Source organism: Cololabis saira, chromosome 23, assembly GCF_033807715.1.
Source record: "Cololabis saira isolate AMF1-May2022 chromosome 23, fColSai1.1, whole genome shotgun sequence".
In the NCBI taxonomy this organism is placed as follows: domain Eukaryota; kingdom Metazoa; phylum Chordata; class Actinopteri; order Beloniformes; family Belonidae; genus Cololabis; species Cololabis saira.
This window is the reverse complement of record NC_084609.1, coordinates 28,493,356-28,565,444: the sequence shown is the minus strand read 5'-3', so window position 1 is coordinate 28,565,444 and position 72,089 is coordinate 28,493,356. Positions and strand designations below refer to the sequence as shown.

General features: G+C 41.1%; 2 protein-coding genes across 5 annotated transcripts; both read left to right on the top strand.

The window, feature by feature from the left end:
* Window positions 1–17,348: 17,348 nt before the first annotated feature.
* On the top strand, window positions 17,349–42,820 carry nap1l1 (nucleosome assembly protein 1-like 1). 4 transcript variants are annotated; one of them, XM_061714157.1, is made up of 16 exons: window positions 17,349–17,484; window positions 23,323–23,359; window positions 26,037–26,125; window positions 28,511–28,613; window positions 30,592–30,733; window positions 32,583–32,675; window positions 33,083–33,211; window positions 33,382–33,453; window positions 33,530–33,669; window positions 34,673–34,818; window positions 34,914–34,933; window positions 35,391–35,513; window positions 36,714–36,743; window positions 36,840–36,890; window positions 39,198–39,233; window positions 42,201–42,820. In XM_061714157.1, exons 2-15 carry the CDS (start codon window positions 23,343–23,345, stop codon window positions 39,201–39,203), a joined length of 1,161 nt encoding a protein of 386 aa, XP_061570141.1. In that variant the 5' UTR covers window positions 17,349–17,484; window positions 23,323–23,342; the 3' UTR covers window positions 39,204–39,233; window positions 42,201–42,820. The 4 variants fall into 4 exon arrangements, with proteins under 4 accessions (XP_061570141.1, XP_061570140.1, XP_061570138.1 ...); XM_061714156.1 differs by lacking the exon at window positions 39,198–39,233 and having other exon boundaries at window positions 32,583–32,663; XM_061714154.1 differs by lacking the exon at window positions 39,198–39,233.
* Window positions 42,821–46,892: 4,072 nt separating this feature from the next.
* phlda1 (pleckstrin homology-like domain, family A, member 1) lies at window positions 46,893–47,702 on the top strand. Its single transcript, XM_061714722.1, has one exon. The coding sequence runs from the start codon at window positions 47,040–47,042 to the stop codon at window positions 47,505–47,507; it is 468 nt and encodes a 155-aa protein (XP_061570706.1). The 5' UTR covers window positions 46,893–47,039; the 3' UTR covers window positions 47,508–47,702.
* Window positions 47,703–72,089: the final 24,387 nt, after the last annotated feature.

Below are 72,089 nucleotides of genomic sequence, written 5' to 3'. Positions count from 1 at the left end.
TAGTGGGGACCCTGGCAAAGGCATCACTAGTGGGGACCCTGGAAGAGACATCACTAGTGGGGACCCTGGAAGAGACATCACTAGTGGGGACCCTGGTAGAGACATCACTAGTGGGGACCCTGGAAGAGACATCACTAGTGGGGACCCTGGCAGAGACATCACTAGTGGGGACCCTGGTAGAGACATCACTAGTGGGGACCCTGGAAGAGACATCACTAGTGGGGACCCTGGTAGAGACATCACTAGTGGGGACCCTGGAAGAGACATCACTAGTGGGGACCCTGGCAGAGACATCACTAGTGGGGACCCTGGTAGAGACATCACTAGTGGGGACCCTGGCAGAGACATCACTAGTGGGGACCCTGGCAGAGACATCACTAGTGGGGACCCTGGCAGAGACATCACTAGTGGGGACCCTGGCAGAGACATCACTAGTGGGGACCCTAGCAGAGGTTTTAGTTGTGCTGGCCTGGCGGCAAAGGGTGACTCCTTTTCGGCCTCCACCTGGGTTTGCAGCATGTTTTTATTTATTTATTTGTTGCACATCTACTCCTAAAAGCTCAAAACAGTAATTCAATCTTGTACTGGGCCAAACAAAGATACAGACAGGGAAGGAAAGCCGAACACTTTCAAAATAAAACAGGTAAGTAAGGCAAATCAACTTAAAGAGTGCCGTGCAAACGGGTGAATGTAGCTTCAAGTGTAATTTCTGTCAGCGGTCCACAATACTAGCAAAGCATGATTTAAACACACCCTGTTTACCATCGCCTGAATACAAACCTGGAATATATATAGCCAAAGGAGAACAAGTAAAGCAGACAAAACTTTAAATGATAATTAAAGACAGGAAAAGAACAAAGACCGTTGCATTAATGTCTTTATGTCAAACCATTAATACATTTTATGTTTATGTTTTATGGAAAGCACTTTGTGTTACATTTTTTTTGTATGAAAGGTGCTTTATAAATAAAGTTTGATTTGATTTGATTTGATTTGATTACATCATACCTTGTAATGATGAAATGATGATAACTCTTTTAAAGACGTGTGAGAATCTACGAATACAATTTCTCTGCTTCAGCAGACGGTTGAGATCAACTTTGATTTAGGGAATCTTCATTTTTTTTCACAGCTTTTCACTGCTGGTGTTGACCACAGAGATGTGAAAGATTTTTCATTAGGATAACTATGACAGCATTGCATATCATTAAGAGATAACGTTGATCTGTATTTCCCACAAAAACCTCACTCTGAGTCCGCTTCTCGAATAGAAACTATACAGCTTGAATATTCATTGCCACATCCTCTGAACGCTTCGCCTGGCCACTTGAGAGCCACAACCGAAGTCTCATTTGCATTTGATGGTCTCATTCAACAGCCCATTAGGGAGGCACGCTGTACGAATGGGAGGTTTTTCTGTAGTAATTTGCAGTCTTATGGCTATGGGATAAATCTCTTCCTCACTCTGCCAGGTACCCTTGAACAGTAAGTGCCATTTCTCTTTGTGATGGAGGCTGCACTGTTAACTTTGAAAACATTGTTCAGTGTGTGAGGCTAATATCACGCTTCAGTGGTGACATAATTGCAGCAATGAATTTCATAATGAAGTATTTTCCTATTACAATGTAAAACTATTCTTGTGCAGATTCAATGCTTAAAAAATAGATACGTTCATTTTTCTTCTGCCACTTCCATTTGTTCAGCTCATATGTTGAAGCCTGGCAGGATGGGTTTCATTGTGATTGTGATCTGGTGAACCTTGTAACCTGCAATAACCGGCCACATGTTTCCACATCTGGGATAAATATCTACAGGACCTTGGTTATAAAATAATAATGAAAAAAGAAAACAAGTATAAGCTGGATATCATTCATATCATTCGCCTCTGACTATCATATTTGGGATATGTGGGTCATGTGATTCACCTTTTTACTGGACAAAAATAAAATGAAAAGTCTGATTTAGGGATGTTTTGAGAGAATTAGATGAACTGGCTTTGAATAGCCTGAATAAAAGACCTCTACTAAAAATTTGAGGGTGCAGTGTTACACTTTTGTCAGGGTTTGACACTTCCCCCCAGTGTTTGTAACTTTCAGTTCTGTCTTGCCCCGCCTGTGTCCCATCTGCCCTGATTGTGTCCACACCTGTGTCTCGTCTTGTCTCGTTATCCCCTCAGTATATCTTGTCTTGTCATTCCTTGGTTCCCTGTCGGTCCGTACTGGTTCTTCCCTCCATGTCTCCTCGTCGGTTTTCCCTGTTCCTGGTTTTTGTTTATCCTGCTCTGCAGCGCCTTGTGTTTTGCCTTTTTTGGATTAAATCCTTTTGTTTTTGAGAACTCCTGCCTCTGGCCTCCCTCTCTCTCCCTGCACTTGGGTCCTTTAAAAACCATACCACAACAGAACGGACCGACCAACATGGACCCAGCGGGAGAGTATATTACTCTTTTTGAGTTCTTCCGCCGAGAGGCAGAGAAAAATGGGGACCCCTTTCTGGGAACCTGCCAGGCTCGAGGCGGGCCCGGGGGTTCTCAGCCCCAGGGGAAGCGACGGCGCCAGCCCCAGCCTGTTCCGGTGGGGGCCCTGGACGCACCTCTTCCTGTTCCCGAGGTGGTCCTGGACGCATTCCTGCCTGTTCCCCCCTTCTGGGGAACACGCCTGGCTCGAGGCGGGCCCGGGGGTTCTCAGCCCCAGGGGAAGCGACGGCGTCAGCGCCAGCCCCAGCCTGTTCCTGCTCCAGCGGTGGTCCTGGACGCATCGCCCCCTGTTCCTGCTCCAGCGGTGGTCCTGGACGCATCGCCCCCTGTTCCTGCTCCAGCGGTGGTCCTGGATGCATCGCCCCCTGTTCCTGCTCCAGCGGTGGTCCTGGATGCATCGCCCCCTGTTCCTGCTCCAGCGGTGGTCCTGGACGCATCGCTCCCTGTTCCTGCTCCAGCGGTGGTCCTGGACGCATCGCTCCCTGTTCCTGCTCTAGCGGTGGTCCTGGACGCATCGCTCCCTGTTCCTGCTCTAGCGGTGGTCCTGGACGCATCGACCCCTGTTCCTGCTCCAGCTCCGAGGACCCGTGCCCCCCCTCAGCCAGCTCCGAGGACCCGTGCCCCCCCTCAGCCAGCTCCGAGGACCCGTGCCCCCCCTCAGCCAGCTCCTAGGACCCGTGCCCCCCCTCAGCCAGCTCCGAGGACCCGTGTTCCCCCCCAGCCCGCCCTGGATGTGGACTGTGGGGACATCTGGGATCTGTCCCTTGAGGGGGGGCCAGCGCCCCGGACCCGGGTACCCCCGCAGCCGGCACCTCGGACCCGGGTACCCCCGCAGCCGGCACCTCGGACCCGGGTACCCCCGCAGCCGGCACCTCGGACCCGGGTACCCCCGCAGCCAGCGCCACGGACCCGGGTCCCCACTCGGGCAGCTCCGGGGATCCTCTGCCCCCCGACGCCGGCTCCCCGCATCCTATCTGCTCCTGTTCCGGTTCCCTGCATCCTGTCTGCTCCTGTTCCGGTTCCCCGCATCCTGTCTGCTCCTGTTCCGGTTCCCCGCATCCTGTCTGCTCCTGTTCCGGTTCCCCGTATCCTGTCTGCTCCTGTTCCGGTTCCCCGCATCCTGTCTGCTCCTGTTCCGGTTCCCCGTATCCTGTCTGCTCCTGTTCCGGTTCCCCGTATCCTGTCTGCTCCTGTTCCGGTTCCCCGCATCCTGTCAGTCCCGACTCCGGCTCCCCGCCTCCTGTCAGCCCCGACTCCGGATCCTGAGGCGGTCCCGCAGCCCTCTGTTCCTGAGGCGGTCCCGCAGCCCTCTGTGCCTGAGGCGGTCCCGCAGCCCTCTGTTCCTGAGGCGGTCCCGCAGCCCTCTGTTCCTGAGGCGGTCCCGCAGCCCTCGGTTCCTGAGGCGGTCCCGCAGCCCTCGGTTCCTGAGGCGGTCCCGCAGCCCTCGGTTCCTGAGGCGGTCCCGCGGTCCCAGAGCCCCGTCAGGTTCCCGAGTCCCGTCAGGTTCCCGAGTCCCGTCAGGTTCCCGAGCCCCGTCAGGTTCCCGAGCCCTGTCAAGTCCCCGAGCCACGCCAAGAATCCCCGTCACGCCCCCCGCCAAGACCCAGGCCTAGGCCTCGGGGACGCCCCCCCGAGCGGTCTCGCTGGTCTGCCCGGTCCCGAGGTCGGCCCCCGGAAATTTGGCCGTGTGTGGCCTGGGCCCTCCTCCAGGCCCCCTCCGCCCACCCTGGGTTAGGACTCTGGGGACATCTGGGATCTGTCCCTTGAGGGGGGGGTACTGTCAGGGTTTGACACTTCCCCCCAGTGTTTGTAACTTTCAGTTCTGTCTTGCCCCGCCTGTGTCCCATCTGCCCTGATTGTGTCCACACCTGTGTCTCGTCTTGTCTCGTTATCCCCTCAGTATATCTTGTCTTGTCATTCCTTGGTTCCCTGTCGGTCCGTACTGGTTCTTCCCTCCATGTCTCCTCGTCGGTTTTCCCTGTTCCTGGTTTTTGTTTATCCTGCTCTGCAGCGCCTTGTGTTTTGCCTTTTTTGGATTAAATCCTTTTGTTTTTGAGAACTCCTGCCTCTGGCCTCCCTCTCTCTCCCTGCACTTGGGTCCTTTAAAAACCATACCACAACAACTTTTTGGATAGAATATTTACAAGTAACATATTTATTTGTTCAAATGCAGTCCACACTGAAACAAGTAAAGAAGAAAAAAATATCATTTTTGAAGCATAAAACCACTAAAGGTTTTATTGCTGCGTTGGAGGATTTGAAATGTTATAACTTGGCCTCAAGCCTCAGCTTTATCTAACACAGAACTATTGGTTTTATTGGAATTTATGTATTTGCTTGAAATATATCAACAAAAAACAAAACAAATAACCCTACGTGCAGCGCATGAGGAGGTGAAACGCCTCTGCAAAAATGTTACTGATGTACACCATTTACTCGATTTATATATGAAAAATAATAAACCTACTGGACACATCTCTCCATTTTTCATATATGGCTTAGGTCCGTGGTTTTCATTGTCCCAGAAAGCAAAAAAACACAACAACCCAGCATTGGTCAGATTGTCATTAACATCCTTACCTAGTAATTACCTTGGTGATGGACTAACTGATTACACTTGATAACATTCAACCCAAATACTTTGCTGACTTAGGCCCCGTTTACACGGAGCAAAAACGGAGGCGTTTTCATGCGTTTTGGCCGTTCGTTTACACGAAAACGGAGCTCAAAGTCACCAAAAACGATCATTTCTGAAAGCTCCGGCCCAAGTGGAGATTTTCAAAAACTCAGTTTTCACGTTTGCGTCTAAACAGAGGAAAACGGAGATTTAGGCTTCAGAACGTCACATTATGCAAGAGAAACCAGCGTCATGTGTGCGACCTGTGTTTACAATTAGTTTGGCCACCGTCAATATTTTCTTGTATTTTACCTGTTTTATATTCTAAAGTCACACTTAAAAGTAACTCCACTTCTCTGTCACTCCAAACGAAAGACTCTCGTTCCATCTTGGAAGTAAAGCCTGAATTATGGTCCCGCGTTAAATCGACGCAGAGCTTACGGTGTAGGGTACGCGGCGATGCGCGCCGTACGGTGTGCATCGCCGCGTACCCTACACCGTAGGCTTTGCGTTGGTGTAACGCGGAACCATAAATCAGCCTTAACTGGAAGTTACACGTGTCATTTGTTGATGTTTTTTCCAGGATTCTGATTGGCTGAGATGACGTTAGCAGCGTATTCTTGCGGATCCGTGTAAACGAAGAGATTTTGAAAATGATCTCATGTAAACGATGGAATTTTTCAAAACGTAGAGGGGGAAATATCCGTTTTTGTAAATATGTGTAAACGGGGCCTTATTGTGGTGCTTGCACGACCCAGGATAGAGGGACGGCACGTGAACGGCAAATGAACATAAAGCCAAGTATCCACGGTGGGTCATTGTATTAGATGCCTCCATTCAGTGTTTGGATTTTGCAGAATGGAGGGGTCGCCTGTTTGTTCCAGGTCACTGATTTCCAGTGAACTGAAGAGCTGCGGATTCATCCGTGGATGCCAAAGGGCAGGGAGAGGTCAGAGTACGCGTCACAGGCTGACTTTTGCCAGATTAACGTTATGGTTATGTTGATCAGATTTATCGTCAGTTTTGACCTCCTTAAGGATCATTGCTGCTGTGCTCTGCATAGACGTACTTTATAGCCATGCAGTCGCCATTCGGGAGGAGAAAAAGAAAATGACTGTTGCTTTTAGAGACTTATGAAACCAGAGGAGTTTATCTTCAAAGCCCATCAGGAGTCATGCTGGGAGGCAACTCAGCACGTTAGCTGACAAAAGAGTCTGCCATGCGTATTAAGAGAAAAGCTGTTTTGAGGCAAAGGAAACACTTTTTTGTGAAGTGGACTGGGTTAAGAAACACACTTGCTGCATTTAACCAGGTCTGTAAACGTTATCAGAAGTGGCACAGCTTTCCCTAAACATGTTTCTGTCATTTTTGGTTCTCCTGTCTTCCTGTACATCGTTTTTCACATAGCTCCCAAGTTTAAGTATGCAAATATGTAAATAGCTCCCTTTTGTTTGCACAGAGTGGAATGGACGTGTCTATGCGAGGAAGAAAACACACTGCCAAAGCGTTCAGGTTTAAAATCAAAGTGTTACCAACTCTGCACCATTAACAGAGGAACGACCCTCTGCAGCTAAGGACATACACAGCTTGTGAAGCTGATCATGCATCAAATCACATATTGACATCGTCCAAAAAATGATGTTTCTGCATCTTCAGAAATTTGTTACTATTACCAAGCCTGTTGAACCTTCAGGGTAAAATTTGGCTCACCTTATACACGCACAAGTTAGAGAGATGTAGATCTATTTGTGATAAGGTACTAATAGGCAGGCCAGCTGACAGTCTTGCCGTGGCCCCGGACAAAATATTCTAAGATGGGCCCCCCTGCGCCCGGATCTCTCCTTCTCCCTCTCCCTCTCCTCTCCCTCTGCTCTTCAGGTTTTTATACAAGCTAATGGACGTTAACATTAGAGCTAGCCAGTTAGGTTAAGTTACAAGGTTGGTAAACGTTGGCTGCGCTGTTTCTTACCTTGCTCTACGCTGACTTTATTAATTCCAGCTTCACCGTCACCACCTTTTTAAAATATTTGTGTAGAGAATCTCTGAGGCCTCTATTTTCTTCTTCTCTTCTTCTCTCTTCTCTTCTTTTCTGAGCACCTGACTTGTGCTGACTGGACATTTTGAGCGCACTGAACTTCAAATTAAATGATGACTTTCATGCAGTTTGAAATTTCACACCTACTATCCACTGTACGCAAGCATTGGTGACATCTCTACACACATACAAAAGACAAGCAGTGATGCATCTAGAGAGGAGCCTTTGGTGGTGCATTATTTATTCAAACCAAAACACTGTTCCTAAACTACAGCAGCGATGAAAACATTATACTGTAATCTCAGCTGATAGCAATTACTAACCACTGCTGACAATTTGGGTGACTGCTGAAGGCACGGGCCAAGACATGCTGATCCACAGTTTTAGAAACTGGCTCTTGAAACATGGACTGCGTTTACATGCAGTCAATAACCCTTTTAAAACCGGAATATTGGCAATAACCCGAATTTGCACGGTCATGTAAACACCAATAACCTCTTTGAATAACCCGAATTTGCTCATATTCCGGTTTTTAAAAACCCCAATATGAGCCCTGGGTTACTCCTTTTCTAACCCGAATATTTGGTCATGTAAACGTCAAACGGAATATCCCCATCAAACGGAACAGGAATTTGTTTTCTGCACATGCTCTGTTCACAAGGAATCCTGGTCTTTTGAGTCCAGGAAGTTCTTATAAACATGGAAAAACACAAGACCACGCCACACTTTTGGAGTGAGGAGGAGACTATTCACTTCATAAATGTAATGAAGGATATGAACATTTTGGCATTTGTAGACGATAGAAAGTACCGGGATAGCAAGATTTACAAGAAAGTGAGCGAAATGTTGCGCAAAGCAGCATTTGTTTTGAATTTGGATACAGGAAGGAGAAGCGGAAATGACAGGAATTGCGTCATGATGTTCTCCGCGCGTCGCTGGTTTGATCGAGATATTCCAAATGATTAATTACCATGTAAACGGAATATTAGCAATAACCCAAATTTTGACTGCATGTATACGTAATCATGGAATAGCTATTTTTGGGTGGGGTGGGACTATGATCTTGAGCTTGAGGCTGAGGTTTAGAAGTACCAACTACAAATATAATAAGGCTCACCTCTACACACCACTACGCACCATTACGCACCACCTCTATAATCTGCTTGAGAGAAGCGGGACATTGTTGCACTCTGGAGTTTCCCAGGGTGAAATGCGTCAGGTTGGAGTTAGCTTACTTACAACCCCCCAGTTTGGATCCTGCACATTTGAGCCGCCCCCGGTGGATCAGAGGGCAGTTTCCCAGTAGCTGAGGGTCAAGTCATCTGTATCTTTCTGAATGACAGGACAGAATACCTGGCCTTCCTGGAGTCCTTAATGGGAGTGCTGGAAGAACGATGACGTACATGCTTATGAGGCTATAACTGTGTTATCTGGAGGTGCGTGATTGGGGAAGACTGGCCTCGTTGATCGAAATCCAAGCAATGTTCTGATGTTGAACCCCTTCTATAAAAAACGCCATGTCCACACAAAGGTTGGATGATTTACATTATAGTTATGTCATTGGATCTGCAGCTGTGTGTTCTATAGACTGGTTGAGGACAAGAACCGAGCTGTCAGCTGATCCCCGCCTGCCAGGGAGTTTGATCAAATGGCAAAGGTGAGGGTCTTGGTGAGTGTCTGGCAGAGCAACTTTTCAGAAAGATCTTTGATATTTCCAGCCTAGGCTTGTTGGGAACTGTAGTCTAGGCCGGTGATCAGTATAGTGGGGGAGCTGACCTGGGTAGAGCAGGAGAAAGAGGAGCTTTTTGTTGCTTAGGTGTTTGTGGTTGAGAACTACTGAACTTCCTTTCTTTTTTCACCTTAATACACCCAACATCACAGCAAGCGCCAAAGGAGCCCGACAGAGACTCTGCTTCCTCATCTTTCTAAAGAGGAGCAGTGTGGCGAGGAAGATGTTGGTGCCACGTTACAACTATCTTCACATATTGCATCTCAGTGTGGTGTGCAGGCTGCACAGCTGCAGTTTTTACCAAGCTTGGGGCACAGAAGGTTCCTGCTTTGATTCCCAGCAGGAGTATTTCTGTGTGAAGTTTGAACATGAGTTCACATATTTTTGTTTTTTAGACTTTTTAAATTCTTTTTATATATTGCATGTCCCCTAGCTGGTTGGTTCTTGTTGTGTAGTCACAGTTGAGAGCTGCCCAAGACAATGCAACGAAAACTGACAATACTACTTTGTCACATTGTCATAGGCATTGACAATAAAGACCTTACGCTTAATGTATCATCAAAAAGTAATTATTTCATTCTTCTTTGAATGAGGGAAGTTTTGTATCATACAGTTGTTTACTTCCTCAAAGCTCCGGCATAACACCTTGAAAGGTTGTGGTCATTTGGTCAGAGTTCTAGATAGTTCTCGGTATCATCTGCATAGTTATGATGAACAAGCCCATAGTGTTTGAGAACATGAGTGTGCTGGTTGTGGTAACGGCAGAGGAATAAAGTTAATGAGCGCTACAATGGAGTTGTGGTAAAGAGTCATGGAAGCTAGACTAAAGGCAGAAGTGAATGTTTGTTAAAAGCAGTATGGTTTCATGCCAAAAGAAAGACTACTACAGATGCAATATTTGCTTTGAGGATTTTGATAGAGAAGCACAGAGAATGTCAAATGTCAAAATGTCTTTGTAGACCTTGAGAAAGCATATGACACTTCCCGAGAGAGGAGCCATGGTACTGTAGGAAGTCTGGAGTTGCAGGTTTGGAGCTGTAAACAGTGGCGAATTGTGTTGTAGGCAATAACACTTAACGCAGTTACTTTTGTCAGTAACTACTACTCTAATGCATTAGTCTTTAAATAAAGTAACTCAGTTACCTTTACTCTATCATGCATTTGTCCGTTACTGGCGCCGCTCCTTTACCGTCAGCCGGGCGAGGACCAGATGACGAGTGGGGGAGGAGGAGTTTGTCGCTTAAATGAAGGTGAAAGCCGATAGAAAGAATGTTTACCACAAGGAAGCATGGATCTTTCAGAGCGAATTTGATCATAAAAATAAACAAACCTTAATAGTAAAGAGATAATCTTGTGTGCATTTGTTTCAGGCTGTAGTCTGCAAAGGGCAACAGAGTCGCTTGGGGTTCTCTTAACGAATACGAACAATCCAGTTTGTATTAGTTGGATTGGGAATTAACTTTACTGCAGCAGCTGAACATAATCATATCAGCAGGAGGTGTTTGAGGAATCATTATAATGTGCGGTTATCGATTGAACTATAAATGCCCCACATCAACATTATTTATCAAGTGGTAAAATTTTAAGTTTATCTGCAAACCAACTTTGATTGGTTTGTTCCACCCATCTGTTTTAAAAAGATAACAGGGCATAATGTACCTTTTCAAATCACTTTTGCCCGACTTTAATACATTTGGCAGTGGTAGAGCGGCTCACCCAATGATCAAAGGATTGGCAGTTCAAACCCCACTCCCCCAGTCATCTGTCGTTGTGTCCTTGGACAGGACACTTCACCCTCCTTGCCTCCAGTGAGGGCATCGCTGGTGTGTGAATGTGAGTGAATGTTCCTGTGGTGGTCAGAGAGGCCGCTGGCGTGGATTGGCTGCCATGTTTCCGTGGCTACACACATTGTTTACCATCACCAAGTATGAATGAGGACTGAATGAATAATGGACCCATTGTGAGCGCTGTGAGTGTCCAAGAAAAGCACAATATATATTGAATTCATTATTATTAAATTTAGTGTTGAAATTTCAATTTTCAATTCAGATACATTTTATTGATGTAGTGTCTTTCAGCATATCTACAACAAAGCTATGTTTAAGACCAGCTGCTCTAGTCTTGTTCTTTAGCTGCAGCTATGACTACTGGCCCTAACACACTAGAGTTTACACTAACTAGAGGTTTACTAAACACTAACTAGAGGTTTACTAAACACTAACTAGAGGTTTACTAACACTAACTAGAGGTTTACTAAACACTAACTAGAGGTTTACTAACACTAACTAGAGGTTTACTAACACTAACTAGAGGTTTACTAAACACTAACTAGAGGTTTACTAAACACTAACTAGAGGTTTACTGAACACTAACTATAGGCTAAACAGAAAGGTTTAAGTGTATTTTTAAAGGTGGAGGTGGTGTCAGCCTCCTTAACCCAGATTGGAAGTTGGTTCCAAAGTAATGGTGCCTGATAGCAGAAGACTGTCCTCCAAATCTACATTTAGATACTCTAGGAACTACGAGTAAACCTGCACTCTGAGAACGGAGAGCTCTGTTAGGAACATAAGGTACCATTAGGTCTTGCAAATAATTAATAATGAAAAATTACTTTGTTTTTGATTTTGTATTATATTTCTTAAAACACTGAAATTAAGTTATAAGGACATTAATGGGAGCATTTTTAATAATTTTAGTTTTTAATGTTACTAAAAAGTTAATTTCACAGTACCGCATTACTTTTTGGTTTAAGTAATCAACAATGTAACTGAGTTACTATTGATTTAAATAACTAGTAACTCTTAACTAGTTACTTTTTTTCAGTAACTAGCATGATGCTGGCTGTAGTTGTAACAGAGGAGTTCATGGTGGAGGTGGGACTGCATCTGGCTCCGGGTCCCTCCTTGTTTGCTAAGGTGATGGACAGGCTGATGGATGAGGTTATATAGGAACATACATGGACTTTGATGTTTGCAGATGACGTTGCGATCTGTAGTGAAGGCAGGGAGCAGGTGGAGGAAAGTCTAGAGAGGTGGGGAATGCCCAGGAAAGGGAAGGAATTAAGGTTAGATGAGACAGAATATGCAGGAGGAACTTTGAGTCTACAGGGAGCAGGAATAAAGAAGGTGCAGGATTTTAAGTACTTGGGATCAACAGTCCAGAGGAATGGAGTGTGGAAAAGAAGAGAACAAGTGTGTGCAAGCGCATTGAAACAGGTGGAGAAAAGTATCGTAGAGACTGTTTTATTAACCACTACAAACAGCTGTTTGCAAAATACCGACACAGCTGGACTTTGTTTCAATGATGTGCTTGGAATTGCTTAAAATGAATTTCTTCACCCGAGTAAAATAAGATTTAGAGAGTAATGCAAGGAAAATCAGTAATAAAGAACCTTCTTACTTAAATTAAAAAGGGAAAAACTATTTTTGGATTACATTTGCTTCCAAGTGTGTGCTTTGAACGTTCCACACCACTATGTTTTGTTTTGTTTTGTTTTTTTTCCTGACAGATAGGTAGTTTTTATCTCTAACTGATGTCAATAAAAGTGACAAAACCCAAAGATTTTATATGATCTTGTTCACAATTACACAAGCTCCTTTCAACAACAGTACATGGTATTAATGCAGATATTTTGGGTAAAATAACCCAGTATCACAGTCCAACTACACACCTTTCAGGCATGTCATTACACATGTTTATAACAAGGGTTTTGGCATGAAAAAAATGTTTGAGCTGAATGTCACTCTGTATGGAGGCGTAGAACTACCACCATCTTTAAAAGAAAATTAGAGCCACGTCATGTTAGAATGGGAAATGTTAATGTTCTAACAATATATACTTAACATTTGTACAATATCTAATCATGTTATTACAATAAATCTTTCATGTTTGAATATTATATCATTATGTTATTACAATACACATATTTATCATGTTATGTAAAAAAATTACGTTCTTATAATATAATATTTATATTGTAATTACGTGATTACATCATGTAAAAACTTGAAAAAGATATTGTTTATAAGATAAATGTTCACCTTATATTGTGATAATGACTGTATTTTTCTTTCACTGTGGTGGCAGCTCTACGCTTCCGTAACACTGACTTTGCCAAGTGATATATTGACATACAAACATTTTGATGTCAAACATGAACTAATAATGATCTCATTCACTCCCTTATTTCAGAGTGTTAGCTAACATTTGCCAAAAAGCATTAAACACGTGCGAGTAGATGAGTATGAGGTTCCATTCGTGGCTAAAATATGTTCATTTGACAGGACTTTTGTCAATGTGTATGTAACCTTCAACAGTACTTTACATGTGACAAAGCTCTGCGGTGTCATTCTGATCTATTGTTTGACAGTATTGATCCGCTGCATCATTATAACCTGTAATCTTCACGTGTAGCTCAGACTACAAGACTTTCTAATCTTTCTACTATTCTGATGTGTCGTCCTCATGTGTCATCAATTTTCCAAAGTGAAGAATAATATTGCAGTAATCTCATTGTCTTTTTATGGCAATTACATCTGAATTGCATTGCAAAAAATGAGATGTCGTGTACTGAACTTACATTTCACTAATGTCATGTAATGAGCGCTGAAGAGTAATACACAAGACGGACAATATAGTGTAAAAGGGTGTTTACATGAGGCAAAATGCTTCCAGATTGACTCTTCTAACTGGCAATAATGTAGTAAACCACTAATTATGTGAGTACTGTTGAAAATTACATAAACATGGACGAATGCCATGTCAAATGGTCCGTCGACATAAGCAGACAGACATACATGTGTTCTTTATATTTGTTAAAGCAACACAAAGGATTGTTTTTCTTGTGAAAATGTCAGTTTAAATAAATCTTTGATCCCTTATAGGAAGCATCATCCAGCTGTCTTGGTCCCCTGTCCCTACTACCTGCCACAACCATCTAAAGTAACTTTCTCTGTGACAAGTGTATATTGCTTCACAGCAATATGTCACACTTCAACAAGGATTAAATTCACCCACAGAGTTACAGTGGACATCATGGCAGAAGGGACGAAGAGACCCAAGAAAGTAATGAAAGAAGAGAAAACGAGAATGATAGAGCGGGAGTAAATCTTGGACAGTGTTATAAATGCTGCTTCACCTCCACAACTCTAGGGAGACCTGCTCATACAGGTAGATAGATAGATAGGTCAAGTATTGAGGCAAAAAATGACTCAAATTAACAAAAAAAATAAAATAGCAAACAAAACATACAGATCTATATTCATATTTCCATCTGAAGGACACCTTTCAGTATCATTATGTTGAGAAAACAGCAGTACAAGGAGTTAAGATGGACTGTACATACTCTACTGCCCTTATTTTATTTATTTATTTTTTTTTAACAGCTTGTGCTTTTTATTATTTTACTTCTTTTCTTATTCTTACCTATTTTTTATTATGTCTTGCCGCTTTTAATGTCAATGTAAAGCACTTTGAATTACCTTGTGTTGAATTGTGCTATATAAATAAATTTGCCTTGCCTTGCCTTGCCTTGTACATGGGCACGGCATTCATTTTAAATGAAAATATTTTTTTATCAGCTTCTACGTCATCAAAACTGTCTTTTGGTTTTTTTTTAACATCTCAGAAGAAATGTACATTTGGTTGTGAGGATGCAACAAATATTTCCCAGCTTTAGCTGAGATTTTGGGGTGCGATCTTTCTCGACACAGTTTCTCTGGTAATGACTTTCATACTGTGTGTCATTGACATGATGTGAGGACCAGACTGCTGCTTGATAGCACATCTAGACATGATCACATATATTTAAAAAGGAAGTCAAAGAGAACTTTGTCACACAAACGTAACACCGACGTAGGACTTTTTTTTCCTTTTGCGTCACAGTTGACACTTATGTATGCGGGACTTGGTGGTTAGGACTATTGCCTCAAAGCGAGAAGGTTCCTGGTTGAAATCCCAGCAAATGGCCTATCAGTGTGGACTTTGCATGTTCTCCCTGAGCTTGTGTGGGATTTTTTTATTTATTTATTCAAACAGATTAAATTAAAAACAAAAAATAATCAGAATACATAAAATGTACATACAAAAAAAGAACATAAGGAAAACAAAGCAAATTAAAAAGGCAAATCTATATGTAGATAAATATTTCCTGTTTGAAAGGGTATAGGATGAAGTTTCAAAAAACTTTTCTAGTCCTACCCCTTCTAATGTCCTGTTTTTACAATTTCTTCATTTCACAGAACTCCAAAAGAAAAGCATAAAAGAGAAAGAAAAGGTGGTTCAGCTGAGCAAGACCCTTTGGTCATTGGCTGTCAGTTCATGTGTCCATTTCCATTTTGTATCCATTAAAAGTATTGATTTTAAAGATTTGTTTAAACTTACTTGGTGATTTGCATGATTTCATTTCATCTTTGCAGTTGTTCCACAGATTAACTCCCATCATTGATACCACAATGGGTTTTGATGTTTGTTCGTACATGCTGTTTTTTGAAATTACATATTCCCCTGAGATTGTGTTTATTTTCTTTTATTTGAAACAACTTCTGGACGTCTTGTGGCAACTGATGCTGATTTGCTTTGTGCATGATTTGTATAGTTGTATAGTTTTCTCCAGGTACTCCAGCTTCCACCCATACTTCAGCTTAAGTGCTGGTTCTAATTTGCCATTAACTGGCGACAGATGCTTTTTGCCTGAAGAGAGCTGGGACAGGTTACAGCTGATCCCCATGACCCTAAATAAGAATAAGATAATAGATGGATGGATTGGATCACAACCCTATCAATTTAAGCTATCAGTAGTATTAACGCAACACTAAGTTAAATGTTTTTAAAATGCAGCAGGCTGCTACGGATCGGCGTGAGACGAGTCTCTTCTTACATCACTAAAGTACTGAAACACTTATTCAAAATTTAGCATCTATTGTCTCATGGGAACTCTATGATCCTTCTGTCACGCTGCAAAGTCGAGCGTCAAAAACTCAGATAGAAGATCAATTAAGAACTAAGATGTGTAGACTCAAGTTAAGTTTTCTGGGACAATAGCAACATGGGCATTTAAATGGTGATTCATTGCAAGCATCCATGACCTCGTGACACTGACCTTAATAAGAAATTGTGATGATACGTTTGGTGAGGGTGACTACTGTGCCAGACAGTAATAATGATGATGATGGATTTGTTATCACTGACTGCTCGGATGATGGGGAGGATGAAAGTGTTGTTATTTATACAAATATTGTAATGATGCTAACACACTCGTGCTCTTAAGGAAGATAACGATGAAGTGAACACTGAGGAAATATGTCTTTTAAAAAAGAAGCTGAGGGAACAAGGATGAGAAAAGAATGAGAATCTTTATGACTAAAGTGACGAGGGGGAGCATCGAAAAGCTGGGAAGATGAAGATGAAGATGATAATGGTTTTGATGACGATTACTCATCTTCTTTCCCCCCTTAAGGGGCACCCTAGCTACCGCCCAAATACTTCATAGATGCAATCCAGTCAAGACCAATCTGATTAAATATTGACACACTCTGTTCTTTTTGTGGTAATGTGGATGAAACAATATCTCACTTATTTTGGAATTGCACATTTACTCACATTCTCTGGATTGACCTTAATAATTTTATAAATGCTAAAGTTGATTCTTCCTTTAAATTGAGCATTACACATGTACTATTTGGTGTATCAAAAAATGATATGACAAGCCCAGACAAAGTATATTTAATCAACCTTCTCTTAATTATTGCTAAATATCATATTCACTGCACTAAATTTGCTAGCCAACGTCCAAATACAATTGTTCTCAAAGCTATATTAACATCATATTCAGACAGTGTTAAACAGAGCATAAACCCCAAAGCGGTTAAAACGAGAAACTTATGTGAAAAATATAATATTTCATGATTTTTATTTATTTATTTTTCCTCCTTAAACCTCAAGCCTTCTATTTTATTTTGATATATAATTTACTGTCCTTAATTTGTAACTGCATTTTATCCTGAAGTTTTGTACCTTTTCTTATGGAAGCCCATTTCCGCCAGTAAAAGAACAAAAAAAACAAGATGAAATCTTAGCCTTAAAAATAAAAATATCCCCACGAAAAGTCATAATTATGAGATAAAAAGTCGAAATTATGAGATAGAAAGTCATAATTAAGACTTTTTATCTCATAATTTTGACTTTTATATCTCATAATTATGACTTTATATCTAATAATTTCCACTTTATATCTCATAATTTCAACTTTATATCTCATAATTATGACTTTCTATCTCATAATTTCGATTTTATATCTCATAATTTCGACTTTCTATCTCATAATTTCGATATTTTATATTATATATAATATATTTTATATTTTACTGGCAGAAATGTGCTTCCATACTTTTCTGAACATATCTGTCAAAAAAACAACAACTAAAACCCCTAGCTCCCCTAGCCCCGCCCACTAGCCCCGTTGCCAGGGCGACGGGCGGCGTGCGTGATGACGTCGCATGTATATGAGCGCGGGCGGCGGGATCTCTCTCCCTTTTACCGCCATCGGAGCGGAGTCCCTTTCTTCCCCGGAGCCGCTTCTCTCTGTGCGCAGCGCCGCTTCCCAGCCCCCTGTCTCCGGCCGTAGCGCGAAGGTAAGGGTCGGGAGAGGCTCCCTACTCGCTCCGCCGGCGACCTACAGCTCTGTTGCTCTGTGTTCCTGTAGTTAAACCGTCCCCAGCCCGCCGCTGAGCCGGGAGCAGCGGAGCTAATGCTAGTGACGGAGCGGAGCAGCCATTGAGCCCCGACTCCTCCATGATGATCACGCTGCATGAAGGAAATAACTCACACAAGCGACACCTTAGACACAGCTTTAATGTGATTTCTCTAACAAATCCACGTTAGTGAATGATATCATATCGGATGGTTGCAGTAGCTGTCGGCGTTTTGGGGCGTTTGTTGACACGTGTCTAGTGTTTTTGTGTTTGACCTTATTTCTCGGAGGATGGATTGAAGGTGGGACTCGAGACTTGTGGCAGGCTGGTTTGACTCGACAGCAGGTTGTTACATAAGTGGAGCTGGTGCTGTGGTCCTGTGGTCCTAGGTGTCCGTCCTCTAGGACCACAGGACCAGCCACTAGGGCTGCACCTTTCAGGAACAGAAATAAGGGACGCCCCGGTTTCAGCAGAGCAGGAGCCCCAAAAGAGGGGACATCCCCAAAACTTCTTAAATGCACAGAAATGGAAGCAAAATGCTTTGGTTTAAAGTTTAAAGTGCTTTAATAGCGTTGATCTTGCAATACTGTACAGACAGACAACCATAACTGAAATAGCCTCTGCTCCTATATGATGTATGTTCACATCAGCCAGGATGTATAATATACCCTACAGGTGAAGAATATGGTGTGAAAGTTACTTTATTTCAATAATTCAACTTAAAAGATGAAACTAATATATTACCTGGTCGTATTACATGCAAATCAAGATATGTTAAGCCTTTATTTGTTATAATTTTGATGAATAGATGATCCTTTATGTCTCACTCAATGGGGAACCTCACATTGTTCAGCAGCAGTACACTCAACACACACATACAGGGGAGGGGTAAAAATATATAATTACGAAATATAGACAGTATATACATTGCAATGGAAATAAAAGTAGTGCGAATTGTTTATTGATTTCATTTTTTTTATTTAGGGTTTTCATAAACTGTGAGCCATAATCATCAAAATTATAACAAATAAAAGGCTTGAAATATCTCACTTTGAATGTAGTGGGAAATAATATATTTGTTTCACCTTTTTTATTTTAATTTACTAAATAAAGTTTTGCATTATATTCAAATGTTCCGACCTTCACCTGTATATTATGACATCAATAAATAAGAGCATAATACATGTCCGTATTGATTCAATACCGTCCTCCTACTCCGCGGTGCGCATGCGCAGAACCCGCTCAGCTTTAGCTCCACGGCCCCGGTCCCGCAGCGTGCACAGACCCGGCTCCAGATCCAGCGTTCACAGGCGAGGAGAGACACTTGTCTGGTGCTGGTTTCCCTAGGTATGGATTCTCTGACGAAGTTTGCTCTCCAAATAAGGTCCAGGCAGGCAGCCAAGTCTTTGTTTTTTGTCGTTGGTTGATGGTTTGCGGGACCAGCAGCAACACGTGGTCGCTCTGGGTTAGAGGAAAAGGCTTCCTCCACTAAAGCAACGTTTGTTTGTTTGTTTTATTGTCCAATCTTATATTTGGGATTGATGTTGACATACATACAGACGACAGAGCGGTCGATAATTAATATACTTTGTTTCAGAACTACACGTGATCCTTCTCGAAGCTGTAATATTGCGGATTGGATTCATTGATTGATCACATACTTTCTTAGTCAATTTAGCATTTTCCAGGGATTGGGGGTCATATATTTCAAAGACTTGCATGGAGAACTGTGTACTGTAACCTTTTACCCTATCTAATTTTGATCCGTTTTTGTAGAAGCAAAGCATTTTTAAAGTGTGTATCGGTACAAATTGGTTCTTATAGTAGTAGTATAGTAGGTATTTCACTATTAAATGTGTGAATGTCTGAAAATATTAAAATCTTGCTTAAACTTAAGAAGTCAGGTGGAATGAAGGAGAAATGAGTGAAAAATAACTTTTTTTTTTTTATAGTTTTAAGATGCTTTCATGTTTTTTTTAACTTCAGGATTGTGGTTAGAGCATATTTGAAAATGTTCTGGTTTTTTTGCCTTCAAACTTTTATGACAAGACTGAAATGTAAAATAATAAACCCATTAGATAATACATATTAAAAAGTAATGATTGTGAACGCTTGCAAGGGAAGTCAAGGGTTCTTTTTTGAATGGCTTTAATGCTTATTTAGTTCATACTCAAAGTTTTTTTGGAGGGGGGGGGGTTGTTTGGTTTTATAAATGCATGAGGCCGCTAGCTGTGCACTGGTGCAATAAAGTACTCAAACACTCTTTCCCAGTTGCAGAAAGACCCGATATAAAACTTGGCATTTAGAAATGGCTATGTTTAAGACTAGTGATCGCTCCATCAATGTCCCTTTTATGAAGGAGGAAACAATTTGACCTGTCACTCGACTTTGATATGAGCTCAGTGAGTCACCACAGTGGCCTTGCAGCTGAATGTAGGCCACCTGATATTGAGATTGATGTGCTATTGTCTCACTGACGTGCCTGTTTTTGCAGACATGGGTAACGCCACACGTTTTTGTGCGGGGACTTGGGCCTTGTAGTTGCATATTCAGTTAGCCTGATGAGCCATGGCAGGTGAGGGCAGTTAACCGCTTTGACTGTGTATCTGGCACCCAGAAACGACAATCACATTGGTTGCTTGTTCACATTTGAGATTTAAAACAGCTTAATACATTATGAACAGCATATAAATACCCCCTACCCCAAAAAAGAAAATTAATTTTGATTCATTTAATCTCTGCAGTGTGAGTTGTGCATGTAATTAGAGGAAACATGCAGAGCATCAGCTCCTGCCTTGCAGACATCAGGTGGAGACTAGTGGAACAAATGTTTGACTCGTAACGTGACAAGGTTGTTTTTGTGCATCTTAATTGTGCTTTTGCCTTTGGAAACAGCAGGGTCTGATTTTCTTTATTCATTGTGCTTTCAGGGCCAGGTTAAAATAAGAGGATAGTTGGGCCAGAAGAAACATAACACACATCCATTTAAGCCCTGTGCATAAATTGATCATTTTAGGGTGCTAGTGTTAGTATTCAAAATTATTATTTTTTTTATTTTGGGTTAATTGGGGTAAATTACAGCCAACGTGGAAGTAATAAGTATTGAAACTACGGTTGCCTCATTGTAAGTGTACATTTGATCATTTTCTCAAGAGATTAAGATTTTTTGGAGATGTTGAGAGGTGGGGGACTGACAGTCCCTGCAAGGGGACCTTTGAGTATGTATAGTTCATTCTGGTTAAATCCACAGTATTGAAAAATAAAAGGCCACTAAAAGGAGGAAGTGGCTTAAAAACCAGGCGCCAATCTTCCAACTTCCAGATTGAAGCCGTTGCAGCAGTTGATAAAAGGTGATATCCATCAACGGGGTGTGGCAAGTCGGTGTCCCTTGATAATTCTTTTATTTTGGCACTACATTAGATGACTTGTATAACACAATTTATGTAAAACTGGGCATGTGATCTTTTGATTTGTCTGGCAGAGTCAGTGACTGGCTGTAAGTTTGTAGTAACTAAGTTTCTTCTAAATACACTGGCCATTTCTGATGTTGTACAGATGGCGACATCAGAAATGGAGGTCACTGTTTGTCTGCAGTTCTGCAGCTCTAGTGAGGTTTGGCTGAAGTAGCTGGGAGCCACGGTGGATCATTGCAGGACCTTCCCAGTGGAAGACACTTATGGCACTTTTCCACTAGTACCTACTCTGCGCGCTTCTACTCGCCACGCCCCCGTCTTGCGCTTCTCCACTACGGGCTGAGACGGGTGGAGGCGTGCCGAGTAGATACTTTTTCTGTACCTATTCTGCCGAGGTTCTGAGCGTGCTGAGTCGGCTGTATCTGACGTCATCACACTACAGGCCACCGATTGGTCAGGAGGCTGGGCCGTCAGACGTTTGAATCAGGAGGATTCAAGCAGGAGTCAAGCAGGAGTCGGCGCGAGAACAACTCGCGGCTTGCAGCTCTTCATTTTATCCGACAGGCAATGGCAGCGCAAACGTCTGTTTCTGATCCAACTCTGATGTGCAGATGTTCATAAACCTGGTGCTGAGGAGAGAATTAAAAAGGGATCTAGACGGGTGATAAGGAACGACCAGATCTACCAGCTCTGTCACTTCATAGCTGCTCACGGCTCCCAGCCGAATTCTCAGCAGCGTAAAGACAAACTAAAAAACATTAAAAAGCGTAGTCGCTTGAAGCTTCTTTCACTCATTTTTTAACTTTATCGAACACAAGTCACAGACCCAGCAGCACATCTATCATCTCCAGGTTCTACATCTTTAGTGTCGTCTTCTCTGTTTAGATACACAATCAAATACGTCACAGCAGCTTCGCTCCAACCTCCTACTTCTCACCAGGGTATCGAAAAGAAACGAGGACGAAGCGAGTGGAGGTGGTACGAGGCGTGCTGAGGCGTGGTGCGCTGAGTAGGTACTAGTGTAAAAGCGCCGTTACTTGTGATCACATATGGCCTGCCTGACTGGAGGGGGTTCAACCCGGCCGACCAACCACAGGTCCAAGCAGATCTTTGCTAGTCCTTGTTTCAGCTCCTGACCCGCTCGTCTCCGATGTCGTTTAGGCAGCGAGACTTGAATTGATCTTTTGGTTAGAGATTAATAGAAAGTAATATTAATTAGCGTCATCAGTTAGCATAAGCGAAGCCGGCAAAGATAAAATGGCTTACTGTAATTGATTACGGTGGGCATCTTCCAGCTGGCTTCCCAGACCTGCTGTACAATGAGGTCAAAGGCACTTTTCAGAAAACCTATGAGGGATATATCACAGGGTCCAATGTTTTTTCAAATAGTCTTGTTAGATGTGGAGGGAGAGAATTGTCATTGCAGGTTTTAGGATGTGAATGGGAACCGAGTGACGCAACCTGAAGAGAATGTGTTTGGACTCTGTTATGTCATCAGCTTAAATGACAAGATTTCCGAGTACACACAAGTGTAGGCACTTTTACGCAGTTTGCTGGAGTGTTTATTTTTTTGTGTGCATTTCCTTTTTTTTTTTTCTCCTCAAATGATGCTCATTTTCCATTATTTCTTTGGGGAACAGTCAAAGAATTTAATTGGATGTTGAGAACTGGGTGATGCGTATATAATATCTTTAGATTATTGGGTATTAATGATTTGACAAAATGGTCAGAATAAGACCATTTCAAAGGAATAGTCTTCATCAGGCTGCTTCCCACTTTAGCCACACTGAAGACGTAACACGTCTTTATTTTTTTACGTTTTGTGGTCTTTCTAGGTGCATTACATTTGGTTTCTGGTGTCTGAACCTGCAATATCTTCTGCTGGTGAAGTCTTACACATAAAACGACTCGCATGGAAGGCAGTGAAAATGTCCGTACAGGTTATGGAAAACTGAGTCAAAAATAGTTACATTATTTTCATTTGGGGCTGATTCTTAAAAGATCTGTCAAGGTGCATGAATATAGAAAGTAATTTTCCAAACTCTGGGGCGTGTGCAAGGGCTGTTGACATTTAGGGATGCAACAAGTGATAAACTGGTTTCTTGAATTGGACAATTTTTGCAGCTTCTCAAACTTGTATATTTCCACTGTAAAAGTTTCAGTGGTTAAGGACCTCTGTGGTGCTGCTAAAATGCATCCAGGAACTTTAAGCAGATTTTTTTATTAAACGTTTGGGATCACAGGACATCTTTAAACCTACAGTAATTTTATAGTTTTTATCGGGAGCCTACTGTTGAATTAATCACTTCTGAATCAAATGTTTGACATTTTTGTGTTTCTAAATGAATGTTCTCTTTCTTTCTAGCATCACTTGACTCAGCTGAGATGGCAGACATTGACAAGTATGTACATCCTCTATAACAAATCAATCACCTGGCTTCTCTGCCGCTTTATTTAGGTTCTCTAACAGCTGGAAGGCAAACATCTGCTGGGGTGTCACTGATCTGGGTGTGGTCAGGCTAGCTCCAGTAAACCCCCAGAGGGCAGTGTAATAGTTGCTTCCTTGAGAGACCCTGGCGTCTCTCACACGCACAAACATGCAAGATGACTCAGAACATTTGAGTGATGGACAAAGCTGCCTGTCACAAGTGACACTCCTGTGAATGTCAGAAAAGATGGTTCCCTCCCGTCTCTTCCTTGTACACAAATACCCCAAATTTTCCATTGTTGGCCGCTGCAGGACGAAAACAGGCTGTGCTGGTGAGAGTGTTGCGTATAAAGTCAGCTTTCCTGCAGTCCATTTTGAAATGGGTATCATGTTTCTGGCTGGAGCAGAACAGTATGTGAAAAGACTCCAGTTTTGGTTACCTAAACATCTACACAGCAATCACTAGCTTAAGCATTATGTTGTTTTGTATGAAGGTAGTGACTGAAGTTACTTGTACAAATTAACATTAATTAGCTGTTTTCAAGCCAGGCCAGCCAGCCGTAAACCTGTTAATTGCGCCAGACCTCATTTTGCACACAGAAAAATCGTTACTGTTTCCACTGCTGGGCTGATGGCCCCGCTGTGTTGCCCCTTTGACCCATGGTGGTGGCACAGTCAACACTGTCCATTTATTTAATCAAAACTTTATCAATATATAATGTTTTGTTGACTGGCTTCTAATGCACGGAAGTGAAGTGTTGGTGCAGCTGCGTTAGGATCAGTGCTGCATTCATTTACTACTGCTACTAAAATAGCCAACAATGAGTGCCAGTCCCAGGTGATTACCAGCGGCCTGAGCTGTCAGTCCCAGAGCAGTGGTGACCTCTAGACCAGTTTAAGGCCTGGGGTCACTCACACCAGCGAGGATACGTTAGTGAGCACTGATGGCTAACAGAAGTGTCCCTGTCTGAAGCAAGTCTATCACAAACACAGTTGATAAGAGCCATAAAATAAACTGGACAGAGTCTGAATTGTTAAACTGTCCTCTTGCCTACAGATGTTTTGGTGCATGCTTTTTTTTTTTCTTTTTTTTTTAACATTCAATTTCTTAACACTTTTTTTAACATCAAATGAAGAATATCAAAAAAAATATTTTTTTGGAATTAAACTTGTGTCCACAAATACAGGACTGTCTCAAAAAATTAGAATATTGTGATAAAGTTTTTATTTTCTGTAATGCAATTTAAAAAAAAAACAAACGTCATACATTCTGGATTCATTACAAATCAACTGAAATATTGCAAGCCTTTTATTATTTTAATATTGCTGATTATGGCTTAGTTTAAGATTCCCAGAATTTTCAAATTTTTTGAGATAGGATATTTGAGTTTTCTTAAGCCATGGTCAGCAATATTAAAATAATAAAAGGCTTGCAATATTTCAGTTGATTTGTAATGAATCCAGAATGTATGACATTTTTGTAATTGCATTACAGAAAATCACAATATTCTAATTTTCTGAGACAGTCCTGTATGTAAAATAAAAAAGCTTATTTTAACAACAAAGCACATTGAGGTCTGAATGTCCATCCAAAATCTGATTGGCTTGTTCATACAGTCTCAGGTGTGTTGCATGGAGCCATTTTAGAGGATTTGGGTGTCTTGGGTTTTTGCTTTTGTTCTTTCTTTCCAACCTTGGAAATTGGTTTTGTCATTGCTCTGAGTCTTTGGCTTTTCTTTGGGGAACATTCTCAATTTTGAAAAGCAAACACCGGAGTTCGCTGCTATTCTTTCACTTTGACCTGATAACCTTTGCTTGATCATGCGATTGTACCTTAAATGCTTTATACGGTTGCTTATATTATTTTAAGCAAGATTCATGGATGCTCTGTAGTGTGCAGCCTTGCACCGTGACCATGTTGTAGTTTTTCCTGGTGGGATTTTTCCAGCCTGAAACAAGCAGAACACTGTGCTGCTTCTCCTAGCTACTTTACAAGAATTTGCAAGGCAGTTTTGTATAACTTTACATGCTGGCTTTTAGCATAACAAAGAAATGTGAGTTTTGTTGAAGAAAAAACAAAAAGAATTGTGTGCTGAGGTAAAGACTCAGCATGCTTGTACCCCGTCACCAGCTCCAGTCCTATCGGGCTCTACTGGCAGCTAGGGTAATGTGGAAATGGCAATGGGAAAGTGACTGGCATGCCTAAGTGCTTTTTTGACTTTGGCTCGGTGGTGTGTTGCAGTGTAAAGCCTGTACATCTAAAAAGCCAGTTACAAATCTGAAGTGACAATGCAAACCAGGTTTTAAAAGCATTGTGTGGGACAGTTGACAAGAAAAATAAATGTTAAAGAAATACGACAGTTTTATTCAAAACTTCGCTGGATGGCATGTTGTGTTAAGCATTTCTTTGCTGGTTTGTTTCTACAGTGTTTTAACCAGGAAACGCCAACGTACCAAAGTTCTTTCCTGACGTTGGTTTAACAATAGGGTAATTCCACCTGTGTTGACTCTGATTCTGAAAAACAGAACAGCTGTTGAGCTGTATTATGGAGATAAAAAGGAGGAAAACAATGTGGCATTCTCAAGTCATTATTGGTGTCTGTAGCGGTTTGGCTCACCTTCACGTTCTCCATCCCTGTGTTCCCGAGCAGCAAAGACCAGACCGAGATGGACCCGGCAGACATGGAGGACGTGGAGGAAGTAGAGGAGGAGGAAACTGGAGAGGATGAGAACAGCAAAGGTAAACTAGCAATGAAAATCTGATGAAAATCAGTTATGAAAAGCAAAGCAACGTGAGTTCATGCAGGGAAAAGTATAGCCGATAAAACCTGCAAAAGCCTTAACACAGGATGGATGATGAATTATTGAGATGCTTTTAGAGTGTCGGCTTCAGTCGCAGTCCAAAGTCTGTTTTGCTTCTGCCTGTTATTTATACAGTTATTTGCATGACATGATTCCGAATCGTAGTTGGAAGCTTTCAAGCACTAATCCGCTTTATTTTGGATCCCTGTGATCATGTATCTTTTAATACGCCGTAAATGAATCGGAATGCTGCTCGTATGGGCCGACCCGGCTCATTTTCAATGGATATAGATGGCAGTTAAGCTTTATCTTTTTAGAGAACGGCTGAGCTGTCTTTAAAAAAAAACTAGACTTGAGAGGACTTTCTGGTTGCCTATAACTTATGTCCCAGACCTACATTAGTTCTGAAAATTGATGGGAGATTATAAATGAGTAATACACTTGCAGCTTGTGAGGATTAACAGCAACCTCAAACATGGCGTCTACATGTCAAAGCTGCAGTTTGTGCACCAACAACAAACTTGGAGTGGGAGGAAAACTGATGCATTTGAACATAAAATGTATTAAATTGGTGCAGAGGAATAGTTTAATTTCTAAATGTTTTATTTGAAGGCATCTAGTTCTTGTTGCCATCAGCAAAAACCACCCAAATGACTTTGGACTCTCTCCAATCGTCTATAGTGGAAATTGCATGGAGCTGCTCTGGACGTGGCAGGGGTGACTAATGCTACGTTTTATGATATACTAGGGCTGGGGATCGATTCAAATGTCAAGATTTGATTCCGATTCTTAAGATTCAGAATCGATTATCAAGATTCGATTCCGATATTGATTTGGGTTAGTGTTATTAAAACTGTTTTATGAGCTGTTGCATGAATATGACTGTAGTTCTACAACATATTAATACTAGTATTATATTGAGATTCAACAGCAAGTATTGCAGCTAATGATGCTGTAAGGACCAATCACCTCCCAGAATGCTGATAGAACTGCTTTCAGAAACATCATGTGGGTCAGAATTACCAAACAGATCCAGGGAGGAAACAGAGACGGATGAAATCGGTTTTATTTTTTCCCACATTCCGTTTTTATTTGTTCCATTTTCGGTCTATTTTGGTTTTTTATTTTTGAGCATTTGGTTTTTAGCATTTTTTGCAAATGTAACCCCAAGACAGTATATAAAGTAATGAAATATAGACAATTTATGCAATTATAAGCTAACACTTTAATGTTTTCATACCTTTAAACATGGCACCAGTTATTCTCGTGTCCAACAAAACATTCCTTTTTTGGGGATAAACAAAAATATAACCAAAAGTTGTAATGTAATGATGAAAAAAAAATACAAATAAAAAAAAAAATCAATCTTTAGACGTATGAATCGATTTTTAGGAATTAATGAGAATCGATTTATAATTGGGAAATCGTTTTTTTTCAACACAGGCCTATAATATACGTACTTCTGATTTGGAGGATTACAAATGTTTTTGCATCAGACTTTCAGTAAAACATGACGGCTCTCTAAAATGCACCGTTTGTACATGTTCTTTGCTGTGAAGCGTTACACCATGCACTTCAGATCATGTCCTGAATTTTGATGTGTGGGTTGTTTTTTTTTTTTTTTGATTGGTAATTTTATTTTTTTTAAAGAGGGGACATATATATAGCTTTTTCCCAACAAAATGTTAAACAAGGAAAAGCCTTAAATGGGTCACATTTTGGAATAATTTAATAAAACGCTCTTTTACAAGTGAAACATTAGTCTCTCCACCCTTAGAGCATCCTTTTACAAAAAAGGCACTAGGCAAGTTAAATGCAGTAAAACATCAGTAACATAAAGATGCTGGAGGTTTAGCACCATAACATCCAGTGTACACTGATGTGCAGCTCCTCAGGAACATAACTATGCACCGGTACAATAACCGCCATCTGACGGGGAAGCACAGGTGCTCCCATAAAATCAATTTAAAAGGCTGAGTCTTTCCAGGTTTTTCCACTTCTGCACATTGGACAGTACGCACCTGCTAAGAGATCAAGATTCTTATTTTTAGTCAGTAAATTCATTCAGCTCCAGTTTGGGGGGTACCATGCCAGCCTGTTTTACTTCTATTCACTGCTACCTTTTTTTTTTTGTACGGTATATGCAGTACACATGCTTTTTTATTAATGCAAATGAAGTATTTTGAATTGAGTCAACAGTCTGTAGTTGGTGTGCACGAGTGGCTCACTGTTGCTTTGTGCTCTTGCAGGTTAATACTGATTTATAAACCCATTCCGGTCCAGTTTTCTTTATTTTGTACTTGATTTTAATGTCTTGGAACAGCTCGTCAGCTCACTGTGCAGATGATGCAGAACCCACAGATTCTGGCTGCCCTGCAGGAGAGGCTGGACGGTCTGAATGGCTCGCCATCGGGGTACATGGAGAGGTAAGGGATGTTTTCTTTGCCTGGTAGTCTCGTCTAAGAATAATCAGGTTGTCAAAGAGCAGGATCGGCTGCTTTTTAGCTGCTCATTTTACATGATCCCCTCCCTCCTTAATGCACACAGCCCGGATCAATACACGGGAGGAACGGTTGTTAAGACACTGTTACATAAATATATTTCGCAACCCTCTAGCAAAAAGGCATCTGGGGTAAGATAATGTCAACTGTATGACAAACTTTCTGTGTGGGACCCTCGTGATGTAAGATTTGTTGCCGTAACGATCAGATTGGACACATTAAGAAAGCTGCCAGTGACTGTAACAACTGACTGACCTCAGCCTGTTAAGTGAGTGGCACAACGAGTTGCACAACACACAAGGATTTGATCTAAACTCAAATGATGGCAATTTCCTTCTCCTGGTGTAAAGACTTCAGTATGAGAGTGTAATACAATCTTTTCCTGCTTTAAGAGCATGCCTGAAGACTTAGTCTTCATACAATGGTGTGCAGGAAAATAAATCTCTACTGCCCTGGTGTGACATGCCACATTAGTCATTGATCTGGAACAGATTAATAATGGCTGAAGGATAATTAACTGAATGAATACTTTGATAATGAGTCATTTTATGTGTTTAGACTTTTGAGGGATTACTTGCCAGAATCATTTCTACTTTTTTTTTTTTTAATACATATACAGGACTGTCTCAGAATATTGTGATTTTCTGTAATGCAATTACAAAAAAAATGTCATACATTCTGGATTCATTACAAATCAATTGAAATATTGCAAGCCTTTTATTTTAATATTGCTGATCATGGCTTACAGCTTAAGAAAACTCAAATATCCCATTTCAAAAAATTAGAATATTCTGGGAATCTTAAGCTGTAAGCCATAATCAGCAATATTAAAATATGTCTTGCAATATTTCAGTTGATTTGTAATGAATCCAGATTGTATGACATTTTTGTTTTTTTTAATTGCATTACAGAAAATAAGGAACTTTATCACAATATTCTAATTTTCTGAGACAGTCCTGTATTTCACAGCAAGTATTAGTTGGTTATGATACTGAAAGTGCAACAGGGTTTGAAGTGGTCAATGAGGTTACATGTTTTGATTGAGAATAATAGTCACTGAAAAGCTTTAACGTTGCATCTGTAAGCGGAGATGGTCGCATGAGGTTCCTGCGTGCTGTGGGAATGTAGGTCTCTTGGCTCCGGGGCTGTGCCGCCCACCGCTCCTCTCCTTAGAAAAATCATAAGCAAGCAGCTCTTTGATCACAGTGTCAAATGTTTGGCAGCCACCAAAAAAAAAATCACCAGTTACATCCACGCATTTGGGAATAAAGATACACCCCCATCCAGGATGGTGTAGGCGTTTCAATATTATACCTCTCAAAGCCAGGTGAGCAGTACTTTGAGATGATACATGTGGATGTTTCAGGCACAGGGTTGTCATTTAGCTTGAATGCCTTGTGTTAAAAAATAACAAAAAAAAAACCTCAATGTTTGAAGATGTAGTTCAAACCTCAAGATAGAAAATGTAAAATTTAAACTAAACTGGTTAGAAACGCAGTCACCCGTTCATAGCCGGGCAATGAGGTCAAGGGAGGGTTTTATAGCATTTCATGGATATGTTGGTTGATCAAAATGGTATAACAGAATATGAGGGGGTTGATCATGTGACTGACAACAAGCAGTTCCCTCAGTGCAATTCTGCCTGGAGGAATGTAAGCAGCAGCAACAAGAGATGACGTTTAAAATGCGAGTGACACATTTTAAGACGTCGGAAGTGCATAACTAAAGATTACATCGACAATAAGGACTTGAATTGTCACAGAAGGCCATGATTTGATACATGGTACAACACCTGCTAGAAGTCGTATGGCATTCATGTGACTGAAGTCCTAGGATGAAATTGTTTGTCAGATTTGCTTCTGAACATTAAGATTGATCTTCTCTGCTCCCTCTTTCCCCCCAGCTTACCAAAGGTGGTGAAGAGACGTGTGAATGCCCTAAAGAACCTCCAGGTCAAATGTGCCCACATCGAGGCCAAGTTCTACGAAGAAGTGCATGAACTGGAGAGGAAATACGCTGCCCTCTACCAGCCCCTATTTGACAAAGTATGTCCTGTTCATTGCATTTTATTTATTTTGTTTCTCTGGTTTATATACCGTATATTTATGTAGTTTCACTTTGACGTGCCGTGGTACATTTCAGTACTGGTTGACCGGTGTGACGGACACTTGACTCCCATGTACAGTCTGTCTGACTAACGGTGTTCAGCAGAGGGTTGTTTAGGGATGAGAAGTCATTTTCCATTTAGTGACACAACAAACGAGTGTAAATTACGGAAGAGTATTAGGGACATGCAGGAGAAAAAATATTTGGGAGGAAGATTTTTTTTTATTTTTATTGTGCACTTTGACAAAAAAGTTGAAATGTCAAGATTAATGTTGAAATACAATTTCAAGAATAAAGTAAATTTCGCCTTTTTTCTCAACATTTCAACTTTATTCACGAAATTTTGACTTTTCTCAACATTTCGACTTTTTTCTCAATTGTATTTCAACATTATTCTCGACATTTCGACTTTTTTCTCGACATTTCAACTTTTTTCTCCAACTGCATAATGAGAAAAATCTTCCCCTAAAATGTTTTTTTTTTTTCTTCTTCTGTCTGGCCCTAATACTCTTCCGTAGTAAATGCTGTCTGCCACATGCATGCATCATATATGCAGGGCCTGTTTGCAGAAGCATCAATTACGCCGAGGTCCAAGCATTTCCTCCTGCTGCTGTTATGCAGTTGGAAAGGTTCCAACTAGTCAGAACAAAACCTCCCACTGATTTTTAAGTATGGCGGTTGGGGCACCACGATCTTCGGCTTGATTGCAATAATCAAGGGAAAAGCTTATTTCCATGTTTGTTAGAGTATCCTACAGATGGTTTCAGTGTGGCTGCCCAGCAGCTGAAGCTCATTCCACGCAGCTCACATACTTTATCCGTTCATAGTTGAGTGGATGAGTAAAAAGTGCTGTATGGTACTTTTTAAGTTATATTTATGTCCCAGTTTATAGTGCCCCCTGGCCAAAAATTAGACTAAAAATCACACTATTATAGTCAGTTGATGGACTACACATGACAAACAATTTTAACACCCAGCAGTCGATAACTAAATCGGTAGCACATTTACTGAAAGGGACTTTCTGATGCCATTTGTCATCCACATGTAACTGGATATATGGCAGTTGGATGCATTTTAATGACTGCGCTCTGTATATGTTCAAATGTTGAAGCATTACTCTGAGCTAAAGCGAATTAAACATTTTTGTGGTTCATTTTAAAAGCCCAGACGAGATGTGGACTGCTCAGGTTTCCTGCTTTAAAGGGCAGCGTCTTTTAGCCCAGGACAATAAATGCAAACGCTGCTGTCAGGACTGTATCTTTGTTAAAAATTCAAACACAGCCTGCATTTCCAGTATATTTCTACTCAACCAAGTCTGAAAATTCAGACATTGATTTGGATCACAAGATGAAGCGAGTGGAATGAGACGATGAGTCCCAGGTTTCTGTTTTTGTTGTTGCATCATAGTGACATTGTTTGAGATCACTTTTTCAACACTTGAGTCAGCAGCACTGGGAAGCATTTGATCCTGCACTATACTGAACATTAATATCCCGACACCTGACTTTCTCACCAAAGGAGATCTGCTCTGCTCACAGGCTTTTGTTGCCTTTGACTGATGGCTGGATGCTCCTCATTCTGCTGACAAAACACTTGTCTACATGTAAACAGAGGATGGAAACGGACTTTACCAAGATAAACTAGTGTTAGGACATCCCTCTTAAATATGGACTTTTTATTTGGAAACAGTTTTTTTTTTTTTTTTTTTTTTTTTTTTTTTTTGGAAGATCCTGTTTGTGGGACATTTGTACAAATCTGACATTTCCTACTTTCTTGTCCTCCTTACAGAGAAGTGACATAGTAAAAGCAGCTTACGAGCCCACGGATGAGGAATGTGAATGGAAGGCAGATGAGGAGGAAGAGTTGACAGTAAGTAAGCAGGTACAGGTGATGTATATGCCTGCATGCTTCCTGTCTAAATATTGGGGTTTTTGTTTCCTCTTAGTCACAGCTTTCTACATTTGGCTTGTAATCATCGCCAACATAAGCTGCACTTCTGTGATGTACAGCATGTTACAAACATTTAGTTTTTCATTACACCTCAGATGCCCTTTTTTTTTTTTTTTTTTTTATCTTTATATTGGCTTTTGGGGTGTTTGATTTGTATATGACAGTGCTGATTGAGTGAGATGGCAATTTCCCAAAGGGATTATTAGTCTGAATCTGAGATTCCTTAGACACCTGGAACCAGAATGCACAGTAACTTGTGTGCACTATTTAGTGTTGGTGTTTAGGATTTCTGTATTAATAGTGGTGTGAAATGGCTGAGCAAAATGTCTCTCAACCAGGATGAGATGAAGGAGAAGGCCAAGTTGGAGGAAGAGAAGAAAGACGAGGAGAAGGAAGACCCCAAAGGCATCCCAGAGTTCTGGCTAACAGTGTTCAAGAACGTGGACTTGCTTAGCGACATGCTGCAGGTCGGTTCACGCTGCTGACGCAGAGAAACGGGTTGCCGACGGCAACCGTTCAATGAAAAATCAAGACTTGCTTCCACCTGCTGGTGGAAGTTTGCATGTGCCATCAAGGATGTTTAAAAACTGTTCCTGACTTTCTCCTGTTTGCTGTTTGTGTTTCCGTCGCTCCTCAGGAACACGATGAACCCATACTAAAACATTTACAAGATATTAAAGTAAAGTTCTCTGATCCGGGACAGCCGATGGTGAGTGCCCAAACATTCAGTCTCAACAGTTTCAGGCGTGAACCGTCTCTGATTTTGTTCTTTTGTCGTTCAACAGAGCTTCACATTAGAATTCCAATTTGAGGCGAATGACTTCTTCACAAATACAGTGTTGACAAAAACCTACAAGATGCGGTCAGAACCTGACGAGAGAGACCCCTTCTCCTTCGACGGCCCAGAGATCATGTCCTGCACAGGGTGAGTGACGCAGCAGCAGCCACGTTTGTTCATGTTAAACCCAAGTGTTATGGCGCTTTTCCACTAATACCTGCTCAGTTCAGCTCGACTCGCCTTCGTTTCTTTTCAATACCCAGATCAGAAGTAGGAGGTTGGAGCGAAGCTGCTGTGACTTATTTGATTGTGTGACATAAATGAAGAAGACAATCAATCAAATTTTATTTGTATAGCACCTTTCATCCAGGTACATGAAATACAAAGTGCTTTGACATTTTGACTGAAAAATAAGCGTAATAAAAACTGGGAGACCAATGCACACTGACATACAATATAGTTAATTAAAATGAAATCATGATAAAAGTTAAAAGGATTAAGGCTAAAAAATAATCAGTCCACAACAATAAAAATAATAAAAACATTACAAGAAATAGATGAATAAATAAAACAAATACCTTTAAAAAATGTTAAATGGAATAAACTATAAAATTTGACGCTACATAAAAGCCAGACCAAAGAGATGAGTTTTTAGTCTACGTTTAAAAAATGTCCACATTTGCAGCTCCTCTCAGATCCTCCGGCAGAACACTAAAGATGTAGAACCTGGAGGAGATGATAGATGTGCTGCTGAGTCTGTGACTTGTTTTCGTATATCAAGTTAAAAAATGAGAGTTAGAGAAGCTTCAAGGGGCGACGCTTTTTAATTTTTTTTTGTTTGTCTCGGCGCTGCTGAAAAGTCAGCTGGAGCCACGAGCAGCTATGAAGAGACAGCTCCTGGTAGATCTGGTCGTTCCTTATCGTCCATCTAGATCCCTTTTTAATTCTCTCCTCAGCACCAGGTTTATGAACATCTGCACCTCAGAGTTGGATCATGAAACGAGTCGGGCGGAGTAGGTACTAGTGGAAAAGCGTCATTTGTGTGCTGTGACGTGTGGCTTTCATTAGTCTTAATGTTTCTACCGCCCTTCTGAATCCGGTGTAGTTACCCGAATGTCTTTAAATGTGACCCGTAAATCTGTGCCAACAGCTGCACAATTGACTGGACGAAGGGCAAGAACGTCACGCTGAAGACGATCAAGAAAAAACAGAAGCACAAGGGACGCGGCACAGTGAGGACTGTCACTAAAACCGTCCCCAACGACTCGTTCTTCAACTTCTTCACACCACCAGAGGGTGAGGCTCAACGCTGTCCTTCACACGCTTCATTTTCCATTTTATGGCAACAATGTTTTTGAAATAACTTCCCTATTTTTCTTCTTCCTTTACAGTTCCAGAAAATGGAGAGTTGGTAATTCACGCTTCTATTATATATTCCATAATTTGCTGATGTTTGTGCCGTAGATGTGTAAATATGCTTTACTGTAAGTTTTCAGACGCACATTAAATGGTAGTCGGCTGCACGGCACCTCCTCTTTATTTTTTATATATATATATATATATATATATATATATATATATATATATATAAAATAATTGTGTATGAGAGAGAGATATAACGGCTCTTTGAAATGTTTCCAGGCCTAGTTTTTTTTTCTTTCTTTGTAGTGTCCCATTTAAAACTTTAAAGTGTTGGATCATTGCATTTGGTTTTCTCTTGGGGAAATACTTTGAAGTATTTAAGCAAACCTAAGTGCACGAGCAATAAGATGCTCACCTCAAACCTGCAGTGGGACTGCTGACTCAGCTCGGTTGTTTTCATGAAAAAAGCTGCAAAGTACTTGAATAAACGGCACGTCTGTTTTCAGGATGAGGACTCGGAGGCCGTTCTGGCTGCAGACTTTGAAATCGGCCACTTCATCCGCGAGCGCATCGTACCTCGGGCTGTACTCTACTTCACAGGGGAGGCCATAGAAGATGACGACGACGATGTGAGTACAACACTCCATTAGCAGGAGTTCCAGGTAGATTCTTCAGGGGCCGGATTGTTGCTGCGTGGCTCCTGAGGCCAAAGTGGCCTTCAGGAACCTTTACGGGGCAACAAACATTCCTATGCTGGCATATACAAACAGCAGGAGATGTGCATTACCGCCACCTTGTGGTCAGCTGGTTCAGGTTCTTGTGTGGTGCTAGTGTCATTCAATTTTATATATATAGTATCTATTACAACAGAAGTGTCTCTAGGTGTTTTCCAGAGACTCAGAACATGAACCCCGAGCATTTATTACATAAACAGTGGCAAGGAAAAACTCCCCTTTAGGAGGGAAGAGACCTGGATCATAAGTTAAACAAGCAGCTGCTGGGACTGCTTGTCTGACATGCTGGAAATGGAAACATAGTTGGTTTTTAATGTTGAATGTATTTTTTCTTTTTTTCTGTATTAGATCAGTTGTGAAGTTCTAGATTAAAATTGAAATGAAATTGTGGACTGCTTTCCACCTCAGATAAACTCTTAACTGTGCAGTGTTGTTCTCATTTCACTGTCTTCATTTTGTGGAATGGTCTGCTTTTTTTTTTTGCAGAGTATTTTTAATTTGATATTCTCTTTATATAGTGGAAATGTATTTGGTTTGCTTTTATTATGTTATGTTTAGTACTGTATTTTAAAATGTTGGCGGACCCCAGGAAGAATAGCTGCAGTCATGCTGTAGCTAATGGGGATCCTAGTTAAACAATTAAACAATAAGGGGGAACCTCCTGCCGGATGCCAGCTGGGCAGAGCAGGAAAAGAGAGAACAGAGAATGAATAACAGAAAAGGAGACACAGACACCATGGTTAACTGGTGCAATACAGGGATGACTATATAAACAGATGTACAGCAGACGCTGAGGTGGCCGGGGGGGCATGAAGGGCTGGACCAAAACTGTTAAGGCTTTTTCAAGCACAGTTTTCTTCCAATGCAGGTTCGATGAAAATTATAGCTTTAATTTGAATTTAGTGGTTTTAAAGTGGACTTTTGAAAAAGTAGCAGTAGATATAGAACTGTATAGATGTGGAAAGAAAGAAATAAGCTGGAAAAACTGTCGAGGGTTGAAGGAGGAAATGTGAAAGATGTGGGGGTAACTGCCCATGGAGAATGTACAAGGGTGGAGTGTTTTTGTTTTAAGTAATCAATTTATTTCTCTTTCAGTATGATGAGGAGGGAGAAGAGGCAGATGAGGTAAAACTATCTTTTTTTTTTTTTTTTTTTTTTTTTTTAACACTACAACTTGCAAATGTATGCATTGCTTAATGCTGTAACGTGCTCTGTGTTCAGGAGGGTGAAGAGGAGGCTGACGAGGAGAACGACCCTGACTATGATCCCAAGGTGAGATGACGCACACAGACGCTCCTCTAAAGATCTCTCGTGTCCTGACAAAAGGCCGTGTTCAGCACTTCTCAACTCTGTTGGCTCAGGATACTGTTTGCTGCTTTTACTGGAGGCAGTCAACCCTTCCACTTTCCAGATGTCACATTTAGAGTTGCTAAAGCGCAGGTCCCTTTACAAACCCCTTCCTGGGATCCAGGTAGAGCAGGGCTGTCCTCGCCCCCATTATGAGAGCCCAACACACTGAACACATCTGATTTATGGTTTAATCGCATCATGGTCTGGGTTTGATTTCCAGGCCAATATGAAATATACAATTATTGGTTAATTTTTCCCTTTTTTAACAACTGTTTTCAGCATAACGCTCACCAGCCAGTTAAGTCTGAATGCTGCATGTTACTAAAATCTAACCTCCAGCCTCACTGATCCAGTACGCCTGAAACAGGAAGGCACTGCTGGACAGCCAACCCAACAGGCTCAGTTTATCCCAAACTACGTGCACCGCCACTGAAAACTTGGTTAACAAAAATGGTTAAGAGACTGGTCATTAATTAGGATGGAATATTCAATATATTGATATTATTAGCTGATGAGAGTTGAATTGTTCCGTAGTAAAAATTGCAACTTGAATTGTTTTTGATCATCTTCAGCTTTGCTTCCTTTCTGCCCTCTCTGTACTTGAGCCACCCTCATGCATGCCTTCTCACTGCAGCTAGGAGTAGAATTTGGTTCAGCATGTAGCTGAAATAGTTGAATCATCGAGACCAATAAGCCTCGCCTTCCTGGACTGGCTGTAGCTACAACTTTGTAATAGAGGGAATGCGCATGACGTCACAGATGCGACTTCACAGCGGGTTGCACCAAATTCGTGGCCAAATATTAATGTCCATGGACCACTGGTTCTTGGTAACTGCACCAAATATTAATGTCCATGGACCACTGGTTCTTGGGGTAACTGTACCAAATATTAATGTCCATGGACCACTGGTTCTTGGGGTAACTGTACCAAATATTAATGTCCATGGACCACTGGTTCTTGGGGTAACTGTACCAAATATTAATGTCCATGGACCACTGGATCTTGGGGAAACTGTACGGCTCACTGTCAAGTCCAACTGACGCTAATTTAAGCTGATAATCAGTTGTTATTCCGTCTTCTCCACAAGTAGCAGCTATTTTTGCTGATGTTTTGCCACTTGGTGAGTTTACATGGGAAGTTTAATTCCCCTTTAATTCAGAATTAAAATTAAATCCGATTTAAAATGAGTAAAAATTACCATGTAAACGCCTCATTCCGAATGAAAATGGCCATTCAGAATTAAACTTAATTCTGAAGTAAGTGGCTGGTTTATTTTCATTTTTAAATCTGAATAGATTAATTCCACGATCATGTTTACACTCATTCCTCTTTAAATTAATTCTGGTCTTTCTTTCTGCTCGTTCCCTCGCCCGTCTGTCTCCATGACCTTATATTCCACGCTGGGCTGGTTTTCCTAACAAAGTTTCAAGATGCAGCACGCAGTAAACGCTGGTCAAGAGCAGAGACCATTTATTTAATAAATAGCTTGGAGGACCTGGAAATAATTAAAAGAACAGAGCGTGAGCTTTTCAAAGTTGTAGCGGCTAAGTTTGTTTTTCTTCCAGTAGACGTAACTTCCGGTCCCCCCCCTATCCAATCAGAACCTTCCCAACCCCCAGACCTGTAGAGGAATTGGAGAAAGCCGATCAAACGTGTTTTCCGTGTAAACCTCAATTCAGAATTACCATTTCCATGTAAACTCGAAGGTAAATAGTTTAATTCTGAATGATTTAATCCGGAATAATTAATTCCGAGTTAAACATCATGTAACCGTGGCCAGTGTGAGTAGGGGGTTGGTCCAGTGGGGAAGTGACGTCAATGCAGACCCTCTATTGCGTCAAATGTTTCTTTTTTAAAGTGAAAATTCACTTTATTTGAATAGAAACTCAAACAAATAAATAGGTTATTGCCTGTCGGACTCCAATTTGCTCATTTTCCACATGCAGTAAGTGCCATGGCGATGGGTGTTAGGTTAAGATTGACTTTTGGAGAGCCGTGTGAGCTCAAGAGCCACGTAAACGTACTCTGTAAAGTACAGAAGTGTCAGGACTTTGGACCACAGGCCGTTCTACCCGTTACCCAGTCGGGCTTGAGTTTAGGGGGCAGTAGGGTCTTTGACATTTTTGAATTCTGCTTTTTTTGCTTTCTTTTCCTATTCATTAATGTTTCTTCATCTCCAGTCACTTTTGCATCTTTTGTCAGCTACTCTTTAAATTTTTCCTCACTAGGTTTAAGTGGTGACTGTAGAAAATAACCCTATCCTGGTAGGTACAGTTTGACTTGTCAGTTTACTACCATCCCACCCCCACTCCCCCCCGACTCCTACATCACTCTGTTTTGGCATTTGCTTTCCTTTTCCTGGTTTCCATCCACCGTCTCTGCACCCCCCTCCCGCCCTTCACATGCGTACCTCCCACTTCGCCGCCGCCCTGCACTCTCCCCAATTACTAACATTCTGGTTTTGTTTTTGTTTTAAAGTTTAACCCATAATGAGATTGCCATTTGCACTTTTATGATTTCTGTATGTAAAGTTTGTCTAGTCCTCCCTTTCTTTCTTTTTTTTGCTCCCATATTGAATTCTTGTTCAAGTCTTGTGCACATATGCAGGCTAGTTACAGATTTGTCAGGACAATTTTTTCCTACCATAAATCCTCCGCTTCATCAATGGAAGTTGATGCCAATTTTGCGCTATTGGTCCTTTTTTTCTTTTCCGTTCAGCAGTTTTATCAGTTTTTCTAAAACACAGTAGCCAACCAAGTGTCTGAGGTTGCCACTGCAAACAAAAAGGTCTAGCTTTGCAAGAGAAACTTGCTTTTGGTAGAAATAATGCAAGTTCCAAATTCACATACATGAGAAGATTCCTGTCATCTGCCCCAATTTCTGTCATTGGTCAGAAAAACTCTTTTCTAGTACGATTTTAGTTTATATACAGGACTGTCTCAGAAAATTAGAATATTTTGATAAAGTTCTTTAATTTCCGGTAATGCAATAAAAAAATAAATAAAAAATGTCATACATTCTGGATTCATTACAAATCAACTGAAATATTGCAAGCCTTTTATTATTTTAATATTACTGTTTATGGCTTACAGTTTAAGATTCCCAGAATATTCTAATTTTTTGAGATAGGATATTTGAGTTTTCTTAAGCTGTAAGCCATGATCAGCAATGTTAAAAGAATAAAAGGCTTGCAATATTTCAGTTGATTTGTAATGAATCCAGAATGTATGACGTTTTTGTAATTGCATTACAGAAAATCACAATATTCTAATTTTCTCAGTCTTGTATGTGCAGAAAAACAGTCCTTTTTCTACTTTAGAGTTCATTCCAAACCAAATTTATGCACAATAACACAATGACCTAGTTGTAATTTTGATGTGTTGCATCTGTCAGCTGTAAACATGCCTTTAATTATCCTCATCTTTAACATCTACAATATTCTAGTATTTTCTTCTTTTTGTTTGTGGTGGGTAATTGGCATGAGGTCAGGATCCTGAGATTATATAAACACGCATTTCTTAGTCTTGGTATCATCACAAAATGAGCTCATATTGGCAAATGTCCAAGTGTGAAGAAAATATTCTTCACCAAGTATGTCGTGTTTGACTCAACTGTCCCTGGAACGAGCTTTTCAACTTCAACAAAGTCTAGATTTGATATCCAGTCACTGAGAAAAACCCCTCCGTTCTTAGTTTGTTCAGCCATTAACACGTGTTATGTAGTCTTGTCTTTGTCCAACATGTAAATTATAAACTGGATTTTCTTTCAGTATTAGTTTAGACCTTAAAGGGCATCCTTTGTTTGGAGTTACTGATCCCTTAACTGTGAGCAGTGAAAGGAATGTAAAGTCTATTCTGCAGCCAGAGTCTGATCAGCAGCGACTCGAGAGGACGTGGGACCAAGTTTCCATCTGCCTGCTGTAGTCGAGCCTCTGCAGAATCTCAGACGGTTGAGGAAATCTAATTTCTTGCAGTGAAAGTGATTCTCTTGCCAGTTGAAGCTCGAGTCTCTGGGTTTAATCTTTCTTTTATTGGTACCTTCTAAACCTAGAGCCAGTGTCTCTAGCGTACAAAGCACAGCCTTTTCTTTGCTCTCGTTGTTTGTACAGATAGAGCAAACTACAGTAGTCAACATTTGAAATGGATCAGAAACATTTGTGCATGAATTTCGAACAATATCGTTGATGTTTTAGGACAACTTTGAAATGTTTTGATCCACTTGAGATATTGACTGTCGCTGCACACGGAGCCAGACGGGAATAACATCCTTACATCAGTCTCGTCTGTTAGTACTTTTAACTTTCCACCAGTAAAAAAACACTTCAAGAACAGTTCCCTCAATCTGGCACAGACTAGGTTTTATTGTTTTTAGAAATGCAGCTCGGTCTCTATTTCCAGTTTTAGACTTATGGAACTCAACTTTGTCAAGTTAGCTTTGTCAACTTTGAAAACTTCAAACACTGAGGACATTTTTCCAGCCGACGGTGGTTGATATTAAAACGTCCAGGGCCGTGGGAAATAAAGTAGAAAAGGAAATGTACATGACTGTCTCAGAAAATTAGAATATTGTGATTTTCTGTAATGCAATTACAAAAACAAAAATGTCATGCATTCTGGATTCATTACAAATCAACTGAAATATTGCAAGCCTTTTATTTTAATATTGCTGATCATGGCTTACAGCTTAAGAAAACTCAAATATCCTATCTCAAAAAATTAGAATATTCTGGGAATCTTAAGCTGTAAACCATAATCAGCAATATTAAAATTTAAAATAATAAAAGGCTTGCAATATTTCAGTTGATTTGTAATTAATCCAGAATGTATGACATTTTTGTGTTTTTTTTTTTTTTTTGTTTTTTTTAATTGCATTACAGAAAATAAATAACTATCACAATATTCTAATTTTCTGAGACAGTCCTGTAAGTCACAACTTTTGAATACAATAAAAGTCAGTGTTGAACCAAACACATGTCATGTATTGGCTTTTTGATCTGCGGAAAAGCAAAACCTTTGAAGGATGACAGATCATTTGAGCCGGAAGCGGCTCCCTGCCATTGGTCAAACAGGAAGTCCCCATGTCCATATCTGGTAAAACTCGTACCAAACGTTCACGTTTGACCGTGTGAGTGTCTAGTGTTGAAGTGGCTTTGGCTGTGTGTGGATGTGTCTGCGCGGAGCGTCCGTGTGCAGCGTTTCTAACCCCCCACCCTCTTGTGGTTTTTCTTGCAGAAGGATGCAAACCCCCCAGCTGAGTGCAAGCAACAGTGAGGCCTCGCCTGGCTGCCTTGAAGATCCAACTGCACTGTAACAGCTTATCCAATTAAAATGACAGGAAAAAAAATAATAAAACACACAAAAAAATATATAAATTGAGGAAAAAAAAAAACGTATAGTTATCGCCTTATAATGTTTTGTATTTTTCTTGGTAGGGAATTTGAAGAAAAGGTTACAAGATTTTTGTTACAAAAACTTATGGTAATATACTGGGAGCTGTTTGGCTCGATTATACATAGTATTTTACTAGATCTGTTTTCTTCTTCTTTTTTCCTCTGTACAATAGACTACAGGACAATAACTCCCTCAAAAAAGCATGAACATGTTTCTTCATTGCTAAACTAGTTTGGGTTCTCGTGAAGTTTTTTGTTGTATTTGCTCTTAGACAACAGCTGTGGTTAAGACTGCAACACAGTGGTGTCAGTTTATCCGCCTCCCTTTTTTCTTTTACTCCAACCAAAGTTCCAGCGTTCATCCGTTCTCATTTAGTCCTTTTTTTTCCCCCTCTTCCTCCTTCCTCTCCTCTTTGTGGGGCCTCCAGCACTACAAGGCATCGTAGCATTCCCAAACTAGAGACCCCCACGATAGATGGGTGACCTGCAGCTGGGCGTTCATTCCAATAAATCTAATATTCCTGAGCATAGGATCCAGAATTGGCGTCATCCTCCACGTCCTTTGCCACTTGTACTCACTTGCTTTTTCACTCAACACATTCCAGTAATTAGGCTGGTTTTAGCATCACGAGTGATCCAGAAGTTTTGCCGCTTTTCAACTGGGACTGTTAAAAGTAAATAAATAAATCAAAAACACGTAAGCTTTTGGTGGTTAGTTTTGCTTCCAGGAGTTGGGCACAGTCGGGTTGAGTCTCTCGAACATTCCAGAGAGTAGTTTAACGGAGGAAAGGGGGTCGACACTTGGGCGGGATGACCAGTTTGCGGGACCAGCCGGTACCAGTTAACGTCGTGCTTCAGGCTCCGTATAGGCTCACCGTGCCGTGGCTGTCGTCTTTTCTATTGCACTTTGTACTAATGTGTGGTGTATCAGTGGCATCCTGTTCTCAATTATAGCCGAGTATTCCTTGTAAGCAGCACTTTGTTTGACGCCCCTCGTCGCGAAGGGCCTCAGGGCTGGTGGTGCAACCTCGCTCCGCCGAGAGCTGAGCTTTTGCCATCCCAATTTAAGTGCATTACCTTTTACCAGAGGAGGCAAAATTTGAGGCTTTTGAAGAGACTATATTGGGCAGATGTAGCACAGGGGGCTACAAGGAAACAGTATCAGCCCCCCCCTCACCTCACCCCCTCCCTTAACGTCTTGTGACACCAGTTCATGTCTGATCAGGTAGCTCTCAGACCAGCCCTCGAGTATTTCTTTTCCTTCCTAAATCACTGTGAAAGCGAGGGGTCCGCGTGCTAAGGCCGGCGTCGGCCAATGACCCACCAACCCTCCTCACCTCAGCCATCCTTCTTCGTTACCCAAAAAGGCCACAGAAAAAGCATGTCAGAGCAATACTTGCATCCAGGAGGGGGCGCCAAACCTCGCCTGCCCCTTCCCAGTCCATTTGTAATGCCTTTTTAGTTGATCGGACAGCCAAGAGTCGGTGGTGTCGGCAGGCGTCTGCCGTGGAGTGCCAGGGTACCTCATTCTGCAGGGAGTATTCACACAATGTTCATTGGAAAGGATGTGATGGGCTTTCTGTAGTCCCTCTGAGCAGCTGTTGTCAAGGCAAAATGCTATGCTACAAAAATACTAATGTACTCAATAACTGTAAGTGTGTGTCCATTAATAAATTGGTCAAACATGTCTCCCTCTCTTTTTCCTTTTTTCCCTCCATCAGTTTCATGTTGCGAGTGTTTCGTACCTTTTTAGTATTGTAAGATTTAACGGTGAAGTTAATTTAGCAAGAAAATATATTTACAATGTTAATGTAGTTAATTAGTTATGCATTTGTGCTTTATTTACTTGTTTACAGATTCAGATGTTTATACCAGCACAACAGTTAGAACACTCTTGAATGTTTTTTTTTAATTTTTTTTATAAACTTTATTTAAAAGAATTATTACAGAATAGTATCCAGGAACAGTATACAAATAGAATACAGAACATGTGCCAGGGGTGATGTTCGTTATTCAAGAAGATTATATATATTACACAAGTCTACGGTTTTAATAGCCTTTTCATTTGTTGATTTAGTGATTAATTTTAAGTAAAATTCAATTTCTTTCTGGAAAACATAAAAGTGAGGGGTTTTCTTTGAAAATGTACTCTTATGAATGTGAAATTTGGCAAGAAATAAAAACAGATTTATCAAAATAACATTTTCCTTCTTAGGGAAACAATGGAAACCAAAAACATTTTCCCAATGTAAATTAAAATAGAACATTCTTGAATGTGTATTTTGTTTTACGTTTCCTCGGTCTAGGTGATTCCTGACTTCTGATTGGTTGGTTTAGTCACATGGGGTCAGAAAGAAGGAAGTTGTGGTTGTCATGGTGATTTCGGATGCCGGGAGCTTCAGTAAAAGTTCTGCAGGAAAGCTAACTCTCACGTCTGCTGTTTTCTCTCATGAAGAGTGTCTGAATACCACCTTTCTAACCCTCACGTTACAGTATGTTGGAGTCGCAAACATAAATAGGATTTAGTTTTGGTCCATATGTGGGGTTGAAGGGCGTTGCGTGTCCCGGCCGCGAGGGGGCGCTGCCGGGCCGCCCGGACATGTGCTGGGAACACGGGGGGGCTGGATGTGGAAGTGTCAGCTAATCATTGATGTTTCATCTTCTGTGGAGGAATAATTGTGAGAAGTTGGGGGGTGGTTTTGTTTTAAAGGTGCTCGAACCCCATTAGAAAAAAAAAATCATTGATGGTGCGCTTGGGTATATCTTGTATTTATTTATTTATTGTATATATGTTAAGAGCTTGTCTATTTACTGTTTGCTACTATTTAAATCTAGTTCAGTGAGCGAAACAACCGGAGTCCAGTTCCCTGTCTTGCATGTTTAAATCCTTCCCATAAACATCCTACCTGCTTTTTTTGCACTGTTTCTTCTTTCTTTCCCGAACTGCACTACTTCTTATAGAAAAGAATAGAATAAACTTTATTGATCCCCCAGAGGGGAAATTCACTTGTGCAGCAGAAAACAAAAACACGCTCATCAATTTTTACAAAATATACACGAAAGTATGAAAACGTATAAAAAAGTATATCCTAAAAAAATAATTTAATTAATAGCTAAGTAATTAAAAAGAGCAATATAAAAGTACTAAACCCGAAAAACTAATATATACATGTGCAGAGAGACACAAATACCAGTGATTTATTTAGAGGTTATTGCACTTTTTTAACTGTACTTGTGGAGTGACGAGAGCCTTTACTTGAAGAGGAAGCAATTTGCAAAAATGCTGACCATAAAATATATATATATATATATATATATATATATATATATATATATATTATTTAACATATACATGAAGGTGATTATATGATTTAACTCAATGCAAGATGACAAGTTACTAGATACATTTACATTAAAGAAAATAAAATATTAAATACAGAATGCAAAAAGAACAAACAAAAACAATACAATATTAAGTAGACTAGGATTCTTTTTAAAAGTTAATTTGTTGTATATGCAGCAGAGGTTTTGAGGCAGGTTATTCCACAAAGTCACTGATCTATAAATAAAAGATCTCTTAAGATGATTGGTCCTTGGAATTGGTCATTTGAGCTGACTGGTGTTATAATTATGAACAACAGTATACCTAAAAACAATCTGTTCATTTATAAACACTGGGGTTTTCTGGCTCATGACCGATTTGAACAGAACAAGTGTGTCACACATTAACCTCTTCTCAACCGTAGGACTGTCTCAGAAAATTAGAATATTGTGATAAAGTCCTTTAATTTCTGTAATGCAAAAATGTAATACATTCTGGATTCATTACAAATCAACTGAAATATTGCAAGCCTTTTATTATGTTAATATTGCTGATCATGGCTTACAGCTTAAGAAAACTCAAATATCCTATCTCAAAAAATTTGAATATTCTGGGAATCTTAATCTTAAACTGTAAGCCATAATCAGCAATATTAAAATAATAAAAGGCTTGCAATATTTCAGTTTTGTAATGAATCCAGAATGTATGACATTTTTGTTTTTTTAATTGCATTACAGAAAATAAAGAACTTTATCATAATATTCTAATTTTCTGAGACAGCCCTGTATATATTTTTGCATATTTAACATATACATCATTTTTCATTCCAATGTATACACTGTTTTATATTTGATTATATATTTGTCACTTTTTTTTTTTAACCCTTTCAGTGCATAAAGAACTATCACAATATTCTAATTTTCTGAGTCCTGTATATATATTTTTACATATTTAACATATACATTTATTTTTCATTCCAATGTATATACTGTTTTATATTTTGTGATTATACATGTGTCACTTTTTTTTTTTACCCTTTCAGTGCATAAAGGACAATCTAATCTAATGTAATGTAAAAACTTGGCCAATAAAGCTGATTCTGATCCTGGAGAGGGAGGGATGTCTCCAGCCCCCCACCCCCACCCCCATCCCCAGACCCCTCCCACCCCCTCCTCACACCGGTGTGCAGCAGCAGACGGGCAGCTCTCTCTCTCAGCTCGGCAGCTGCCGCCTCAGCATCCCCCTCTCCGGGAGAGACAGCCCTCCGTCCAGCCCGTCATTCCCCCAGCCAGCAGCCCCCCACCCAGGCAGGCAGCAGCCCCCCACCCAGCACCGGCCAGGGTCCCGGGGATCACAGACATGCTGGACGACGGCAGGAAGGTGCTGAAGGAGGGTCTGCTGGAGAAGCGCAGCGACGGACTGCTGCAGCTGTGGAAGAAGAAGCTGTGCGTCCTGACGGAGGACGGGGTTCTGCTGCTGCCCCCCCACACCCAGCACCACCAGCACCACCAGAGCCTGCACCAGCAGAACCAGAACCAGAACCAGAACCAGGAGCCCGGCAGGCTGAAGGAGCTGCACTTCGCCAGCATGAAGACGGTGGACTGCGTGGAGCGCAAGGGCAAGTACGTGTACTTCACGGTGGTGATGGCGGAGGGCCGGGAGGGCCGGGAGATCGACTTCAGGTGCCCGCAGGACGCGGGCTGGAACGCGGAGATCACGCTGCAGATGGTCCGCTACAAGAACCGGCAGGCCGTGCTGGCGGTGCGCTCCACCCGGCAGAAGCAGCAGCTGCTGGTGGTGGGGGGGGCGGGGGGACACGTGGCGTGACCCGGGGGGGAGAGAGGGACCCCCGGGGGGGCCCCCACCTCCACCCCCGGGGAGAGGACTGCAGCTGGAAACAGAGCACTGGATTTTTTTTGGTGAAAGTTCCATTTTCTGCTTGATCGATAGTCTTCCGGACGGAGGGGAAGGACCCCAGGACCCCCCAACCCCCCCAGGACCCCCCAGGAAAGAGAGACATGCAGCTCATCACCTCTGAGAGGTTGGATGTGCAGAGCCGTCCAACATCCCGGCGTCACCACTTATTTCCATAACCCCCCACTCATCAGTCCCGGTGGATTTAGATCCGTATGTTAATATATAATATATGTACAACCCCCCCTTAAATCAAGCATGGAGGCACGTGGGTGCCAGTCCTGGTGCCAGGTTCGGTTCGGTGAGTGTGCAGAGAGTGCTCCCAGATCTGTCCTGTGCTCGGGTGCAGGTTTAGTTCTGGTCTGGACCAGGTTGCAGGATCCGGACCCGGTGCAGGTTTAGTTCTGGTCTGGACCAGGGTGCAGGTTTAGTTCTGGTCCAGACCGGGTTGCAGGTCCAGACCCGGTGCAGATGGAGCTCCAGGGACCTGCTATGTTTAGTGGCGGCTCCGTCTCACATTTCCACCGGCTGACACGTGCTGATTAGTTGCATCCGCATCTATAAGGGGGTAAAACTGCAGACTTCACTGGAGCCAGTCACGTTTTTTACTTTCATAAATAATTGTCACCAAATGTGTTGGACCCCCTCCCCCCCACCCTCATGTTCTCCTGCAATCTCAGTACTGACTCTGAAACTCTGCTGCATTTCATAATTACCCGTCTCTCTCTCACTCACACCCCCCACCATGGACCGGTGGATTTAATCACGACTTATTCTGGTTTCTGGATGCTGGTCCAGGTCCAGGTCCAGTCTTGTCCTCATGTCCTCCACCTTGAAAGCCAGAATCAGTCTGTCTTATTGACTCATCACAGGAGACTTGGACACTGGGCTGAGGAAGACTCTGAACCCCCCTCCCCTGGGAGAGAACCCTCTTCCATGTCCCGGGTTCCCCAGACCAGCACCCCCTTTACCACAGACACTTCACTAGAGACTCAAAGACTCAAAGCATGTGGGAAAATAACCGTATTCTGCTGTGCAATGGAATTGTCCCTTATTTATTAGACATGTATATATATTTTCTATATATATATATATATAAGAAAATCCATTGTTGATGAATGTTTGGTTGTTGTGGTTGTTGCTAAAGTGGAGCACGAAGACTCTTAGTCAGCAAATCCACTGGAAACAAGTTGAGTAGGTTAATCAATATTCATTATTGGTGAAATGACATGCTCGATGATTTAATTTTAAAACTGAACCAAAGACTCATTTTGTTACATTTAACTTCCTGTGCAGTGTTTTATCCCACTTAAAAAAAAAACAAGTCTAACTAGAGTAGAAGATTAGTTGACGTCTGCAAAGCAGCGGAACTTTTTCACTGTGTATATCTGGATTTTTCCTTTATTTATCTGGCTGCATTTGTAAAGTGAAAGGATATCTACTGCTATTGTGTGAGTCTTAAAGTCTGAGGACGACATTAGCGTCTGAGCCTCAGGTCTGATTTCTGTGGTTTTCCAGAGAAGCTTGTAAATCAACAGTGATGTACAGTATAGTTAACATGAGGTCATGCTGACGGCCTTCCAGAAGCTGAGCTGCACATACTTCACGCAGATATGTGACGGTGTTGCGTTGCGGCACCACCCCCCCTCGACGTGACGGGGTCTTAAGTGACATAAGGATAGACACTTCCAGATTTTACACCCCGCTCATTCCTCAAAGCAACTTTTACAGGGGTTGTAGGCTGAAAATGTTCCTGCAGATTCTCCAAGATTTTTTTTTCATTATGCAGTTTGAGAAAAATGTCGAGGAAAAAAGTCGAAATGTCGAGAATAATGTTGAAGTACAATTTCGACTTTATTCATGAAATTGTATTTCAACTTTATTCTCGAAATTTCAACTTTATTCACGAAATTTCAACTTTATTCACGAAATTTCAACTTTATTCACAAAATTGTATTTCAACTTTATTCTCAAAATTTCAACTTTATTCATGAAATTTCGACTTTATTCACGAAATTTCGACTTTATTCACGAAATTGTATTTCAACTTTATTCTCGAAATTTCGACTTTATTCTCGAAATTTCAAATTTATTCACGAAATTTCAAATTTATTTACGAAATTTCAAATTTATTTACGAAATTTCAAATTTATTCACGAAATTGTATTTCGACTTTATTCTCGAAATTTGGACTTTATTCACGGAATTTTGACTTTATTCACGAAATTTTGACTTTATTCTTGAATTGTATTTCAACATTAATCTCAACATTTTGACTTTTTTCTCGAGATTTCGACGTTTTTCTCGAAGTGCACAATGGGAAAAAAAAATCTTCCTCTCTCAAATATTTTTGGATCGTCTTTTCAAACAAGCCGAGTCACAATAATGAACTGCCTTATAGCTTTTGGTCATCAAGTATGAGATCCATAAAGTTCTTTTTTGTGAAGCTCAGAAAAAAGAATCACTCAAAAAAGATGCCGTCAATGAATTTTACAAGTCAATGTAGCAGCTCAGCTTCTGAAATACAGGATGTAAGAAAACAATAATGGTATTATGGGTATATATATATTTATTGAGGTTGATTTTTCATGAAAAGCAACACCCTCGGCTGTAAAGTTGGTGGCTTACAGAGTAGTTTAGTAGTTTGTCTGGCAACAGCCGTGGAAATGTGTCCGTAGAGAGACACATTTCCTTTCACCGTGGCTCATGTTGTTTCCTGTGTCCTGGCAGCGTGTGCCAAGCAAACACATGCCTCTGTGCTGCGCTCATCTCCCACACGGGATCACAGCGCTGCCCTTTATATAACGTTGGTGTGATGCTTCTCTGACATGCCTTCCTGTTTTCATGATGTACCCTCTTAGCCGCCGTTGTCTAATTTCTTATTTCAGCGTCAGATCTATTTTCATACCTCAAAAAAAGATACATTCCATTAAAAAAAAGTCCGACAAGAACCAGGCCTGCGTGTTGTGTGTCCTTGAGTCGCGTGGGCCGGTGACCTGCGGGTCACCGGGGTCACTGAGATGACCTGCTGCAGTCAAGCTGCCGGTGCTTTATGGCCTCATGCTTCCAGGTCTAAATGTGGACAGAGTTGGGTTACAGCGCCAGTTGTTGCCGTTCAAATAAACTGCCAGTGTGTAATGTCAAAACCACACGTGGCTGCGGTCACTCTCGTCTAAAGCCGAGCTAATTCAATTAAACCGGCGGCTCCTGACCGGCCGGGTCATCTCTGAGCCATAAAAGGCTCGCTGTTAAACATTAACTATACTCACCGGGGTGAATCCTCGTCCTCTGCATAGACCACTGCAAAAATACAATACCCATATAATCATAATCCACGATGAACTCAGACTTTTGTGTGAGACAGTAGATGTTTTAGAGTCTCAGCAATCGGACACTGAAAGTTTCTTTAACCTAAAGAAAAAGCAGAAGAAAAGTTAATTTCTGTGTTCATTGCATTGGAAACCTACAGAAGAGTATTAGGGCCATGCAGGAGAAAAATGAAAATAATATTTTAGAGGAGATTTTTTTTCATTATGCAGTTTGAGAAAAATGTTGAGAAAAAAGTCGAAATGTCGAGAATAATGTTGAAGTACAATTTCGACTTTATTCATGAAATTGTATTTCAACTTTATTCTCGAAATTTCAACTTTATTCATGAAATTTCAACTTTATTCACGAAATTTCGACTTTATTCACGAAATTCCGACTTTATTCACGAAATTGTATTTCGACTTTATTCTCGAAATTTCAAATTTATTCATGAAATTTCGACTTTATTCACAAAATTTCGACTTTATTCACGAAATTGTATTTCGACTTTATTCTCGAAATTTCGACTTTATTCACGAAAGTTCGACTTTATTCTTGAATTGTATTTCAACATTAATCTCGACATTTTGACTTTTTTCTCGACATTTCGACGTTTTTCTCGAAGTGCACAATGGGGGAAAAAAAATCTTCCTCTCTCAAATATTTTTTCTCCTGCCTGGCCCTAATACTCTTCCGTACATTAGAAACCTGTTAAAACGGTATGAAGATGGTTAATCCCTCTGGTGTGTCATCGGTCCAACACTCAGCTCAGCTGGTGTTGAAGAGCAGTTGCTCTTGAGCGTCAGTGAGAAGGCCGTTGTCCTGATGCAGGACTGCAGGACGGCAGGACGGCTGCCAGCTCGCTCCTCACACATTACCTCACCAGCGTGGGCCTGGAAGGAGGCGAGGGTCAGGTGGCAGCAGGCGTCGCGCCAAGTGACCGAGGAAGAGCGACCGTCCCACTTATAAGAGTCTCGTTTGGGCTCTCACCACCTCTGATTCACCGCCCTACTTAAACCCAATGAAACCCACTAACCCCATGGAGAACTATGGAGTGAAACTGTGGAACAGCCTGAACATGGAGCTAAAACACAGTCAAAACATCACAATTTAAAAAAAGATACAAAGAAACATTTTATTCAAAACACAGATGCGATTAAACATGTAGATATGTACTCAAAAAAAGGGAGTCCAAGGCACTCTTCTTGTGGAAAAATATAAAAAGCCTTTATTGAAACATGGCTATTTAGTATAAAAACATGGGAGCAGAGACGATGTAGATATGTACATTCAGGCCAGCTGACAGTCTTGCCGGGGCCCCGGACAAAATAATTTAAGATGGGCCCCCCTGCGCCCGGATCTCAAATAACAAGCTTTTATGTAACTCAAATACTACATATTCTTTCTTTATATATATATATATATATATATATATATACTTTTTTTTTTTTGCATGTTCGAAATAAAATCTTCAAATCAACTAACATAATACGCAGCAGTCTTTAGTCCATAGTGGTTGTATTTACCCAATTTTAAAGGAGCAATGTGTAAGATTATGGTAAATTACATTTTTGAGTTTAGGATATTGTAGGAGGCTAGTTTACTTATGCTTTGATCTTTGTTTATTAATTGTTTGTGTTGTATTTATTTATTTTTTGTTATTTTGTCTTTTCTTTTTCTTATTTAATTTTAATTTTTGCTATTTTCTATGGCATATGATATTGTGAGGAAGGGACAGGACTAAATAAGCGTTCTGCTTCCTCCTGTTCCCTCTCCAACACATTATTTTGCTGCTGTTCTTTATTTCTGGATGAGACTGTTAAATTGTTTAGCTTTTTTGATATTTTGACGCTTTTAATTTGATGGTGATTTGTTGTTGTTCGAGATAAAGCCAACAATAAACAATAAGATTATAGGTTAAAATATCCCCAAATAACCCAGAAACTATGGAGGGACAAGGGTGACTAAATTAAATAAGTAGATATATTTAGAGTCTGTGGACAAGCCACACAAGTCCTGCCCACTGAGTTTGACAGTTTAAATTGTCATGAGAACGACCGTGAAATAATTGAATGTTTTTGAAAAAATGTTTTCTTAAAAAAGGACATTTTAGTATTTAAATTATTTATTTAAAATTATTTAATTATTTCATGGGACTTTTAAATATTTATTGCATATTTCATGATGGATTAAATGATTTATTGATATATTTAATGATTTTATGATATATTTAATTATTTAGTGGTAAATGTAATTATTTAATGATATATATATATATATATTTACATTATATATTTATTTATTCAATTGTGTCACCCTTAATCCTCCATAAGAAAGAGCAAGAGCGTGAGAAGAAATAAGTGCAGTCACGTCACAAAAACCATGACTGTGTTTTTGGCTGCTGAGATATCCAGAGTTAGCGTACTAAAACTACTACTAACTAGTGTCTGTCCATCCCGTCTCGTAGTACCGGTTTCTGCCACATGTGGCGGTAATGAGGAACGTAGTGATCTTACTACGACATGACACGAAGAAATCACGCGGTTTGTGGGTGACCTTGAACTTGCTGTCATGTACCGCCTCCATATCACCATTTTAGGATGAATAAAAGAGAAACAGCGTGGATGGCTGATGCTCTTAGGAGGAGAACTGGACCTTCACCATAACCCTCCGGTAGCTACGGGGAAAGCCTTGCTCGGAAGGGAAGAAGAGCAGATAAAATCAGGGCTAAAACCAGAGTGGACATCAGCTCATGGACAGCAAAGCAATGAAGTGTGATGTGGAACAGTGTTTCTTTCACATCGGTAAGTAAACCCCTGCTGGCTTTTGTTTTGCTAAACATTTGTGATGATAGATTAATGGCGCTTTTCCACTAGAACCTACTCAGCCCGACTCGACTCGACTCGCCTTGGTTTTGCGCTTTTCCACTGGGGGTCTAACCAGTGGCGTGCACAGATAGACACCAGGTGGTGCTAGAGCACTTGCCCGTTGCCCTCTGGACCAAGCAGGTGCCCTCCACAACGTAAAGCGGTTTTCACATAGAGGGCGCACAGCGGGTCTGCCGCCGCAGCAAGGGCGCAGGGCTTTGCACCAAGCTCGGCGGCGCGCAACAGGGCGCACGCCGCCGAGTTTGCGCAAGTGGGCGCATGCCAAGGGTTGCTGCGGCAGCAAGGGCGGAAGACGGCGCAAAGCGGCTTTCATCTAGAACGCGGTTGCGTATTGCATCCCACAGCTCCTCAAACAGACTCACAGCCAAGATCATTCTTTCTTCCACCTTGATCGTCTCTGATCTACAGAGAGCTAGCTAATGTTATTGAGATATCTTAAAAGCTGTCCCTGATTTATTTTGTAAACACAAAGTGGTTTGGTGGAACTAAATCAGTCATGAAGCTGTATTAGCAAAATATATTATTTTGTACCAACCATAAGTTATTTCTACGTTACAACGCTTGCAGTAATCTTGTATTCACATTAATAGGCTATTATTAAAACTTTGACAATGATAAATAAATACACTATTAAAATGTTTCTGCAGAACACAGCTCTGTAGTAGGAACTTGAAGTTAGGCCATGGCAGTTACAGCCTGGTGTGGTGAGTCTTAGCGTTGTAATGCATTGACTCTTGTCGCCAAGCAGTCTTAATCAAATAAACATATTCTATTCTCTCTGCTGTCCTGCAATAGGCCATCTACCAGCATGGAAGATGAGGGACATACACATAGCAGAGAGGCAGAAATGTCAGCGTCCAGAGTTATTTGTTTTATTACAATGTTATTAAGAGATTGAAATAAATATGCCATGCCATATGCAATGTTTTTTTTTCTTCCAAATATCACACTGCTATAAGGCAGCCAGCAGTTCCACACGCCGCGTGTGTGCCCTTATTTTGCACTGAGCACCTGCCCCCCAAAATGTCTGTGCACGCTAGGGGTGGGCGATATGACCTAAAATTAATATCACGGTATTTTTCATCTTTTGAACGGTGACGGTATAATATCACGGTATTTTTTGGTACGTTTTGGGAGGAGTAGCCTGTCCTGTCCCTTTATGTGAATAAGGTTAATATTTTTATAATATAATAAGTAAATGGTAGGTATCCTTATCAAAAAGAGACATGGGAGAGTATTATGCATTCTCAACATACTTATTTGGCAAAAAACCTAAAGATCTTACACACATATATATATATATATATATATATATATATATATATATATATATATATATATATATATATATATATATATATATATATATATATATATATATAATATTATATTTATTTTTATTATATTATATTTTAAATACTTTGTAAACCTGTCTTAAAATGTAATACTGGACCTCGGTTGGGCTGGTTGGACAGCGGGTGGTGGAAAATTTCCCTTAATTTTATTCTCTTATTCTCTAATTTTCTTCTAAAGCCCGCGGTACAGGTGTGTTTTTTCGAGAGAAGAACATGGTTATGGGTATTTTTTTGTCACTCTTTCTTTCTTTTGGGCAAAAAGATTCTTTTAAACCGACATTCATTAATTTTTTCTCCATCTTGAAGTCTGTGATTCGTATTCCGGCAGGTTGAAACAGCGCTCTGCGCTCCGCTGCCGTCAAAGACCCGCCCAGCTCTACTTCTGATTGGCTAGTGTTAGTTTGGTTGAGCCAGAGCTGCTTTCCTCTCATTCCATTGGTAGACGAACTCGGTTGACTCAACCTTTTTTTTTCTCTCAAACCTTTTTTTTTTTTTTTTAAAGCAGTCAAACTCGCACGCCGAGAAAAAAAACTCCGTACGCCGGAGATCCGGCACAGTGCCGGAATACTTTAAGCCCTGTCATTTCTTACTACTCTTGTCGTAAGGTGTAGCAGCAGACCAGCAGTACACGATGCCTGCAGTGAAAGCTGTGTAGTTTTGGGACCGCTGCTCCGCTGGTTCTGCAGCAGTACCAGCGGAGCAGCGGTCCCAGCGGGACCAGCTGCTGGTCCCACTTGCGCTCGTTTTGGCCCGGGTTGCCTCTTCATATTCACGGGCGTGCATGTTTTTTAAGTGATGAAACAGGTTGCTTGTGTTTCCACCTCTTGCTGTCACAACACGGCAGCAAACCTTGCATATCACCGACGTTTTTAATTCCTTATTTAGGCTTATTATTTTATAATTGATTTATTACGGTATTGACGGTATTGCAAAATCCATGTCGTGGCGCAGTTTCACACCGGTGATGACTATGACACCGGTGTACCGCCCACCCCTAGTGCACGCCACTGGGTCTAACGTGCAGAGTAGATACTTTTTCTGTAATTATTCTGCCGAGGTTCTAAGCGGCTGAATCGGCTGCATCTGACGTCATCACACTAAAGGCCACCGATTGGTCCAAATTGGTCAAATTGTAAACACAGGTCGCAGACATTACGCTGGTGACGTTTCTGTTGCATAATGTGACGTTCTGTTTACAAGCAAACATGAAGATGGAGTTTTTGCAAATCTCCACTTTGGCCGGAGTTTTCAGAAATGATCGTTTTTGGTGACTTTGAGCTCCGTTTTAAACGAACGGCCAAAACAAATGAAAACACTACCCTTTTTGCTACGTGTAAACGCGGCCTCAGTTGTCTTTCAGTTTTGACTTCCCTGTTTCCCATCGGCCCTGATTGTCTGCACCTGTGTCTCATCAACCCTTCTGTGTATATCTGGTCTTGTCTTTCCCTTGCTCCGTGCTGGTCCATACTGTTTCATCCCTCATTGTTTCTGGTCAGGTTTGTCACATTCATATTCTGGTTTTTGGATCCTGCTCAGCAGCGCTTTTTGTTAATAAATCACTATTTTTGTAACTCCTGTCTCCTGATCTCCTGCATATGGGTCCTATCCACCCCACTTCGTGACATCTTCCTGTCGGCTGCTTTGACGCTGCTGCCCCAAGAGCCCACACTATAGAAGATGGCAGATGCCACCACAGAGTCATGGAATACCCTCAGGAGTGCTCCGTGCGTGCCAAAGACCTATACTGTCCCCTTTTACGAAATACGGGGGCGTGCTCGAACCAGGCCAGTTTACTGTTCAGGTGAACACCCAGGTACTCATGAGATAGAGCAGTCTCAATGCTCCCTGGATGTTCACCAGGAGAGGGGGCGTGCAGCTGCCCCTGTGGATGTCCACCACCATCGCCGTACTTTTTCTCGTGATGAGCTGGCGATCGTTCAACTGACACCAGTCCACAGAGTTGTGAATCAGTTGTCTGTGTTCCTTGTAGTCTCTGTCCGAGTCCAACGCCAGCGGCGTCATCTGTGAACTTCTGCAGATGACAGCTGGGTGTGTTGTACGAGAAGCAGGCGGTGTAGAGGTTGAAGAGGAGGGGGGCCAAGATGGTCCCTTGAGGGGCGGCACAGTGCCCCTGTGGGTGGTTCCTGTGGTAATCCAGTTCCACAGCTGCAGGGTCCTCGTTCACCCCCATGTGTTCCAGCTTGTTGAATGACACTTAAGCAGCAAGTCAGATGAAACTTGTAAGAAGGCTGGAGTTACAGTCGAAACTGTTACAGGTGTGAAACATCTTTTCTTAAAACTCTTGTTTTAAGAAAACTTGTTTTGATTGTCTGATGAAAAGAAAACTTTAAATATCACGTGAGTCACAGTTTTTGCAGATATAGACAGCAAGGCCTAGGTCGTATGATTCACACATCCACTTTTTGCAATAAATGCACTGAACCTGAAAAAGGTTCTGAACAGATGATTCATGAATAATCTTCATCTGTGCTGACAGGAATCAACAAGAGAGACCACGTCTCTCCAGACTTAGCTTCGCTCCATCGGCTCCCCGTAAAACTCAGAATCCAATTCAAAATTGTATTACTTGCATATAAAGCCCAAAACGGCCTAGCTATTTGCAAGACCTGATAGTGCCTTATTTTCCTGGCAGAGCTCTCCGTTCTCAGAGTGCAGGTTTACTCGTAGTTCCTACAGTATCCAAATGTAGATTTGGAGGACGGGTCTTTTGCTATCATGAACCGTTACTTTGGAACCAACTTCCAATCTGGGTTAAGGAGGCTGACACCACCTCCACCTTTAAAACCAAACTTAAAACCTTTCTGTTCAGTAAACCTCTAGTTTAAACTCTAACTCGTAAACTCTAGTGTGTTAGGGCCAGTATTCATAGCTGCAGCTATAGAACAAGACTTTAACAGTTTGTCTCAAACCAGCTTCGTTGTAGATATGCAGCTATAGACCTACGCTGCAGGGGGACACCAACATGATCCACTGAGCGGTGGCTCTCACCCTTCTTCCCTCCTCTTCTTCTTCTCTTCCTTTCTCGGTTATTAATTATAATAACTGACAAAGGAAAGAGTTCCATATCTCCTTTTCTCTTCTGTGCATGTTTGCAGGGCAGAGTTTCAGGAGCTGCAAGCTGACCTGCAGTCCCCCCCTCTGATCATCCCACTGCTGCTTCCACCTGCCTGTGTGGATGTCTGGTAGATGCCTGCTGACATCCTGGCCTGCCCCCCCCCCGACCAGCTCAGTGTCTGCTGTCTACATCTGTTTATATAGCCATCCCTGTAGTGCACCAGTCAGCCATTTCTGTTGTAAAAGACACTTTATAAATAAAATTCACTTGTATGGGCAGCACGGTGGCCTCACAGCAAAAAGTTCCTAGTTCGACTCCCAGGCCCGGCAGGGTCTTTCTGTTTGGAGTTTGCATGTTCTCCCCGTGCCTCCGGGTACTCCGGCTTCCCCCCACAGTCCAAAAACATGCATACTAGGTTAATTGATGGTTCTACATTGTCCGTAGGTGTGAGTGTGAGTATACATGGTTGTCTGTGTATCTATGTTGCCCTGCGATGGACTGGTGACCTGTCCAGGGTGTAACCCCTGCCTCTCTCAATGAGCTGGGATAGGCTCCAGCAGACCCCCGTCACCCTGTACAGGATAAAGTGGGTATAGAAAATGGATGGATGGATGAATTGAACTGAATCTGATCCATGCTCAGGACCTGGTAAACTCTTTATGTTTCCACAAGCATCCTTTGAAGAGATCTTCTGTTGTGACTTCCTGTGTCCCTTGAAAAGCCTCTTCTTTGCTCCGCCTCCTTCCTCCTCTAGCTGTCTTTTCATTGGTGCGTCTGTCAGGATGGAAGTCTTCCTTTTTATGCTGAGAGCAACCCTTTAGGCTAAGCCTTAGGAAATTGTCTCAGATTTGAAGGGGTTGAAATGATTGGCAGTAAGAGCACTTGGGCCTGCAGCAGGATCTCGAGTGGCAGGCGGGTGGAGAGGAGAGGGAGTGGGAGGACACTGATGGTCTGTGACTTATGATGGGGCAAAATCTTGATTCTCAAACACACCTCTATTAAAGGGGAAATCTCCGGTTGAGCAACATCCATACTGGATGTTTTTGGGGGTGCTGCCAAGGAATATGCAGCGCTAATAAGTCCAGGCACATTAAAAATGCTTTGCCTGAGTTGCTTCACATCCATGCACACAAGCTGTGTTTACTGGATTTTTTTAAAGGGCCATACACCAAAATGTGCAGAGGCTGTAACTTGAGTGAACAGTGCAGTGGAAAGGATAATTCACAATTACATTTTCCCTCTCTAGCATAATCTAAGCTTGTGATTGAACGGTGGGAGTTGTTATTATCCAGCACCAGGAGATAGGGTCTCTCCTGAGTGCATTTTACACTTTCTACAAAACGCTTGAAGAAATCAATGAGGAGTGTCTCCTCTATCCACCCTGATGGGTTCGCCCCTCCTTTGCAGCCTGGTTATCCACTGAGGAGGAACAGGTCATTACAGCGCGCTGTTGGGAAAATGAAATAGGCTGGAATGCTGTTCCCTAGTGCTGAAACAGCACATGCAAGGCTGAAGAGAGATCCCTGCTCAGTAGAGGTCATCAAACCGACCTTATAGCCACGCCTGGCCAACACCCTGTTTGGTATGGAGTATTTAATTTTCTCAGATGCCAAAAATAAGAACTTTATTGATCCCACATAGGAGTAATTCATGTTATATCAGCTATAGAGAACAAGGTAGTGCCGAAAAACAATATATATCCCCCCTCACAAAAATAAGAAAAATAGAGAAACATATTTTCTCATCAAAAAAACATATTTTTAAATTTTCAAGTAACACAATAACATATTTTAACTATTTTTCAGATTTTTTCAATTATTTTATTGTCTGAAAAAAGGTTCAAATGTTATTTTATTGTCTGAAAAATGGTTCAAATATGTTATTTTGTTATTTGAATTTTTTTTAATTTGTTTTGTTGATCTATCTTTCTATATTTTTCTTATTTTTGTGAGGGGGGATATATATTGTTTTTCGGCACTATCTTGTTCTCTATAGACGAATCCGGCGAAACCCGGAAGTCGAGCGGGCCGCCATTACTGCGGTGGCGGCTCCGCTCCTCCGCTCCAGCCCATAGACATATATACGTATGGATCTATTACTCCGCTCCCTGCCAGGCTCTCTTAATGTATTTGTATCATCGGAAAACTCCTGTCCCGTCACGTGCATTTGTTTTGATAGTGAATGAAGACGGGACGGACTGTCAAAACCACTTTTCTGTTTCACCAAGTGAACAGACAGAACGCAAAAAAAAGATGTTAAACTGCTGGAAAGGAACTGGAATTTACCTGGATATCTTAAACAAGGAAGCCAGGGAGCGGTATATGGAGAAAATAATGATTATTAACGGTTTGATCCATATGAAATCACTACTAGTGGAGCTCCGATGAGGATTTACTGCCGCAGTTCTGCACAACCCACGTCTTACTACCTTGTTTAGTGTTTGACAGCTGCTTTGGTAGATGTTTGACTCGCCATGTGTTTCAATAAATTAGTATAATAGTACAACATACAGTACATCTTTTTTATTACTCTTACTTCTCTTTTCTTTTTTTTTATGCTGAAGAGGCTCCGAGACATGAGCAATATTTTTGTTTTCCTCGTGAGATTATTTTTTTCTTCTGCAGCTACAAATAGAGTTAATATTTTTTCCTCAACAAACTAGTTTTATCTGCAGATTGGGGTTATGTATGTATGTATTCTGTATCATCCGGAGCTGAGATAGTTCTGCCCTTCAATTAGAGACCTGTAATTGCGTTTTTTTTCGTCATCGGACGCCAGGCGATCAATAAAATATTATTGGATACCTAAAATTAAACAAAACATACACAGGTAATATTTAATTGTGCAGACATGCCTCGTAAGGAGAGGAGGTGGAGAGAGCTAAATTACAGTGTTTAATCATACACTCCCTTATCTCCCTATTCCTCTATTCTTTCCTGCTTATCGCTCAAACAAATCATTATTTATAAATTAACATCAGCATTAATTTAAGATACCTTCATTATTTATGGAAGGCCACTGTCTAACATCATCAATCCAGCTATAATGATGCTGTAGAGCGTCAGGTTACAATGACAGCGCTGCGGTGGCAGATTGACACCTGCCACCGCAGCAATGGCGCCGCCGCAAGATGGCAGCGCACACAAACCGGTCACCGGATTCGTCTATAGCAGATATAACATGAATTACTCCTATGTGGGATCAATAAAGTTCTTATTTTTGCCATTTTTCAGACAATAAAATAACACGTTTTGTTGATGAGAAAATATGTTTCTCTATTTTTCTTATTTTTGTGAGGGGGGATATATATTGTTTTTCGTCACTACCTTGTTCTCTACAGCTGATATAACATGAATTACTCCTATGTGGGATCAATAAAGTTCTTATTTTTGCCATCTGAGCAAATTAAATATATTATATTTGGTGCCTAACTGTTTCCCAAGTATATTAGTGCGTGTGTGAATGAATAAATGAGACGTAAAACGTACATTTCTTTGTAGAAAGGCGCTTTGTGAAAATAAGTCCATTTACTTGTATTAGTTTACAGCGCAGTCTGGAACATCCAATATGGCGACGTTGACGCCATATTGGATGTGGCAGTTGGCTCAGCACTCGATGGGGCGTCTACGTATATGTCTATGCTGTGACCTGCCTGGGACGTCTTTTCAACAGTTTTTCGACTTGTACCCATAAACTTGAATTCGTGTTCACAGTGAAGACTCGTAGTCGTAGAAAGAGTTGTCACAAGACTTTGCACTCACAGCTTTTAGATTCATACTCACATAAAAACAATCCTAACCCTAATAATTGATCAGACTCATGTGTGTGACAGCAGAATTTTGGGTACAACTTTTTTATTTACATACAAATGTTTATCATTACGAATAGAAATAGTTATAACATGGACACATCTTTTTGGAAGTTATCTTACTCCATAGTTTGGCGTCTACACAGTGGTGACATCAGTCTCATCCATGTTCCATATTTCAGACGGAAGACGCCTAAACCTCACCATCACTGCCTCCACAATCTTAAAGTAGACACCAACTTTTTTTTTTCATTACAAAGGCTGTTTCTCAGGAAATTACAGCTTTCTAAGATCAGAGAGCAGTTTTAAGAATGCCGTGAGCCGGTCGGGACCAGCTCGATGCATCTCTGACCATGAATCAGGTTTTTAATGACATTCAGAAAAGCAAGGTAAGCCAACTTGGCCAGATACTCAGCCAGCAAATTCTCCAGCTCTGCTGAATATATCTGGCTAGATTTCCTGGTAACCAACAGCTACATCTCACTCTCCTGCCATTAAAATCATTCTGGCAGATCTTTTTATAGTATCTGCTGAGTGTACCGAATACTTGTACTCCCTCTGCCTTGTTTCTTTCTAATGCCGCTCCACCATTTTGATCTTCTAATCTCCTATAAATAGAACAAACATGTTTCCAGTGCAGATTCATGTTCACTGGTAATAAAGATAACCACAACAAATACAACTATCATGTGTCACTTGTGTGTTTCTTAAAATCAGCCATATTGAGAGAGGTTGATGCATCTAACAACCGGCCCTGAAAACAGTGTTCCAGCCCACCTCCCCAGCATTAGCACACTCCTCTGAACTGTGTTAGTATGCTGGGACCAGTGATCACCAGCATGCACATCTCATGTGAAAATACAGTTATATCTCTGGCCCACAGCTGTTTCACAATTCTGGGCTGGTTCAGTCAGGAGGACAGTCCTATTGGTGTTAAAATGCTGTGGTCATAGTCCGGTCTACCTCGGCCTCCCCTGTGAACATGTCCATGCTGCACACTGGTCCAGCAGTGGTGTTTAGTTAGTAAGTTAGTTACTTAGTTTCAATTTATTGTCCTTTCGGAAATTATTTTTGCATCTGTGGCAGTCAGAATACATGGTCAAAAACAAAAAAAAAAAAAAAAATATATACAAGATAATTCGACATAGAACGATTAAGTGCAGTATAGTACAACACTATACAATAACATAACTTAACACAATGATCCTAAAGTGCTTCACACCAAACCTAGTGGATTATGAAATGAATAATGCATCTATAATTTATTTATCAGAGCTATACTAGAGGCAGTACTCGAGTTGAGGGGGGATGAGGGGGGATGGCATCCCCCCTGAAATAAAAACGGTCCAAATCATCCCCCCTGTAAAACTGCCATCCCCCTTTCCATCCCTTATGTCATTTCATCAATGAATGTGGTTTTACTGCTATTTCAACATTTAGTCATCACCAGAAAAATAACTTATTTGACAATTTTCACCTGTTTCAAGTCAATTTTCACTTGAAATAAGTAGGAAAAATCTGCCAATGGGACAAGATTTATCTTCTCATTACAAGCAATAAAATCTTGTTCCACATGCAGATTTTTCTACTTATTTTAAGTGAAAATCTACTTGAAACAGGTGAAAATTGTTGTTTTTTCCAGTGATGAGTCTTGTTTTAAGTGTAATGAGATGTTTTTTACTAAAATCAGACATTTTAACTAGAAATAAGACAAATATTCTTGTTAATATTTTGAGTTTTTGCAGTGATCCATTTTACTTATCCTGTGAAGGACAGAGTCATATTGATAAGTTCAGAAAACTGTTTTTTATTGTTGTGTTTTGATGTATTTGATGTAAGCCCAGTGGATATTTAAAGCTTACAGAAGGCTGCATTTAACTGCTGCTATGTCATTCCTGCAGTATTTCTGCAGGTGTTTTGGTAAGTGCTATTATTTGTAATATATTATATTATTTGTAATCAGCACAAATTATCTGTCCCCATATGATAAAATCCACCATCCCCCCTGATTTTTTTTTACAACTCGAGTACTGACTAGAGGGTATAAAAGATGTTTGGGCCCAGGAGGTCCTGCGGTACCTGTACCTCCGTCCTGATGGTAACAGCAGATATTCTGACGGTAACAGCAGATATTCTGATGGTAACAGCAGATATATTTGATGGTAACAGCAGATATTGTGATGGTAACAGCAGATATTCTGATGGTAACAGCAGATATTCTGATGGTAACAGCAGATATTCTGATGGTAACAGCAGATATTCTGATGGTAACAGCAGATATTCTGATGGTAACAGCAGATATTCTGATGGTAACAGCAGATATTCTGATGGTAACAGCAGATATTCTGATGGTAACAGCAGGTATTCTGATGGTAACGGCAGATATTCTGATGGTAACAGCAGATATTCTGATGGTAACAGCAGATATTCTGATGGTAACAGCAGATATTCTGATGGTAACAGCAGATATTGTGACGGTAACAGCAGATATTCTGATGGTAACAGTAGATATTCTGACGGTAACAGCAGATATTCTGATGGTAACAGTAGATATTCTGATGGTAACAGCAGATATTCTGATGGTAACAGCAGATATTCTGCATTGAGGGATGAGATACATCACTGCAGATTATCCTCCCTTTCCCAGTCACACGGGATTCACAGAGACAAACTGACTTGTTGTTGGACTACAATCTTGCTAGACATGTTGACAATCTTACTGAGTTTGTTCTTATTAACAGTGAAAAGAACCAAGCAATAAAAAAAAAATTGAGAATACTCTCTATGAATGAACGGTAAAAAAGAATCATAATGTGACGTTCCACTCAAACCTTTTTTATAGATGAAATATGTATTAGAGTCTCATGACAGTTTCCTGTTAAACGCTGTCCCTAGATATTTGTCTTCTTGGTGTTTAACTGAAGAAAACTAAACTTGCACTAGTATAGGAATCCACACATTTAATATACTTTGTTTCATCGTTATTCGTGATCAAACCAACTATCACAGAATCATCACCAAATTTAACATTGAAAACATTTAAGTTAAGTTTACATACATTTGTGTAAAGGATAAACAGAACAGCAGAAATAACCCTCCCCTGTGGGGCCCTGGTGTTAATTGTAATAGGGGAGTTTAGTACTTGGTACCACCATAAAAGCATGTTTTACAGCGTGTTTGGAAGCCGGAGGGTCCAGTGTATTGTGGAGTAGTGAGGTATTATTGGTCAGTTGCAACTTCATTTTGAAATTCATTTTGAAAACTTCGACCAGTTTCTCATCGTGGATTCTGTTTGGTTTTGTTTCCTGCGTGTTTAACGTCTGGGTTCTGTTGCTGTTATCATACCTGCATCACATTCTTCATCACCTCCCTCTTATCTTAGCCGTCTGTCTTATTTTCTGCCTGTTACCATTTCTTGATTTCTCAGCCCCTCCTTCTTATTTGCTTTGACCCCTTTTTTCTGTAAGAACTTTCATCGTCATCTTTAGCGTCCTACATCTTTTTCATCTTAACATTCTTTGTGACCTCTATTTAATGATTCATTTCTGTATTCATCAGGTTATTTTTGATTAGGTCTGCTTAATCAGGCTTTTGAGCTGACAATAGACTGCATGATAACTTAACCACATTATATGATACCCATAAAATACCATGTTTATCGTAAAGTAATTTGCAAAGATATGCACATACCTGTGTTTTTGCTTCAGCTCTTCAAGTCTTGAAAAAGTTTTGAAGAAGTTTTGACCTATTAGTGTTGCATAAGCCGAAAACTGCACAAAACTTGCACATAAAACTCTGATTCATGCTTTTGGACAGGACACGGGTCATTTATGACAGATGGTGAAGCGGCGAGTTAAAGCAAGGCTGTCCACCTGTGGAGTGCAACATAAAACTAGACTTTAGATGTGGAGGATGGCAGATGTCAGAACTGAAATGTATTATTAGGGCCAGGCAGGAGAAAAATAAAAATAATATTTTAGAGGAGGAAGAGTTTTTTTTCATTATGCACTTCGAGAAAAAAGTTGAAATGTCGATAAAAAAGTCGAAATGTCGAGATTAATGTTGAAGTACAATTTTGAGAATAAAGTCAAATTGCCTTTACGATATTGATTTGAAACACATATCACACATATGCAGTTGCATAACTTCAGAAATGTACCCTTAACGTTAGTTAGTTAGTTAGTTGGTTAGTTAGTTAGTTAGTTAGTTAGTTAGTTAGTTAGTTAGTTAGTTAGTTAGTTAGTTAGTTAGTTAGTTAGTTAGTTAGTTAGTTAGTTAGTTAGTTAGTTAGTTAGTTAGTTAGTTAGTTAGTTAGTTAGTTAGTTAGTTAGTTACGGCTGCTGCTGCAGAGCTGTCGCTCTAACTGGATTTGATGGGCCAGAGGAGACATTTACACTTTATTCATGAAATTGTATTTCAACTTTTGATTTTATTCACGAAATTTCGACTTTTTTCTCGAAATTGTATTTCAACATTAATCTCGAGATTTCGACTTTTTCTCGAAGTGCACAATTAAAAAAAATGTTCCCCTCTCAATTATTTTTTCTCCTGCATGGCCCTAATACTCTTCCGTAGGTCCCTGACTATGAGCTGTAGAGCTTCTTGATTTTAAATACACTTGCATGGATTTAACTCACAGATGATCTTCTTGTGGTCCATCATATCTGGTCGGCCTGTATGACATTATGAGCAGTACAAGACAGCTCTAACAGATATACATGACTTGCACAAGACGTAAAGGACTTCAGTGTGGCAGGTAACAACAATTCAATCAAGTTGGTCAATCTCCTTAATTTTCATCGGTTTATGGTTAGTGCAGGTGTAGCTGTGCATGTTAGGCTCCAAAGGTCAAGTCATTTCCTACATTTTAGGTGTTCAAAATGCTGTCTAAAAGCCTTCTAATTTGGGGAATAAGGGATACAGCCAGATTAGACAAGTGGTGGAGGAGATATTTATGCACTGGCCATCTGCACTGTTCTTGAATGCTGCCCAAGAGCCGGCTCTTCCGTCAGTCACGGCAAGGGAACGTCATTGAGAACCAAACATCTGGCTACCGTGCCCTTGCAATCCTTTCTGGGGGAAAACTGGCAGCGCTTAAAACTTGTGGGGTGTGTGCTGTTATAAAGACGATGAAGAAGTGGAGATTATTATTTCTCTGTAGCCAGAGGTGCCAGAATCATGAGGCCTGTTAGGCAGACAGCTGGATGATGGTGTAGCCAATCAAGAATCCCCAGTGGTTATAGAAGAGTGTTGAGTCTGCTGATGTCAAAGTTCAGAGCAGTCTGAAGCTCGATGTCTTTCTGATGTCCTCAGACTCCTCACGCTGCTTTCCCTGGTCCAGGTCCAGCGGGTCAGACCAGGATACCAAATAGCAGAGTGACAACTTCTCATCCTTTCAATGATGGGATGTTAATTACAGGACACGTTTTATGTGAACACATTAATATGGTAACGTAAAACATTTAATTATTTCAGTCTAACTTGCCAATTTCAATTGAAAAAACTGTTTCTGCTGAACCAAAATTCAGAAGCAACATCTGATTTTCAGTGGTCAGTGTTCAATAGATCCTTAGTTATTGCTACTTTTGTAAGTTTCAAGTTATTGTAAATACATACCTATGATGAGGGGATTCTGTCAAGCAAATACTGGGAATCAGAGTTTCCCAATTCACTAACAGTGCATATTTCCTTAAGATTTCCCTTTTAAGTGTCAAGTAAGGAAGAATGCAACCCAGGATTTATTTATTTCTTTTTTATTGAATTGAAATTTGAATTGAAATTTTATTTCGAACATGAAACAATAGTGAAAACAAAACCAAACAATAATAATCAATAATATATATATATATATATATATATATATATATATATATATATATATATATATATATATATATATATATATATATATATATATATATCTGACTCCAACCCCCCGACCAATCGGTGTCCTGTAGTGTGATGATGTCAGATACAGCCGACTCAGCTGCTTAGAACCTCGGCAGAATAGATACAGAAAAGTATCTACTCTGCACGTTAGATCCCTAGTGGGAAAGCATCAAACCGAGGCGAGCCGAGTCGTGCTGAGTAGGTACTAGTGGAAAAGCGCCATTAAACTCAGAACCTGTGCTTTATTTAACAGATGGTCTGTGAAGTTGGTAGATGAGGCCTCTATCCATATTTTCTGGAGCTTTCCACATAGCAGCAGAGACTGAAATGTGTTTGTTTCGGAGAGCCAACCTGACAGTCAGATATGATCCTCCGATGCGATTTCTTGCTTTCCCACCTTCGTGGAAATCAGCCGGTTTGAATCTCTTCACGACTGGAGCCCCCCGTACCGCTCATTTCAGAGCAGAAGCCTGAGAACAGGCCGCTGGGGGAGCAGTGTATGTAGATTTGATTCTTATACAACTTCAGTACAATGCATACCACTTTTCAGACAAAAATGTTGACAGCCGTCTCAAAAACCATGGTGATTTTCAGGAGGTTCCTTTTCAAAACGACAGGGACTACAGCGTGTCTTGTGCCTAATCACTGATCACTCAGACGTGTGGGTGTTGCAGCCTCTCAGATCACTCTGTTATTCAAAGTGCCTGGTGCAGAGATAACAGACAAAGAAAAGCCCATTATTCTGGGACATCTGGCGTAAGTCCATCTCCATGGGATTCGTCAGCGATAATACGGTCCATCAGCACAGAGAAGCAACACATTGTTCGCACTCTCACAGTTCTGTTTTCTCCTTGCCGTGTAGGCGGGAGCCAGGTAGGTGTTTTGCTCCGGTTTGTGCTGCTTTGTTCAGGCTGTGTGTTCGGATCAAAGCCAAGTTGTTTGTGCCACCCGAGTCTGTTTCTTTGAATTAGTATCTGAGAGAGCTCCTCAAACATTATTCCCACGGGAACACAAAATAAATAATGCTGTACTTTAGACTTTTAACTGCTCAGCATCGTAATATCATTATCTTTTATGCCATTAGCTATTAGCTGGCTGTGAATCATGGTATTAGCATATGCAATTCTGGGCATACTTAGCTATCCACAGCCATCGACTCAGTAGTCCAAGAACTGTTTTACACTTTTTATGTAAATAACCCAAATGGTGAGAAAAAAGTGACAATGATAAGCAGCACAAGCAGGTTTTCAGCTTGTCATGTTGGTCTTTCACTCATGTGTGTGTGTGTATATGTGTGTGTGTGTAGGTGCAAACTAGATTTCAGTTAAGTAAACATACCGTTGTGCCAATAAGGGAGTGCTGGTTCAGTTATTATAGAGTTATTAATAACTGTCTTAAGGTAGTTATTAATAATTAATAAGGAATATAACTTATCAAAATGAATTATCAAAATTAATCAATCAAAGCGGGGCAGCAATTTAGTGTCAAAGTAACTGTTATTCCCTAGTCTGTCTTGCCGGGGCCCGGGACAAAATAATCTAAGATGGGCCCCCCTGCGCCCGGATCTCTCCTTCTCCCTCTCCCTCTCCCTCTCCTCCCCCTCTGCTCTTCAGGTATTTATACAAGCTAATGGACGTTAACATTAGAGCTAGCCAGTTACTGTAGGTTAAGTTACAAGGTTGGTAAACGTTGGCTTGGCTGGGCTGTTTCTTACCTTGCTCTACGCTGACTTTATTAATTCCAGCTTCACCGTCACCACCTTTTTAAAATATTTGTGTAGAGAATCTATGAGGCCTCTATTTTCTTCTTCTCTTCTTCTCTTTTCTCTTCTTTTCTGAGCACCAGACTTGTGCTGACCGGACATTTTGACCATTCTAATGGTTGAATTAAATGATAACGTCAAATTTTGATCAGCAGCCAAACCATTTTTGTGTTGGGGGTTCTTGACCACGAGGACAATTAGGAAGAAAACAAATAACAAGCTTTTATGTAACTCAAATACTACATATTTTTTTCCACAAATAGGCATATTTTGAAACATTTTGAAAAATGATTCCATAATTTAATGAGAATAAAAAAAAAAAAAAAAAAAAAAATGTTTTCTTCAGTTCTGGGCCGCAGCCTCCACCACCTTCTCTCCTATTGGACATGCCGAGATGTCGTCACAGCGCGGCACAGTGAAATTAAAAAATGTTCAATTCGGGCAGGCAGGCGCTGTGCAGGCGCCGCCGAGCTCGGCGGCAGAGCGGCCCGCTCTTGCGCCGGTAGCACATACACAATGAATGGGATCGCCGGCGGCGGTCTGCGCTTTGCACCTTCTATGTGAAAGGCGTTATAACCATTTTTGTTTTTCCCGGGGTACGGAAGAGGAAACTCCTTCCACGTTCATTTCTGACCAATGAGAGAACAGTTGGTTCTCATGGCATTTGTTAACAGCTTTGAACCGCTACAGACGGTTGCCTTGTGAACACAAACGCCACAAACGAAAAACGAAACAACTGTCGATTTAGCCCCTGAATCGGAACAAAACAAACGGGGAACAGGTCTGAAACCACCCTAACGAACAGTAAACACAAACTTCCTATCATCTACGTGTGTGTGTGGGTGTCAGGACAACGTCACGTAGACCAAAAAGAAAATGGCGGACAACATCACATACAGTAAGACCTCAAAGAGAGATAGCGGACACACGCTTTTTAAACTGGTTTCTTCACCCAGTAATAACTGAAAGTATCGGAGGCCTGATTGCTGGGATACTAACTTGTCCATGTGGGTTAGTAAGGAGGGGAGGAAAACTGGCGTGACTCTCACCACCGGTACCTTTATCCTTCTACTGTTTCCCACTCAGGAGTCAGTGTGATGGGGAAACAGGAGCATGAACCACTTTGGTGGTGAGGGAACACGTTATATGGGTCCACTTACACGGACCCTTAACAATATAATACACAAACGTAACAACCGTCGGTCTGCATGAGAGACCGTCGGCGCATTACACAGTAATGAGCAAATCAAACAATGCAAACACAAACAACGCTAACCTCTTTAAACTAACTCTGCCCCGACACAAGCCTCTTACTTTCAGTTGCCCTGGTGGTAGTTGGCGGCCTCCTGGTGGTTGTGGAACTCCTGTTTCTGGTCGCGGTCCACAGGTTGCTGTTTTTACCCTCTGCTGGTGGTTCAGCTATGAGCGGCTCCCTTTTTCCGCTCTCTTTCTGCCTCTCGGAGACAGATGATGCAGCGCTGCTGGCAGCAGGGCTGTCCCCCTTTCCTGGTTGTCCTAGCCTGGTCATTTTGTCCCGTTGCGCATGTTCCCCGTCCCGCTTGTCGAAGCGTCTGAACATTTGCGGATAACTCCGTTGTAACGTGGGTAGGCGAGTGGGCTTTCACGAGCGCAGCTGGTGGGATGCTCCTTGACTGATGCTGGTCACGCTGATCAGAGATGAGGTGTAGCCCTTACAAAACGTAAGGACAGTAGACGTTTTCCTTGCGATGAAAAAGGTTGGAGAGAGCGAGATTTGGGAAGCAGACCAGCGTTCCTTGGTGAGCAGCTGGATGATTACGCTCCGCAATGGGTCTTGGTGAAGATCGGTTCTTCTCACAACTCTCTTCGTCTCTGTGTTGACGAGCATGTAGCATTCGTAGTTCACAGAACTCAGTGGAAGAGCTTGGAAGCTTGGAAGAAAAGAGAGCAAGGTTCGGGAAGCCACTATTATTTAACCACCATCGGAGCGCTCTTTGCTGTAAATCGGGGTCACTGACCAATGCATCATTGGTCAGTGTCACTTTCATACTACCCATTTTATTGCCCCGAAGGTCAATAAACTCCAAAGCCCAGCGGGCTTCTCAGTCATTCCTTAATGTCCTTTGTTTTAAGACCATGTGGTCAACATTGAGACAATGTGGTCTTTTGTTTTGTCTGCATATATATTAATGGTTAATACCAAGTTGGTAAAAAGCTAAGGCATATATAGGCATTTTTAATATTTAATATATATTTTTGGTTGGAGAACATGTCTTTTTGGGGGTGTCAGCCTGAATGCTTTGGTCCACACCTGTTACTGGTTACTGTGCTCACACTGGACAAAAGTAGCTTTGCTAACCAGGAAAACAATAACAGCTGTTCGTAACTGACCGTCTCTGTTTTGAAACTGCTTTTCATGATGTCAATCA

What these genes read in the sequence shown, in the direction of transcription:
- nap1l1 (XM_061714154.1), top strand. An exon ending in AGAGGATGAGAACAGCAAAG is followed by an intron (nt 26,126 to 28,510) that starts GTAAACTAGCAA and finishes GTCTTGGAACAG; the next exon opens with CTCGTCAGCTCACTGTGCAG. An exon ending in CTGATCCGGGACAGCCGATG is followed by an intron (nt 33,454 to 33,529) that starts GTGAGTGCCCAA and finishes GTCGTTCAACAG; the next exon opens with AGCTTCACATTAGAATTCCA.
- phlda1 (XM_061714722.1), top strand. Translation starts at nt 47,040, where the DNA reads ATGCTGGACGACGGCAGGAAGGTGCTGAAGGAGGGTCTGCTGGAGAAG.